The sequence below is a fragment of the Chionomys nivalis genome, chromosome 9, assembly GCF_950005125.1.
Source record: "Chionomys nivalis chromosome 9, mChiNiv1.1, whole genome shotgun sequence".
Lineage (NCBI taxonomy): Eukaryota > Metazoa > Chordata > Mammalia > Rodentia > Cricetidae > Chionomys > Chionomys nivalis.
The window spans coordinates 52,174,167-52,233,116 of record NC_080094.1 but is presented as its reverse complement, the minus strand read 5'-3'; the positions used below and the strand labels follow the sequence as shown (position 1 = coordinate 52,233,116).

The following is a 58,950-nucleotide window of genomic DNA, read 5'->3' as shown; positions in this document are numbered from 1 at the left end:
GCGAAGCCTCGGGGTATCTGGAACACTCAGACTTGGGGCAGATGATTTTTTTGAAACCTAATTCTCCTCTTCCCAGTCCTGAGAAGAGTGACGCCACCAGCGGCTGCAGGACCACTAACGAGGCTTCCTAATGATGAACATAGATTTTCCCATTAAGCAATCCAAACAGTATTGATTCTCCAAGGAGACCTCTGGAGATAAATGGCCCATCCTTGATGGGTGTGTGCTTTACAGGAAGCAAAGCAGAAACCTGTGGTTTCCGAGTCTGGCTGCCAGGGTGGGGAGGGGAGCCGAGGGCTGGATGCAGGATGAGCTGTCTCTGTGTGAGAGGTTGTGTGTGTGTGTGTATGTGTGTGTGTGTGTGCAGGGGCATGGAAGCAGGAATGAAATTTAATGGCATCTAAGCCCTCAAGATTCAGGCTGTCTCCCAATTCCAGGCCCTTGCTCCACCCATCTCAGACTGCCAATATGCACGTTTCCATGGTGGACTTGGGCCTGGGACATTGGTGTGGTTGGGGCAGGAGAAACCTGATCTTCATTTAGCAACCTCACAGCCTCCATCTGTAGCCCAGAACTGCCCTTGGAGCCAGACACCCTTGCCATAGCAGGGCCTACCACTGAAGACACAGCCCCAGAATCCATGGTACATACATATCCATTTTCATCATTTCAAGTGTTAAATACCCTCTTTTCAAATATATTTAACACATGTCACAAGTCTCATAATTCTGTATTAAAATTTATTTTTATCCAAATCCCCTCTTGGCCTCGAAGAGGCGAGATGTAGGAGAGCTCCTTCTCTCTTCCCATACCCATGCCCTACACACGGCGCTGCATCCACACTGCCCAAGTCCCAACCCCACACACACAACTCAATCACCCTGCTCCAGAACTCCACTCCTAGATCTTGCTTGGCTCCCAGAGTCCACTCCTCCCATTCTGAGCCTGGGAAGTGCTCAGAGGCCCCAGCAGAGCTTCCCTCGGCAGAAAGACTCACCAGCGAAGGCTTTGGAAATCCGTTCCTTCTTCCACTCCCAGGGCTGGTCATACTCTTCTGGAGGCCTCTCATCATCCTCCGGCAGGCGGGATTCCCTGGGCCAGGGAGTCCCCTCAGCTTCTGGGCTGCCCCCCTCATCCTCTGGTTCATAGGGTGTGTCATAGAGAGGTAGGGGCTGGGCTGCAGTCTCCTTAGAACCCCGGATCTCTGCCGGGGCAAAAAGGAGTAGTAAGCTCAACCCTGAGCATCTCGGGCGGTATTTGTTCAGAGCCAATGCGCTGGCGTTATGGGAACTCAGCCTTCACAAATCCTGGTCCCGCACCCTTGAAACATTTCCAGGGCTCTCAAAGCATGAGACCCAGGGGAGGAAGTGGCAGGTAGAAGATAGGAGAAGAATCCCAGGATGGCCAGCCAGAACCGGGAAGCTGAAGTGGGCATGTGAAGGAAACTGAGGCACAGTCCTCCCCTAGTGCATCTCTTCCTTAGTGCCCAGCTCCGTTTACTTAGTCATTAATTTCCACTTCTGTTCTAATTGAAATAACTGCAATCAGGAAATCCTCTGTTGCTCATATACCACGGGCCTCTCTTCTTAAAGTTTCCTCTTTGACAGGTCGGTGCCATCCACTGGCTTCTCTCCCTCCTGCTGCTCTTTTCTCCTGGATCCTCTCTTGGCCTCTGTCCCCAAGCCCAGGTCTCACTTCTCCCTACCTTGACTTCTGAACTGTTTGCCCAGACTTACTGCACCACTGTGTCTGGAGTTCTGGTCCTCTTGGAACAGCCGCTAACAATGCCTGGTTCTGACAACAGCTCCCTTCAGACTCCCCACCTTCTCCAGAGCTTAGGAAATCTTTCTGGGATCACTGACCCAGAATAATAATAATAATAATAATAATAATAATAATAATAATAATAATAATAATATAAAAAGCCCCAGAGCTAACTTGCCACAAAAATGTGTATTTTAGGACTGGGACTGAGTCTCAGTGGTAGAACACTTGCTTAGCATGCATGAGCTCCAGGTTCAATGCCCAGTGTCATCTCCTTCCCCCTGGCCCCAATGCTCCGAAAGAAAAATGCACACTTGAGCACTTTCATTTATAATTCCAGGACACTTGTGGCATGGCTCAGGCCATCTTCTCTCAGACCTAAACAGGGTAGCGCTTTTACTTCCTCTGTTTCTGGTCACTACAATGTTCTGTTGGGCCTGACCCTACTGCATTCTTTGCTTTTTTTAGATTTGCTTTGTTTTTAAGCACGTGTACATGTCTGCCTGGATGCAGGTTTGTGCAAATAAGAGGTGGTCACAGGGAGGTGTTGTGTCCCCTGGAGTTGGAGTCACAGATGTTGTGAGTCACCAGATAATGGGTGCAAGAGCAATCTGTGCGCTTAACCACTGCGCCATCTCTCCGGCTGAAATCTCATCTGCACCTCATGACTTTCAACTTCACCTCTCCATATCTAGACTTTTTCTTGGACAAACCTCCACTTTTCGGGCTTGGGTTTCCAGGGTTCACTAAAATAAACATCCTGGGGTGAGACTCTGTCCCTTCACCCATCGCTAACAAGGAGGAGGGCAGGGCAGCTCATCTGATTGGTCAGCTCTGCCTTCTTGCAGACACAGTAATCCCAGTCCTTTTCTGTCCATGCATTGAGAAGCATGCCCCTGTGCAGAGGCCACAACTACCCTGTGCCACCAAGCCCTGAGTGGTCAAGTTTGACTCTCTTGAAAAGTACAAGAAACCCATTGTGCAAATATCACTAAGTTATGTTCTCTGATTCACTTTATCATTAATAAAACTGACATATTAATCTCCATTAGCTCTTTCATTAATCTTATTTCTTAATTATTTCTTCCAAGGAGAAGAAGAAAGAATTTTTTAGTTACTGGCTCCTCAGAACCCAAACAACTGGGCAGGGCATGGTGGCTCATGCCTGTAATTGCAGCACTTGGGAGGTGAGGACAGAAGGATTGCAGTAAATCCGAGGCCAGCCTGGGCTACACAAGAAGTTCCAGGCCAGCTTGGACTACGTAGTGACACCATGTCTCATAAGAACAACCAAAACCACACAACATCAGGAAGCAACAAACCCAACCATTTCTGAAAGAGCTTGCTAATTCAGCTTTACGATAGGCTCTCCTATTCCATTCTGTATCCACGGCCTTGGAACTCCCCTTAAATGCCACGATAATCCTGCTTCTTTCTTTTGGCACAAATCCAAGCTCGTCACTTCAACCTCTGCATTCTTCTTGGTCTCCCGAACCAGCACTTCTATTGGCCCACCCTCGTCCTCTGATCACCCCGTCTCTGACTCTTTCCCGGGGTCATCCCTTGGCCTCTGTTCCCTAAGGGCGAGCCTGACTCAATTCTTTCTTCTCCAACTCTGGGATACTTGCTCCACACCCTGACAGCTAATGCAAGGACATTTTCAACTGCCGTTAGTGTTTCTCTTTGATAATGTCAGTTCAGATGCATCACACTTCCAAAGGCCGCTAACTGACTCCTTTGGGGAGGTCTGACTTGATTCTATACCATCACCCTGTTTCTCCTCTCTCCAGTGCTTCTACTGGACCTTTGCTCTCAAGGCCTTTTCTATGGCCTCGGGTGTCACACCGTATACCTTCTCTTCCAAAATGACTGTCCTGAAGGTCCTGGCCACATTCCTGAGGACCTGGCAGGACCTTTCTCCCTATTTTCCAGGGACCACAGGACCAGTCCTTACATTTGTATTGGAGAGTCAAGGCCTCGGGGAGCATCTCCCTCGTCCCCAGCACTTACCAGCCATCATCTTTTGGGCTTCATAAGGCTCCATGTAGCCATCATTTTCAGGGACCTTCTCTGGAACAACTGAAGTTCCTCCTGAGCCTTCGGCAGTGTCCTGAACATCAAACGGGTCTGCATAGTCTTCTAGGATTGCCAACTATGGGAGTCGGCAGAGAAAAGGAGGCTCAGATAAGGGCAGGCTGCTCTGCTCCCCAGGTAGAGACGGGGCTTCTTTCTTTACTGCTAATTTTCTGCCTTGTGGTCATCTCCTAGGCTAAACAGGGAGCAGGCAGTGACTGAATCTTAGGAGTTTATCTTAGGATCCAAGCTCGACAACACCCTATACACACAGTGGCTCAACAGAGAGGACTCAAAAGCACTGGTTACAAATGTGTCGCTGGGACAACTGGTTGCAAAAAGAGCGGGAAGGGCAGAGCAGCGAGGCAGCAGAGGTTAGTGCAGTGGGGTCTGCCACTCTTCAGATGCTCAATGGAGAAACAATCAGTGACTATGAAGCAAGTAGACAGTGCAGCATGAGCCTGTAATCCCAGCACTCGGAAGGCAGAGGCAGGTGGAACTCTGGGAGTTTGAGGCCACCCTGGCCTACGTAGTGAATACCAAGCCAGCCAGAGTTAAGTAAAAGACCCTGTCTCAAACAAAACAAAACAAAACAAATCAAGGAAAGAAAGCAGAGACATCACTTTGCCACCATTCTGTTGTTTGATCCTTATCACGTCCTTATCATGTGCGTATCTCACACTCTCTCTGAAGAAACTGGAGAATAGGTAGGTAGGGAACACACCCCCAAACCATTCTGTTTAATGGAAAAATCAAATTTGGAACTCTTGCTGTTTGTGCACAGGGCTATCAACCTATAATCAGTGGTCTTCTCAGGCTCCTGGGGGCACCCTGGGACACTACCGAACCCCTGAGTTCCCAGAGACCAGGCTACAGAAGCCAGTCTTAGCTTCCCATTTCCCCAGCTGCCCATCGCTGTCACATACAGTGGTCAGCCATCAATCTCCCAGTGAAAGTGGATGAACCTGAGACACTCAGGGCAGGATAGGGCTGAGGACAATGGAGTTTCTCTCCAAACTGGGCAGGAGAAGGTAGGACTCACCAAGCCAGACCCTGGAGCACTGTGCCACTCACTGGGTTACAGGCAGGTGACATCAGAAGGGGCAAAGGGAGAGGCCACTCCTGCATTTCACAAACTGAAGCCTGGACTTCAGACCTGAGCTGGATCAGAGCTGTGAGAGCCGCTGAGCAGGGGGGCACCCTGCCTTCGGTGAAAGGACCTGGGAATGGGGACCCCCGGAAGGAGGAGATGGAAGAACCAACCCTACCTCATGTTCCTCTGGCTGTTTCTCTGACCCCATCTGGCCCACCTACAGGTTTCTGAGGTTGTCCCAATGGCTGCTTCTCTCTTATTCTTAAGTCTTTATTACTACCTTGTTTCAGTCTGGCCCTCAACTCCAACACTTCCTTTCATACCTGCCTGCTTGGAGTAGGTCACACCAACCCGTCAGTACTCCAAGCCATCTGCTAGCCTACAACTCTTACTTTTTTTTTTGTCTCTAGCTCCAATAAGCAACCAAGAGGCCCTAGAAAAATCTTTCTATTGTATCACCACCATTGCCTTAACCCTTATGTCCTCCTTTCTCCAGGATGCAGAGCAGTCTGTTTGAACCCACCACACGGCCCCCGGCTTTTCTCTCCCAGGCCAGTGGCACCGACAGGATTTCCCACTGCTCACTGCTGGCGACTCTGCCAGTCAGCATACAGCATCAGCACCTGTGTGGCGGCTGCTCAACAAACGTCTGCATCACCTGACACATTCTCCTTAAACCTTACAATACGCAGACCTCCAGTGTTCTGAGGAAAACGTTCAAGGTTCCACGTTCGTCTTTGGAGCACAGCTCTGAAAGCATTATGGTCATTTTATCCAATGGTTTCCTCCCTGCCTGCAACACCTTCCTATTCTGGCCAATCCTGACTCACTTTTCTCAGAAGGCTCTCCCATGCTTCTCCAGGCCTGTGAGGTACCTCCTTTCCAGGGCTGACCGCTCTGTGTGCCAAATGCTTATTTTACTGGATATCTTCAGACAGACAGGGCACTTCCAGAGGGCAGGACCCACATTTGCAACTGAACACCCCAGAACTGAAAGCTCTCAGGAAATCATATTAAATCCATCTGATAAGATGAGAGGGAGGGATGGAAGCACTCTTCCCTAATTTCGAAGAGGGAGAAGACATGAACCTAGATAAAGTATGATCAAAATAGAGGACCAAGTCTCTCTAAACTGGGTCCTATCAAGCTTCGCCGTGAGGTCAAGCCCTCCACACCCTTCCTGGGGCCCCACTTCAGAGTCCTTCCAGGCCTCCCCTCTGCAAGCCCGGTTAGAATTACACACAGTTGCTTCTCCCCGGAGTCCTGACCCCTCCCAGGCTGGTGTGCGCCTCCCCAGTGCCAGCTGACAGTGCCTGTGGGCAAGCAGGTGGCAGCTCAATGGCTCCTCTGTTCCACTCCTGGCTCCACACCCTGTTCCGGGAAGCCCCGACCCCCACCCTGGGCTGGAGCATCCAGAGGGCTACCCACGAAGCCCAGAACAGGAATGGCAGCAGAGTCACCAGCTGGGAAGGCTGGCAGGACTGGTACCCACTCTGGGCACAGAAAACTCCAGTCAGAGCCCAGGCCTGCTTGCCCGGTGCCTCTGTGTCTACAGGGGGATAAACTGCTTACAGAAAAGCTGTCCCTGTGGACTATGTGTGGCCTACGATGGTTTGTTGTTTGTGGCCCCTGAACCCCTCTGATATTTTGCCCACCATTCTGCCCACTACCCATCCCAGGCCTCAGTACACAGTAGATACTGAATTCATATTTACTAGAGCACCTTCATAGGCTTCTATCCTAGAAGTGACACCAATATGCCACCCCCCACCCCAATCGTTCTGATCTTTGAGTGGCCTGCGTGACCAGTGGCAGGGGGAGGATCAGGCACACTGGAGAGTCTACTTCAGAATAGGGATCAAAGCCTCTGGCTCAAGGGCAGATGGGAGGAACTGCCAGGTGGGGCACTGGAAAGGCGCCTGACACAAAGGTGAAATTGAAGCACACAGCCTCTGTCCTGGCCTGCATGCCACTGAAATGCTGAACCACTTCTCAGCGAGGAGGTAAACAGGTGCTACTCAAAGGGCTCTGTGTCACTCCCTGCTCTCTGCTGCCATCCCATAGGCTGTCCCTAGGACCCTACCATTTGTCTTTTCAACTGGGTAGAGGCCCTCCCAGAGCAGCTGTGAGCTTTTCCATCTCCTTCCTGCCCACACCTCTCCCAAGGTAGCTAACAGGCCTACTCGGCTGCCATCTCCCATTCCGCAGCTGGACCTCCCCATGGGTTCCGGGGGTTGCAGAACAAGTACTCTGGGGACTTCAGAGTTCCCAAACTCTCTCATTGCTTATTTCTTCCATGGCTTCAAGCTTACATTTAGTGCCCTTTTCACGGGCATTTCCACATTTTTGGTTTATATTTTAGTTTAGGGGCTGGGGACATAGCTCAATGACAAGAGCCATTTGCTTAGCATTATAAGACACCCCCCATCACCAGTTCAGTCTTTTGCAACGGAGAAACAAACAAACAAAAACACTTGCCTGTTTTGGTATCTCCCCAACGTATTTACGTCACTGAACACCTATGAGCTGATCAGTGTGGTTAACAGTACACGACTTACTTCTCTGAGGTCAAACATCTGTCCCTACTGCCCCCACTTACTCTGATACCTTCTCCTATTGTACACGCCTGGGAAATGCCAGCATAAAGCACAGGGGTCATTTCCCCCTTTCTACTCATACAAAACACTCAAGCACCACAGACATGTGGCTGACACCATCAACCCTGTAAGGCCCCGGGGGGTATGTCATGTCTGTGTTCACTTCAGGACAGTCCCCCCAGGGCTAGACCCTAGTCCCGGGGAAACAGTGACTTCAGCCCTGAACTACATCATCCCTTCTCTAAGAGTCTCACATTGCTAGTTAGCAAATGCTGCAGGAATACCACCTCTCTGCTGGGTACGGGTAGCAGGTGCTGAAGGCCCAGGCGTGGGGCTCGGTCCAGAGTCCCGCTGCGTTCTAAACTTCAGGTCTTGTTGGTTGAGAAGCCCTGCAAGTGGGACTCAACATCCCTGTACTTCGGTTCCCTACGTACGACCCAGAGACAGATTCTTTCTTATAATAAGGCTGCTATAAATACTGACTGGTCCAGTACAATTTAGGTGCTGGAAAATGGCACCAGGCACAAGACATATGCTCAGCAAATGCCAGTTACTGTATTAAGGACAAAGAGATCAATTTGGGGGGGTCCCCCAGGAGCTCATACTCATAGACACAAAATTCTAGGAAAGCGAAGCACCTGGAGGTGTTCTGAGCCCAGAGCATGCAGGAGTCGGGCCCCATCTTTGCTCTTACACAGTGTCATGCTGGCTCTGGAATGAGGACAAGTAGAATATGCAGGAGGCACCCTCGAAAGACTCGGCCCCTGTCAGGACTGGCTTAGCTTAGGCAGCTTTCTTTCCCCATCCACAAGCAACTGCTCGGCTGTTGCCAGCTCTCAAAGGCAGGGTAGGGTGCAAGGGCTAAGATGCTGACCAAGTCACTCCCTGGCCACGCCATCCCCTAGACATCTGGTGCCACAGACCAACCCCACGGTCCATCAGCAGCCGCATTCGCCAGCCGTCCCTGACACGCCAGTGATAACACAGACAAGCAGCCCAGGGCTGGTCTAACTGGGCCACAGAAGTCCCTCCCCTGGACTCCTCCCTCTGCCACGACTTTCCCCCTTTATCTCCAACACAGAAAAAGCACGAGATAAGGTGACCAGACTCCCACACTCTGTGAAGGCATGGGAAGGCAAGCTTATGGGGAAAAAAACAAAAGAGAAAAACCTCAAAAGAAAAAACAACAACAAGGAACAGGTGTCCTTCTCAGCACCCAGGCCAGTGTCACATAAGGACACATACACTACACTCGATGAACTCTGGCTGAGAGTGGTCCTACGCTAACATCAGGACAGGAATGCCCTGACGGAATACAGATACCTCCGGCCTCACTTTACTCTTCCTGCTTGTCCTCTCCTCTCTAGAAGAGGCCTGGATGACCCTAGCCTATGGACATCCGCAACATACATTCGTTATTAAAAGTCCTCAATACTGGGGCTAGTAAACAGGCCCAGGGAGTAAAGGCTCCTGCCACCAAACCTATCTCAGTTTGATCCCTGTGACCCACAAGGTAGAAGGAGAGAATGGACTCCCAGAAATTCCTCTGACATTCCCATGTGTGTGAGCACACATGTTTATATTTTTAAAAAGGTTCTCAGTATAGGGCTACAGATACAGTGCAGTAGTTAAAGACACACTCTCCTCTTGGAAAGAACCTGGGTTTGGTTCTCAGCATCCACATCTGTTCACTCACAACCTCCTGTACCTACAGTTCCCCAGAGATCCGATGCCCTCTTCTGGCCTCCAAGGGCCCTGCATTTGTATACACAAAGCCATAAACAAATACACATGAACATATATACATATTTTTTAAATTGTTAATGAAATCTTTTTAAAAGTTTTCAATACTATTTTGAGGGGCTTAAAAACTCCTGTAAAAATTTTGAGAGCTATGAGTCTTTCCCCGTAAAAGTGAGAAATATCTACAAACAATTTCCGGGTACTCAAGAGCCCTAGGGTCTTGCCCATGGATTAGGAATATGAGGCCTGGTTTCAATATGGGCACCCATTTCATTGGCCATCTCACCCGTTATTGGCATCACAGCGGACAACAGCAGATCTTGATAGGCAACCCAGCCTTCATTCAATCACAGCCCCATCCCTTTTCCCCAGTTAGATCGCGTTTCTCCTGCTGAAGCTGGGAGAATAGAGAACGAATGAAGAGGAGGCCCAACACGCTGGTCCTTCTGCCAGAGCAAAGCCTGGAGGTGGGACGAGGGCCCAGCACCAGAGGGGGATCTTCTGGGGGCCATCTGGCCATGCCCTGGCTGCCGGTTGCAGGGTGTCGATCTTGCTGTTCCCACACCTGCCCTGCTAGGCCTGGCCAGATGGTCAGCTCTGTGCCTCTGCCAATTATACCAGTGGGTTTCAGGGTGGGCTGGCAGCCAGAGAGCCCTGCATAGGACCTCAGGACCCTGTCCAGATCCCCATTCCCTCTTTGCCGCCTCATGCTGTGAGCTCCTTGGCTTCTCCAGCCTAGCATAGAAGCGCCTCTACCCATCTCATTCAGTCTCAGGATACAGCCCCTCTCGGTGCATTCTGGCGCCTCTGTCTGCCAGCCAAGGAGCTCTGCAGGGCTGAGAAGAGGAAGGAAGCAACCATACCATCTGGAAACAGCAGCTCAGTGGGAGCGAGGGCCAGGGGTGGCACTGTGCATGTGCCCTGGGGTGTCTGATGACCTGGTTTAGGTTAAGAGCTCAGGCACCTTGTTGTGCCTAGCCTTTCCCGGGGAAGACTCAGATCTCTCAAGGTTTGTTCCTAGATGGTGGGGAGTTGATTGTTCTCTGAATAACGACAAGCCCTAGGTCAGCCCCTGGGACAGCTCAGGTGGCACATCCTTGATCCCTTTATCACACCCACCAAAGAAAGCACAGATTGTGTGGCTCCTGGGAGAGCCTGTTGGATTTCATTCCGGTCTCTGTGGCTGGCTGACAAGAGAATCAGACACCTCTTGTGTGTGTGCCCCCTTCTCCAGGTCTGAACAACCCACAGATCAGAGCCGACCCAACTGAAGCCTGGATGGTCTTGACTAGAAGGCTCTAAGGGTCTGTATGTGTGGCTATGGCTACCTTGGAGGTTTCTGGAAGAAAGTGGAAGAACTGTGTCTTGGAAGTTCCTGACACTTAGGCCACCCTGAGAATGGACAGACACCATTTCAGGACATTTTGTTAGATACTTCAGAGACAGAGAAATGAAGAAAAAAAGCAGATCTTTCCTGGAAGAACCCACAGTCTAGTGGGCAGCCTGCTAGGTCATTCTAAGCCACTACAGGGAGGAAAATAGCCAAGGACAGCTTAGGCCATGGGCCAGCAGCCAGTGGCCAAACAGGAGAAGACTAACTGGTCAGTGGGGAGGACAAGGCCTAGCTATTCCCCCCTACTTCATTGCCACGCCACCATCACACCATACAGCAGCAGGGGTAATTTGGGAAGAGACAGAACAGCCTGGGAGAAGTGCCCTTGAACTTTGCTTTTACATCTTAGGATGCTGGGTCAGGATGAGCAGCCATGCTCTACAGAAAGAACTCGGGGGGGGGGGGGGGAACGACGACGACTGGGGGGTATGAGTCATACATCTGGGGCTCTTGACATATCTCTCTTATCCAGGAAGCCTTACTGGACAGTACTCTCTTGGCTGGAAACCCTAGTTCTGAAACCTGAGGATTCAGACATTAACTGTTCTCTAATCAGATAAAAATCTTCTCTGCTGAGGAGAGGTGAATATGCCCCGGAGAGACTAGCTCTCAGACATGTGGAGGACAACAGAGCTGGGGGTGGCTCAGTTATCATCTTCCAATTTCGGGCTGGGGAACTACAGACGGCTGTCTATCTTGCAGGATAGGATAAAAGTGGAATTAAGAAAGAAGGCAGGTATCCTGGGAAACAAACTCTTTTCCCCTGAGTCTGCAGCTCCAAGAGAAGCTCCAGCCTCCCTCAGAATGGACCGGGGAAGAGGGAAGCCAAGGGGAGATGGCCAAAGGACTTAGCTGCTCAGCCCTACTGGGCAACAGGTCCTGTCCACCAAGCATCCTCATACTGGGGGGAACTGAAGGAGGGTGCCTGCACCCCGAGGCTGAGTTTCTTCGGCAAGAGCTGCACAATGCCCATCGTAACAGCTCACCCCTCTAACCTCATCCGGAAAGGCAAAGACCAGCACTTGCTGTCTTCACATAAGAAATCTCACTTTTCAGCTCCCTTCTGGGGCTTCAGACTGCGAGCATGCCTGGACTCCAGGACAGGGTGGGAGGAAGAAGAAAGGAGAGAGAGGAGGGGAAAGCTTTGTGCCGGTTCCGCCTTGGGGGAAAGAGTCAGAGATCAAAGGGCAGAGAAGCTGCTGCTCCACAGAGGGCACAAAGGCCATAAACCTGCAAAAGGGAGGTGGGGTGCTTCTCAATGTCCGTTAGAAAAAGGGGCTCCAGGATCACAGTGGAGAGGCTGCAAAGCTTGGAGTACCCATGAGGGAGGAAGTCACCAGTCCTGGGGCTCTAACAGGAAACAGGGCAGTTTGGGGACTCAAATTAGTCGGTGGAGAATCTAACAAAGGGGTTAAAATCTGAGCCCCCAGATTTTAACCAGAAATACTGACAGCTAAACGCTGGGCACCAAGCTACCTTTGTCCCTCTCCAAATCGCCAGACCTCAGACCACCACCCCTCCTGGGGTACGCCCGCGCGCCACTCACCCTGTCGCTGCTGGCATGGGGTCCGGAGATCCGCTCCTCCGGAGGGGGCGCTGGGGGGCCGGGGGTTTCGACTCGAATGAGGCGGTGCGGGGGTGAGCCGTGGCGCGGGGGCGGAGTGGGGCCAGGGGCGGCGGGGGTGGAAAGGGCGGCAGACACGGACGAGCTCCCGGAGTAGGGGTCCTCAAAGTCGCGGTCACGCTGCAGCCTGTAGGCGGCCAGGATGTCCGGGGGCGGCGCAGGGGGCGCGGCCGGGCAGGGCGCTGGGGGGCGGTAGTCGGGCTCTGGGGGGGCGGGCTTGGCGCCCCCTCCGCCGCTGCCCCCACGAAAGCCAAGGTGTTCCCGCAGCCACTTTGCGACTCCGCCGCTGCCGCCCCCTCCCGGGCCAGTCCCCGCACCCCCAGCCCCGCGGCGAGATCCCCCGGGGCCGCCCCCGGCGCTGCCCTGCGCCCGCGGCCCGGGGCCGGAGCCCGGAGGAGGAGCTCCGCTCAGTAGCATGGGGTCCTCCCAACTGAGCGAGCAGACCGCGGGCGGCGGGGGCGGGGCGAGAGGAGGCGGGGTTGCGCCGGCGGGAGGGGCGGGGCTCGCAGTGACAAGAGGGGCGGGGCCCGCTGTCTAACGGGGACCCGAAGACTAGAGAGAAGTGGATGGGAGACAGCGGGGTGCGGGGTGCGATTGCTGAGCCGAGGGAGACTCCACGTGTCGCTGCGCGTGCTCCTGTGGGGCGCTCACTGGTCCCATCTGCTCTTCTTCTCCGGCTCCCACTTTGCGTCAGACGCGGAAAGTCGAGCTCCCAGGCACATCCCACCCATCTTATTCCTCCCCCAAGGCCCAGAGACTCGGAAACAATATTCTCTAAGAAGAGTCTAGGAAGGAACCGTTCTACAGATGTACCTATTACTCCCTCGTCTTGGGAGGCCCGCCTACCTCCTTCTATCCCTCAGCTCATACCCAAATCTAGGTTGCTTTTCTATCCAGGCAAACTTCTCACATCGCATGTAATCAATTCCCCCGGAGACACCCACTGCTCTGGTTTCCACCTACACCCAGCAGCCTCACATGCTAACAACCCTCGCTCGCACAAACAATTCCCATCCATAATCGCACCTGTCCCCAGCAGGCCCACACAGCCCTGATGGTTGCACTGAAGGATTTCTTGTGGAAATCCCTCAAGCTACGCCCTGGGTTTGTCAATCAGGTTAGTCAAAGAATAGAAACAGACGCCTCAATAAATCAAGTCGAGAAACAGTTGCAACGTTGTTTATCAGCAGCCTCTTACACTCCAATGCTGCACTGACGCCCAGGTGTTTGGCGTTTTTGTCTTAGAAACGAAGAAGAGTTTTGCAGCCCTAAAGCTAAGGCCAACAGGTCCCCCCCGCCCCGCCCCCACCCGGGGAAACTGTTTTATCTCACCGTGGTACAGGCTCTGCCCGCTGCCTCTGTGCCTCTCCAACTGCTCATGGTTGTTTTTGAGATAGGGTAGAGTCTCGTATTGTAGCTGACCAGGAATTCCCTATAAAAGCTCAGTCGGGTTTAAAGTAGCGATCCTCTGTTCCTGCCTCCAGAGAGCCTTGAGTTGATGGACTAGCACAGCCTTTTGTATGAGCAGAGAAAACGTGAGTCTCCAAAGAGGAGTGAGTTCAAAGCTGAGGGAGAAGAGTGTGATGGGAAAACAGCAAGTCTAATATTCCTATGATTCCAGATTTCAAATATATTACATTTCTGTGTGCAAATTCAAATATATATGAATTCCCACACAGTAACGTGACCCCTAATCTCCCGGGGTGGGGGTGTCTTGTTGCATCGCGGATGATCATTTTTGCAGGTCCAGCTGGGGTACTGCCAGGTAATACAAACGCTGTTGGACCCCAGCTACACATTGGATAGTGGGCCCATAAAAGACATTGAAAACAGTCGCTTCGTGAGGTGTAATACAGAAATAAGAGATTTACATTCCAGAATGTACAGCCTAAAATATTAACTAACGGTGCAAAGGTGAGCAAAAGAGATGACGGGTACCCGAGGATGTTCTAGCTAATCCGTATGAAGGGGTTGCCGCAATTCCCACATGTGAAGGGATGAAAAAGTCAACAGCTCTATGACCTAGCGAGCTCTTTGGGCAAGACAATGCCCTTGGTCCTATGCTAGATAGGCTAATAATAGTGGCTGGTGTGAGAATTAAGGTTGGCGGGCGATGAATGATAAGAGCTAGATTGTTTGTGGCTGGCCCTTGAGATGTGGCCCTGGCTAGCCTGGTAGTCACTCTGCAGTCAGGCCTGCCGGCGGATTCTTGACAATCCTGTTGGCTCAAGTGCTGTTGGGAAGCCAAGTGCTGGGGTTACCGGTGTGAGCCACCACACTAGCTGGATTTGCTGCAGAAAATGTAAAATGAGGGGAACATGGTGATGTCTGGTGGTTAGAATGAGAAAGGTCTCCTTAGGCTCCTCTGTTTGGGAGGAAGATTGGGAGGTGTGGCCTTATTGGAGGAGGCGTGGCTTTGTTGGAGGAGGTGTGGCCTTGTTGGAGGAGGTGTGGCTTTGTTGGAGGACATGTGTCACTGACGGTGGGCTTAGAGGTTTCAAAAGCCCACTCACTACATCCCTGAATGTGGGTGACAGTTGTGTGGCTTGGGCCGTTTGTGGGGGCACTGGCAGTAGGATCAGGATTTATTCCTAATGCACGAACTGGCTTTTTGGAGCCCATTCTCTTTGGAGGGACACCTTGTTCAGCCTAGATTCAGAGGGGAGGTCCTTGGTCCTGCCTCAATGGGATAGGACAGACTTTGTTTTTTTAGCATTTATATTTAATATTTAAATTTTTTATTTTTTAATATTTAATATTTTAATATTTAAAACGCATACAATATTCTTTCTGCGTGTATGCCTGAAGGCCAGAAGAGGGCACGAGGCCTCATTACAGATGGTTGTGAGCCACCATGTGGTTGCTGGGAATTGAACTCAGGACCTTTGGAAGAGCAGGCAATGCTCTTAACCGCTGAGCCATCTCTCCAGGCCTTATCCTCTCTGAGGAGTGGATAGGGGGTGGTGCAGGGAGAAGATGGAGGAAACAGGAGGAGGAGAGGGAGGGGGGACTGGGATTGGTACGTAAAATAAAAAAGATTGTTTTAATAAATAATAATAATAACAATAATAATAAACAGTACACTACAGGCCCAGCCCCTGCAGCTCCCCCTCTAACACCCTGCCCTTGGCCTCTGCTTGCTGATCAGGATGTAAAACTCTCTACTACTTCTCCAGCAGCATGCCTGCCAGCCTGCCCTATGCTCTCTGGCATAATAGTGGACTAAACCCTCTGAAACTGCAAACAAGTCCTCAATTAAGTGCTTTCTTCTGTAAGTTGCCTTAGTGGCGGTGTCTCTTCACAGCAATAGAAAAGTGACTAAGACACACAGTACACAATAATTCCAGTGTCTGGGAGGTTGAAGCCACAGGATCAGAAGTTCAAGGACATCATCTTAAGAAATTTGTGATCAGCCTGGGCTGTCTGAAACCCTGTCCCACAAACAAACCTGCGATGCTGGGCGTGGTGGCACACCACTTTAATCCCAGCACTTGGAAGGCAGAGGCAGGAGGATCTCTGGGAGTTTGCAGTCAGCCTGGTCTACACATCTGGTTCCAGGGCAGCTGGGGCTCCTACATAACAAAGAGACCCTGTCTCAACAAACAAAAATAGAACCCTGTAAAATATGGTGGGCACTTGGAGGCTATAACAGGAAGATTCCCTTGGTGAATTTAAGTCCATCCTGGGACACTGTCTCAAAAAAAAAAAAAAAAGTGGGAACTGAAGAGGCAACTCAGTGATTAAGAGCACTTTCTGCTTTTCTAGAAGACTGACTTTGGTCTCAGGACCCATGTCAGGCAACTCCAGTTCCAGGGGCTCCAACACCTTCTTCTGGCTTCTGTGGGCATGTGTACACACACACACACACACACATAAAAATAAACAAATCTTTAAAAAAGATATTCTAATATAGGTTTAATAATAAATGTTAAGAGAAAGAGAAGTTCTGGGTAGAAAGATAAGACACACCCAAAAGCATGGGTGTAGGCTTCCTAAAAAAGAGCTGAAGAAGCAAGATATCTGTGGATACAGGCTCCTGTAGGCCCCCCAAGACATCCCTGTGGATACAGGCTCCTGTAGGCTCCCCAAGACATTCCTGTGGATACAGGCTCCTGTAGGCTCCCCCAAGACATCCCTGTAGATATAGGTTCCCTCTTGTAGGCCCCCCCAAGACATCCCTGTGGATACAGGCTCCCTCCTGTAGGCCCCCAAGACATCCCTGTAGATATAGGCTCCCTCCTGTAGGCCCCCCAAGACATACCTGTGGATACAGGCTCTGTAGGCTCCCCAAAACATCCCTGTAGATAGAGGCTCCTGTAGGACCTCCAAAACATCCCTGTAGGTACAGGCTCCCTCCTGTAGGCCCCCAAGACATCCCTGTAGATATAGGCTCCCTCCTGTAGGCCCCCCCAAGACATCCCTGTGGATACAGGCTCCCTCCTGTAGGCCCCCCAAGACATCCCTGTGGATACAGGCTCCTGTAGGACCCCCAAAACATCCCTGTAGTTACAGGCTCCTGTAGGATCCCCAAGACATTCCTGTGGATACAGGCTCCTGTAGGCTCCCCAAGAGTCATGCTCATTGCTTCTGGTGGCTTCTGTTTTTTACAATAATCATATATCGGATCTTGGAGGGGTTTGAAGGTACCATATTCAAAGATTTGCTAAGAAACCCAAATGAGACCACAAGGCGGTTCCTCAGGGGTCCCTGATAGGACTATAATTGATAAGGTAAAACTCTAGTTCACAAGGATGCATGGATGTAGGATAACTTTACTATGAGCAAAGCTAGCAATTCTGCTAGGGATTCTCTGAAGACATTTGGGGAAAAGAATGAGGGCCTACTTAAGGCCATATACATTCAGAACTTAAGCCTGTTATTACTGTAGCATAAAATATCTATACATGACACAGAGATTAATACTATGTTGGCAACATTTACAACAAATCTTGTTGGGATTTATTTATTTATTTATTTATTTATTTATTTATTTTGGTTTCTCTGTAGCTTTGGTGCCTGCCCTGGAACTAGCTCATGTAGACCAGGTTGGCCTCGAATACACAAAGATCTGCCTGTCTTTGCCTCCCAAGTGCTGGGATTAAAGTTAAAGGCATGCACCACCACCACCGAACTTTGTTGGAATTTTTTAACATTTAAAAAATGTGTGTGTGTGCGTGTGTGCATGTGTGTGTGTGCGTGTGCATCTGTGTGTAGGTTAGAGCTGGTTCTCTCCTTCCACAGTTCTACCAGGAATTGAACTCGGGGCATTAGCCTTAGTGATAGGAATCTTTAGAAGTTTCAACCAGACTCTGGAGTGAGGAAAATCTTCTGTTTTTGCCATGTCATCATTATGTTTCCCTGACTTTTTACACTCCTTCAAAGTTTGGATAGATGAAATAAAAGGTGAAGAGCCTTTCCAATCCAGGAAGGCATCGTGAGTCGGGCAAAGGCACAGACATGTGAACAGCATGATACACATAGTATTCACAGGGGTGAGAGTGGGGGGTAGAAATAAAATTATTTAGAAAGGAGACAGGGTAGAGGTCATGTATAGTCAGAGGTAGAGGGATAGATGATGACATTAGAATTATAGTACAGGGCTGGAGAGTTGACTCAGCAGTTAAGTTGCTTTTACGAGAATCTGAATTCGGTACTCAGGAAGCACATGGCAGTTCACGACTGCCTGTAACTCCAGTTCCAGGGAATCTGATGTCCTCTTCTGACCTCTAAGGACTCCTGCACACACATGGTACACATACACTCAGGCACACACAGACATCCATGTAAAAATAAATATATTAAAAAAAATCATTTTCAAGCTGGATATGATGGCTCACACCTTTAATCCTGGCATTCTGGAATCAGAGGCAGAAGAGTTCTGTGAGTTTGAAGTGAGCCTGAACAAGTTCCAGACCAGCCAAAGCTACACAGTGAGATTTTATGGGGAAAAAAGGAAGGAAATAGCTGGGTGGTGGTGACACACGCCTTTAATCCCAGCACTTGGGAGGCAGAGGCAGGTGGATCTCTGTGAGTTCGAGGCCAGCCTGGTCTACAAGAGCTAGTTCCAGGACAGGCTCCAAAGCTGCAGAGAAACCCTGTCTCGAAAAACAAAACAAAATAAAACAAACAAAAAAAAAAAAAAGAAAGAAAGAAAAGAAAAGAAGAAAAGGTAATTTTTCTTTAAGAGGCAGGTTGTAACTGGAAGTTTCTCTCCCATCCACCAGTTCCCGATTAAACATTTTAATATTAATTATAAATGTTTGGCTGATGGCTCAAGCTTATTTCTGGATAGTTCTTATATTTACATTTACCCACTTTTTTCTTTTCTATTTTACCATGAGGCTTTGTGATTTGTTACCTTACAGGTTGTTTCTTACGTGATGGTGTCTCCCCAACTCTGCCTTCTTTTTTCTTCCTATTTCTCTGCTTAGATTTCCTGCCTAGCTATATTCTGCCTTGCCATCAGCCAAAGTAGTTTTTTTTATTAATCAATGATAATAAAACATTCACAGCATACAGAGGGCCATCCCACATCATCTCCCCTTTTCTGTCTAATTAAAAAAAAATGTTTTGACTTTAATATAGTAAAATTGCATAAAACAAAACAGTTATCAAGCAAGAATTATAGTTAAAATATTTAGTCTATTTGTATTTGGCAAAATTAAAGAAAATACTCTATTATTCATCCCATCTCAGAGTACAAAGCTTTATCTCTAATCTGTCTTCTATCACAACTAAGGAAAACTATAATTATCTAGTCTTCAACTATATCAAAGACCCCAGGAGGATATAATATTATCTGAGTAAACAGGAAGTGCCTTGCAAGCAAATTTCAAAATTCTAGAATTTTGAATGACAGAGACATATGGATGCCTGGACAGTCACCCAAAGTTCTTCTGTGATGTTGAAGCATCCATCTTCAGCCTATAGGCCTAGAGTGTCTGGCAGGTTTTTTCAGTGAAGCAGGAAAATCTGAAGGACTGTCCTGCCTATTTTGGCAAAATTCATAGTCACTTTATTCTGTGTTCTGCAGAATGTCTGACAGACTCTTTCATGAAGCAGGAACCCTGAAGGACTGTCGCACCTTGTTTTGGCAAGTTCAGCAGTCATATTTTTTTGTGGGTCCTGTATGTCCATTTTTACAATATATTGTCAAATAGTCCAGGCAAGAGCAGTTTCTTGACCAAATGGCTAGCCCTGTCACATTGAAAGCAAATCTCACAAAGAGTTTCTTCCATGTCCAATATCCTCTTGAAATAATTGGTGCTGCCAGGAGTAGACATCTCATGTCAAGAAAAGAAAGTCTGGGGGCTGGAGAGATGGCTCAGTGGTTAAGAGCATTGTCTGCTCTTCCAAAGGTCCTGAGTTCAATTCACAGCAACCACATGGTGGCTCACAACCATCTGTAATGAGGTCTGGTGCCCTCTTCTGGCCTTCAGGCATACACGCAGACAAAATATTGTATACATAATAAATAAATATTTAAAAAAAAAGAAAAGAAAGTGTAAAGTTCTCAAAACATATAAATGCCATATTCTGTAGGTCTTTGAAGTATTTGAAGATTACCCATCCATCTGAAATATATCTCTGCATATCTAGAAAACTTAACTTAATATTACTCTAAGTTTGAATATTATATATGACTACTAATTGGTATTTCTTAACTATACATCATATTTTAAATGAGCTGCATAATCATAATGCCTTAAACAAGAGTAGAAATATACATACAATATCACAAAATTGACCTTAAATTTGTATCAACAAACCAAAATCCTTACCAATGTAAAGTATTTTGAGATTAACAGATTTTTTTAGATTAAAGTTGATTTAATAATCTACCTTTTTCATCATTTCTATATCATATACCCTGTTTTATTTAGAAAGAGATTGGCCTTGACCATTAACTATTTATTACCAACCCCCTTTAAATGAAAGCAAATATTCATAAGCAGTATTTTGGGAATTTGAGCATAGTTTTCTATACTATTTCCTGCTGATTGAGGGAGCCCTGGTAATCTTATGGGGATCCTGAGAAAATTTAGAATTATGGTTAAATCTTGGCTGTAGTAGTCTGTGAGCCTTCATAGCCTCAGCCAGTAGCTTTGAAGTTGTTCTAAATATTGGATCATCTGGGCCATTGCTCCCATGAGACCTCTTATGGAGTCTTGGCTTGTTTCCTTACTTCTTCTGGTGTCTCTCTGACTCCACCTTCTGTCTCCCTTTTTCTCTGCTTGGATTTCCTGCCTATCTATATTCTGCCCTTTCCTGGGCCAAGTCAGCATCTTTATTAATCTATGGTAATAAAACATATTCACAACATAAAGAGGGGCATCTCACATCAGATGACTTTAGTTAAAAGCACTGGCTACTCTTCCAAAGAACCTAGTTTCAGTTTCCAGCCCCCACATGGAAGCTTGTGAACCTTTGTAACTCTAGTTCCAGGGGACCTGACACTGTCTTCTGGCCTCTACAGGTACCAAGTATGCACATGGGGAACAGACATGTATGAGGGTAAGACACCCATTCACAATGAGAAAGATCATTTTTCAGGCTCTGCAGTTAGGAACACTTGCTGTTATTCCAGAGGACTAGAGTTTAACTCCCCAAACCCATGTCCAGAGGCTCACAACTGTGTGTAATTCCACCTCCAGGGCATTTGACACTGTCTTCTGACCTCCATAGGCAACTACATATACATGGCATAGACACAGCATGCACACACACGTGTGCACACACACAGCAAACAAACAAAACAAATCTGCCAAAAAATAAATTTTCTGTGTGATACAATCTATTGCCATCTGTCTCAGTTAGAGTTTTATTGCTGTGAAGAAACACCATGGCCACAGCAACTCTTATAAAGGAAAACATTTAATTGGGGCTGGCTTACAGTTCAGAGGTTTAGTCTATTATTGTCATTGTGAGAAGCATGGTGGCATACAGACAGGTATGGTGCTGGAGAAGGGGTTGATAGTTCTACATCTTGATCCTCAGGTAACAGGAAGTGAACAGTGTATCACACTGGCATAGCTTGAGCATATAAGCCACAAGGTTTGCCTCCACAGTGACATACTTCCTCCAACAAGACCACACTTCCTAATAGTGCTACTCCCTATAAGTCAAGCATTCAAACGCGTAAGTCTGTGTGTGTGTGTGGGGGGGGTGTGTGTGCATACCTATTTAAACCACCATACCATCATTATACATCAATTCCTTTTGATACTCAAATTCTTCCACTTTGGCCAATGAGAGCCTTTTCAAGAGGTGCCTGTATGGTTTTTACTTCATTTCATCAACTTCTCATCAATCTTTTCTCTTCTCTTTCTCAAATATGTGCTCTGTTATCCATTAAGTCTGGGAGTAGGCTCCATTTGTTTCAGCTTTCAAAAGAATACGTATGGGTGTTTTGCCTGCTTGTACGTCTGTGGACCACTTGTGTGCCAGAAGGAGGTGTTGGATCCTGATACAGATGATTTATGAACTGTGGTGTGGGTGCTGGGAATTGGACCCAGGTCCCAGTGTGTTGAATGAGGAGCGGCGGGCTGTGTCCCTGCCACCCGGCTCCTGGCCGCCAGCTAGCTTATGCCCCGACATGTTGTGTGCCACTCTGTTGTAATAGGAGCGGTGGGCTTAGTTCCTGGCACCCAGCCGCCCGCACGGCTAGCTTTATACCCAAAATAATTACATGGAAACTGTATTCTTTTAAACACTGCTTGGCCCATTAGTTTTAACCTTTTACTGGCTAGCTCTTACATATTGATCTAACCCATTTCTAATATTCTGTGTAGCATCACGAGCTGGCTTACCAGGGAAGATCTTAACCTGCGTCTGTCTGGAGTGGGAGAATCATGGCGACTGCCTGACTCGGCTTCTTTCTCCCAGCATTCTGTTCTGTTTACTCCGCCTACCTAATTTTCTGTCCTATTAAAGACCAAGCAGTTTCTTTATTAATTAACCAATAAAAGCAACAGATAGACAAATGACCCACCTCCATCACCAGTGCTTTCAGCCACTCAACCTCTCCTCATTGTACCAACTTCTCTTTTACCTACATAGTTTTGATCAACTCACTGTTTAAAAAATTAAATTAACTTCCAATGTTTAAAATTAGGAGACATCTTGCACAAAACTCCAAGTTCCTGGCTTCTCCAAAAATACCAGAAAGTCTGGCACATTGGGCTATATTCCCTTCAAGTACAATTGGCAGAGGATGAATAGCCTTGGTATCTTTGAATGAATTCTCACTGCCAGAGACCGTCTAAGGATTTCACTAAAGTGCCAAGCTTTTACCACCAACTTCACATCTTTTCTTACTGTCATGTCCCTTGAAGGCTTGGGAAAAATGAAAGGGAGAGAGGAAGGGAGCAATGAGGAAAGGAAGGAGGAAGAACAATGGGTACAGAGGGCTTTGTGTTACTGGAAAATGGGAGAGCCCCATTTTCTTTTTGTAGAATCACAGATTATTACCTCTTTAATATGAAAATAATATGAATCTCTACTGAAAGAACATAACATAAAGCGGGATCTTGCAATCATAAAGCAAACCATGTCACTCATTTATAGACTATAAGCAACCCCCTGAAGCTGGGCACACTTATGCATATATGTAATCTCAATTACTCTAGAGGCTAGAGGACTGAGTTTGAGGCTAGCCTAGCCAGGGAACATAGCAAGATCCTGGAGGGAGGAAGTAGACAAATATGTATTTATGGAGCTAGGTGTGGTAGTATACAGTCTGTAATCTTAGTACTTGGAAAGTTGAGGCAGGAGAATCCACAGTCAACTTTGACAACAATGTGAGTTCAAGGCCAGCCTCAGCTACATGAGCCTCTGCCCACCCCCCCCCCAAAAAAAAAACAACAAAAAATTTGTGTGTGTTTGGAACACAATCATGGTCAAGACTTAGTCAGAGCATCTGAAAGGTGGTACATAACCATTATCCGAACCCTGGGAAGCCTGAAGCCTGGGGACCCCAGTGAGCTCCTGGAGAGATAGATGGTTCAGTGGTTAAGAGCTCTCACTGTTCTTGCAGAGAACCCAGGTCCAGTCCCATCACTCTGGTCTCAGGGGTCCACTGCCCTCTTTTGGCCTCCCTGGGTATGTACTATATACATGTAGGCAAAATATTAATACACATAAAACAAAATGAATATTTCTAGAAGATCTTTAAAAAGAACCCAAATCCTAAAACAATAAAAGCAGTAATAAAAGCTAGAGAAAAACAAGCAACAAACAGACTCTGCAAATCCTGCCAACGAAGCTCTTGCATTTCCTAGCTCTTGTGGTCCTGCTTCCGTTGTATCTTAAGAGATGAGACTGGAGAGCTTTGAAGTGGATGGCCAAGACAATTTCCTCTTCTAGTCTCTAAACTCAGGTCTTAATGGATAGTCTCTTTCTTCTGTTTCACCACCTAAACTGTCCTCTGCTTGTGCTAGCTGACAATCAGGACTGGGAGGTGGGCGATGCAAGGAAGACAGACCTCGAGATGGGTGGAGGATTCCCTCAGTGTGAGTACCCTTACCCACCTAGGCAGAGATCCTCTCGTGTTCTGTTCTCAGGTTATAATTTTTTGGGTAGTTAGAGGTATAGGTATTTGATGTAAGAAGAGGAATCTCTTTCCATACATGAATACATAAGTATTTGTAACACCAGGACAGGACTATCATGACAAGAGAATGGTGCTGGAAAATGGCAATACCTGGCGGACGAAGCGAAGAACGAGAAAGAACCTTTCGGTTAGACTTGGACACATGCAGTCTGTAATTGCAAACGAACGACACAGTTAAAAAAAAAAAAAAAAAAAAAAGAACGGAGAGAGAAAAACCCCACAAGGTCATAGGGGTGCTATTTCGCTCGTGTTGAATGGCTTAGACACCGCGTTCCAGGAGGAGGGCTTTAGGAACAGTTCGATCCGAAGTCGTATTTAGAATGTTAAAGAATTCTTGGAGGCGGCGATTTTTAGAAGGATTCAATATTCAAGGGAGAGAGAGAAGCTGTGGTTCCTGTAAGATGAAGGTTGAATAAAGAAAAAAAAAAGCAGACCCCTTGCCGTGTCATTGTTTCCACAATGCCGTGACTCGGATTCGAACCGAGGTTGCTGCGGCCACAACGCAGAGTACTAACCACTATACGATCACGGCGAGCTACCGGGGACCTGTCAGATTTCTCTGAAAAATATTCTCTTGAATACTCATAGGCCATCCCACTTCCTGCGTCACTAAATGACCCATTTATTGGGCGGGACTCTAATCTATGGTCTGAGAACACGCAGGCGCATTGCGCTTTCGCTGCTTACTCTGAAATTTTTGATCCCTTAGCCTTGGGTAAAGAATTTGCCTGTGACAGTGTGAGGGTTGGCAGGAGACCTCTTGAGTGTCCAGGGACCCGAGCTGACTGTCTTGGAGAGGAGAGTCTCCGGTGGCCTGGACACTTGCCAGCGGGCCTGCAGGGGCGTTCCCTATTGGATCCCGGCTTCTGATCCTCCCTCTCTCCCCAGCAGAGACCCATTCCGGAGTGACCTTTGCGGAGTGTGCAAAAGCTCTCGGTACTGGGTTAACATCGTAAACGTAGCTCAATGAACGTGTATCAACCTCAACCCCGCCCGCCTCTCCCTTCCAGCCTCTGCCACTCCTGGATGGCTAAATCCTTCTTCCTTGATGCTCTGTCTCGGCTTTGCGCCCACCTCTGACCCTTCAGGGCGGCAGCTGGGACTCGGTCCGGTTTTTCTTCTTGTCGATCATCGCTGGCGCCCACACGGCTCCTACAGTGTGACGACTTTCACAGAGGGCAGTGGCTATTTGCTAAACAGAGAATGTGACCGTGGTTTCTGACGAGTGAGTTCGAAGTGCCCACCTACCCTCTCCTTCAGAGCCACTAGAGATTTCGCTAAACACCAACTAAATCCTTTCACCATTTCAAGTCCGAGACTGCAGGGTATTCGCCTGCTTTTCCTGCTCGCGTGGCTTTCAGTGTCTTTTCCCGCCCCCACCGACAGGTGCCCATCCATTCAACAGGTTCTTGAGGAGCATTTGCTGTCGGCCCCGCCAGTCCCGACATAGCTGTAGGGGCGGGCGGGTCAAAGAAAACTCGGGGAGAGAGCACTTGGGAGAGGAATCACAATGCCTTTTCATGACTGTGTTCAAGTCTTTGAACATTAAATTGCTGCTTGACAGAGTCCCATCCTACTTAATAAGAGCTGTCTCAAGGGTGACACCCTCTGCGGAGCCTCGTTACTCTGGCGTCTACTCCAAAGCTTTGATGGAAGTTTGTAAAAAGCCATAAATGTTTACGAAACTAAGAAAAACCACGAAAAGATAAACATATGTACTATGTACATTACGCTTCTCGGGCCGATGTATTCTTTTTACTTTGTGGAGTAAACGGATCCTCGTCCCATCACAAACTGTTAGGCTTCTGTGTTAGAGCAGTTCAGTTTGACAAGAACCGGTATAACGCTGTTCTTAACTGTTACTGGAGTTTGAGATCCATTTTCCAGACTGGTAGGTCAGTATTAAAACGGAACAAAACACAGCTCCCTTTGCCGTGCCATTGTTTCCACAATGCCGTGACTCGGATTCGAACCGAGGTTGCTGCGGCCACAACGCAGAGTACTAACCACTATACGATCACGGCGAGCTACCGGGAACCTAAGGTCAGAGATCCTCGCTTGATCTCTTCTCTATTGGGCGCCCCTCCCCCCTCCTGACGTCACTGGTGTGCTGGCGTACGTTTCCGCCTATCATCAACGGCGGGACTTGCGAGTGTGCGCAAGCGCTTTGATTTCTCTGGCTAGGTCGGAGCGCTGGGGGCACTAAATCCCTCTGCCTCGCTACAGTTTTAATAGCAAGGGACTGAGCCTTTTATTTTTTTTGAGCCAGGGTCTCATTCCATCCAGACTGGACTCGAACTCGGGATTTTCCTGCCGCCAAGTCCCGACTTTTAGTTTTCCCAGGCGCCATCACGCTGGACTTTCCAGGCACTTTCTTGTCCGCCTTTTTTGTGTGGTGTGTTCCCAAGACCAAGCAGAAACTCGTAGCTCCTCGTTACGGTCAGCTGGGACCTCTGAGATATAATAGCATAGGGATGGCAGGACATTGGTCAGTCCCGTCTCAAGAACTGCACTAGGAACGGGCTGCACCGTGGCGTTCCGGTAGCTCGCCGTGATCGTATAGTGGTTAGTACTCTGCGTTGTGGCCGCAGCAACCTCGGTTCGAATCCGAGTCACGGCATTGTGGAAACAATGGCACGGCAAGGGCGCCTTTTTAGTGCAGTGTTGGTCATATTCTTCCTGGTGGGAAGGTCTTGTAACGCCTGATTCATTACCCTTGTCAGTTCTTGGTTAATTCTCAGAGACCGGTAAATCTTCAGACCGAACTGATGTTACAACTTTGACAGATTAGAAACAGTATCATCGTTTTTGATGTATACAGAATCATCGTTTTGGATGTATACAGTATCATGGTTTTGGGGTGTATATAGTATCATGGTTTTGATGTATACAGTATCATGGTTTTGGGTGTATTTCTTTCCCATTTTGACCCTGCCAATGGTTAAGCCATATATTAGTCCTTTAAAAACCTTACGTGACTTAAAACTTCATCACAGGTGAAATAGGAATTATAGAAACAATGCAAAAATTAGGGATTAGAGTGGGGTAGGTAGGAAAACATACCGAACTATTTTTTGTTGTTGTTGTTCAGATCATGTGATAAATGAAAGCTACCACAGTAGCTGAGGCTCTAGCTCTTGAGGACACTGTTGAGTGCTAAAGATAGCCTCATGGGTGCGGGTGTTATCTCCTGGAGCAGCTTCTTCCCAATCTACCTCAGATTAAAACAAAATGCACTAATTTCTTTATATTCTTAAAAAAAAAAAAAACCCAACCTCATGGAATTCAGTTCTGTAGTTTGTTAGTAGGTCAACTGGAAGTGAGGGAGCCGGATGACGGCTGTGTGGCTGTCTAGTGACCCTCCCCACCTCTTCTTTCTCAGAGAGAACAGCCGCAGACTTTTGTCTCAATTGTGATGGCGTCTCACAACCAGGCATAGCTGATCCGGTCAAGATGGTGGCTGTTTTGCTTGGATAATCAAGGAGGAAGGAGCAGTCACTCTGATATTATTTATGGGTGCAGGAACTATTTCATCTTCACTGCCAATTAGGTCAAAGGCAGGAAAAATTAGAAAGTCAAGCAAAGTCAAATTTTATTCAAAATGTACAATTTTATTAAGACTTTAAAACAAAACAAAAGCTTCCCCAGGGCAGGCGAGTTGTCAGTCTTAGCAGCTGCCCAGAGGAAGAAAATGGAGGAGAGAAAGAGAAAAGCCAGGCCATTTGAATTAAGCCAACAAGGAGAGGTGCATTAGAGAAGAGTGAGAAAGCCCAAAGTAGGGGGGTAGGGGAGGGAACACATATAGACTCCGATCAGAAAGAAATAGCCCAAAAAGAAGAAAAGGACTCAGTAAAGTGGGCAGATCCAGCAGGATCTCATAACGGCCTGTAGGGACTGTACTGAGGGGTGGAAATTCTGGGAAGCTAAATTATACAATTTTGTTTAAATTATTATTATTGCACTCACCTTTTTTAGCATCACCCATTAAGGTGAGTCTTCCTATGGGTGGTCCACGGCAAGTTAATCTGAACCGGATTAGTTCTTGTGTTCTGGGTAGCTTGGAATGTCAGGTCTGCACCCAGGCAAGAGATGTCATCCTGTTGACAGAAAGGTCTGGTTTTTCCCTTACTGAGCTTTCCCGTTGTTGTGTCAATGACCATCACATATAAAACAACCTAGATAACACAACTTTGAAACATCTGGCACCTAAGGCAGCCCACTGGTCACCCACCTCTATGACCAGGAATGCGGAAGGAAGCTGAATGGATGTCTCCTGACCCAGGTGCAGGAAGAGTCTGGGGGCGGAGTCAGGGAGAGTAGGGTACAGAGGATGCTCTCCCCGTTTCCCATAGCAGGCCTTCCCGACAGGATTATTGTCATTGTAGACGGGTCAATCCCGCTATCGGAATTTTGTAACATCCTCTTTGAAGGCCAGTTTTCCTTGCTCTGACGTCAGGGTCACAGACGAGTCTGTGACATGGCTGCCGAGTGTACTTGCCTGCCGCGAAGAGCAAGCGTGGCTGTGCCCAAGCCTCTGAACTCTTGGCTTGTTCACCTTCCTGTGCTTTAACAGTTTAGATCCCTGGGTATGGTTGGTGTGATTCATTTCCTCTGCTTATCTCAGGGGATGGTGTTTCTGGGTTGACAAAGCCAAGAGCTAGAGACCCTGAGAGCCCGGCCTGGGAGGACTTCACCGTGACCCAGTTGGCACACTCAGTGGCCATCTATCTGCACCCTCCTTCTCTGCTTTCCCTTTTTGAGGGCCAACAAAGAAGCTGGCAGTGTTGATAGCTCCTCTAGCATGCATCCCAACTCCAGCCATTTCCAGTTAGATTTCTTCCGGTTTCCAGTCCCCTTACTTCCCCACCCCCCGTAGTAGACCCAGGTGTCCACCAGGAGGCGCTGCATCCCGAGAGGTTGACTTAGAAGTGGAGGCTGTAAGTGTCTATAAATTTGGGAGACATAACTGACTTAATTGAACCGACCCTCAGGGATTCTCTGGAAATTCATACTCAAGTTCATCCTTCCCTCTCTCTCTTTCTTCTTTCTCTCCTCCCCCATTCTTCAAACATTTTTGTTCTTAAAATACCGAGTATGGCGGGAGCTACAAAGCTGTGTGAGACGCTCTTGGCCCAGAGTGGTTGTTGCCAGAGATGTGCGCGTGTTAGAGCACAGACGCCTGCATTAATTGGCCACTTGTTTCTAGATCTTTCCACACTCACTAAAAAGAGGGCACGGGGAGTTCCAGTGGGGACCTGAAAACTTTTCCTGAGTCCAGAAGATGACAGAGAGTGGTTTCCAATTCTAGAATTGACCGATTGGCGGGGATTTTCTGTCACAGAGTCAGTGAAGTGAAGGTTTCAAAATGCCAAGGGGTGGGCACTGTAGCTGAGTGTTTTAGCGTGCTCAGTTTGTGTGAAACCCTGCATTCATCCTCCAACACTAAAAAACCCAAACCCAAACTAAAGCTTTGTTACTGATTCCTAAATTAACTATGTTTTCCTGTTTCCTTACTTTTCTGACTTCTTCTTGGTGAACTGAACTTCTTTTTTCTTTTTGGTTTTTCGAGACACGGTTTCTCTGTGTAGTTTTTTGGAGCCTATCCTGGAAACTGCTCTGTAGACCAGGTTGGTCTCAAACTCACAGAGATCCACTTGCCTCTGCTTCCCGAGTGCTGGGATTTAACTTGTGTCCCTCCACCACCTGGCTCACTTTGTGTGTGTGTGTGTGTGTGTGTGTTGTGTGTGTGTGTGTAGCTGAGACTGGCATGAGCTCACTATGTAGTATTTTCCCTCTGCTGACCTTTTTTTTTGTTATTGATACAGTATGTTTACACCCTCATGTGTTATAAACCCCACAATTCCTTAGTATTTTTAAAAAGCAATTGATAACATTTAAAACAGAATTTAAAAACTAGAAAAATGCCTTTTAAAATTCCTCAGCGTATTTACCACTGTGGCATTCTGGGGTCTTTTGTGTAGTATTTGCTTTGTCCTGGTGTCCTTTTTCCACCACTGAATGTTTCCTCTGCTAACATTTCTCATCTGTTGATCAACCCCCTCCTGTGTCAGGTGTCTGCAAAGGTCTCTTTTTTGCTTTAAAAATTTTTCACAACACATATTTGTGTGTGTGTGTGTGTGTGTGTGTGTGTGTAGGTGAGAGGACATCTTGGAGGAGTTGGTTCTCTTCTTCCCTCACTTTGGCCCAGGGAATGGAATTCAGGTTGTCAGGCCAGGCAGGAAGTACCTTTCCTGGCTAAGTCATCTTGCTAGTCTGCAGCTGTTTTTGAAAAGAATTTCCTCTCTGTATTGAATCCCAGTAATTTACATTTATATTTCAGTACTTTAAAGATGTTGTTCTCTATCCTCTCCTTGCATTGTTTCTGATGCGAAAACTGCTAGAATTCTTATTTGTTCTTTCTCTGTACATCTCATGTATATCTGTATCAATATCAATCTTTGTCTGTTAAGCACGTTGAAAAGTTGTTTATTATCATGGGTTTTTTCTTCTTTGCAATTTTGTTATGATGTGCCTTGTGTTTTTATTATCTTTATTCTACTTGTAACTAGTTGAAATTCTTTTCAAATTAAAGTTTGGAAATGTAAACTTATTCTTTGAAATATTTTTCTTGTTATCCTCTTTTTTCTGAACTTACACATATTTTCCCTCACATATATGACTGCTTAATATTGTCCTGAAAGTTGCTGGTGTGTGTGTGTGTATGTGCGTGAGTGTATGTGTGTGCACATGTACACCATATCACACTAGTGGATGTCAGAGGACGGCTTGCATGAGTCCTGAAGATAACTCAGGTCATCAGGCTTGGCATTATGCCAATCCCAGCTAAACTGAGAGATAATATTTGAGATAGGCAGATGGTCTTCAAACACTTCAGAGACCTACAAAATATCACATTTAAGATGTCTTAATCCAGGACAGGCTCCAAAGCCACAGAGAAACCCTGTTTCGAAAAACAAAAACAAAAAAGAATGTCTTAATAACATAAGCCTTTTCATAATAGTGAGACATGTCTACTCTTGGTAGCACCCAATTTATTTCAAAAAAGGATGATGGGCATTGAAGAACCTCCATATGGAGTTTGCTTTTCTTGTGGAAAAATTAGCCACTGGGCAAGAAATTGTCTGTGCCTTAACTGCTGATACTATGCTGTCAAAACTGGACAAGCAGGACACAAAAGAAGGCAACTGGAGAGCTTTGTCAAGACAAAGTAGAGCATACATTTTGAAATTCCTGCTTCACAAAAAAAGTCTTTCAGATATTCTAGGCCTACAGAAGATGGATGCCCCAACATTGCAGAGGAATCTCAGGTGACTGTACAGACAGCCAGATGTCTCTGTTATTTTCTATAGTTCTGGAAGCTGTTTGCTCTGCACTTCCTGTTTACTCAGGTAATATTGTATCATTCTCAGGTCTTTGATGAGGCTGAAGATTAGATAGTTATAGTTACAGTTTTCCTTGTTACAAATTCAGAAAAGTAACTCACAAAAGAGGTGTAAAGTGTATAAAGTTGAGAGACACAAAAACTTAAATCCTTTAAGAAAATGCTTTGAGGTCTAAAAAGATAGTTTAGGGTTGACAATACAAGTGTCTTAGGGTTTGTATCACTGTGACAAAACACCATGACCAAAAAGCCAGGTGGCTAACCAATTTCATGAGGAGCCTCTTTGATGTCCATCTTCCTCTTGAAGTAGACTGGTGCTGCCAGAAGCAGATGTGTTTCGTTGTCATGAAAAATTCTAAGTTCTTAAAGCATTTTAAATGTCATATTCCATAGGTCTTTGAAAGCTTTGAAGATTATTTATCTAACTGAAATATATCTCTTTATATATCTAGAACACCTAACTAACATGACTACAAACTTGACTATTATAAATAACTATCGATTAACCTGTATTTCCTAATTGTACATTATATTTTTAAATGAGCTTTACAAATGCAATACTTAATCAAAGCAGAAATATACATATAAAAATTTAACCTTAAATTTGTATCAATAAACCAAGATCCATACCAATGCAAAGTATTCATCTCTATAGCATATCCCCCTTTAAATATAAACAAACATTTATAAACAATATTTGGGAATTTGGGTGTAGTTCTCTCCAAACTGCTTCCTGCTTTTTATTGGGCAAAGTAATTTTAAGGTTTGTAGATACCTTTGGGGGGGTCTATTTCCACTAAACCACATTAGTTTAGAAAGGAATCCACAGGTCTTATCCTCTGTGGAAACAAAAGCTGAACTTCTTTTCCAAAGTAACGTATTCTTAGACCCAAATTTTGAAGTCAAGATATCTTTAAAGTATATATTTTGGTTTAGATTAACAGCCTGTACAATGAAATGTCTTTCTATACTTATCTCATTCACAGTAAAAAAAAATTCAAAGAAAACACAATAGTTTACATAATCCAGACTCTCTGTGTATATTCCATCTTTATGTGGCTTATTTTTCTTTACTCCTTTAATTTATGACTGTCTGTACTCTGTCTCTTTGTTTTCTTTTAATAACTGTCTGTACTCTTTTTCTTCTCTCCCAAGCCTACATACATTTGTCCAACACTGTGACCTGTTCAGAGGTTTATTTTTGTCTGAATCTGTCTTTATTGCATATCTGTAATTATTTTCTGACCAGGAGTGAATTTAAAAATTTTTTTATTCTATTTTATTTTATTTTTATAATGCTAAGCCTACTTGGCTAGGACCAACTCTGCAGTTCTGCCTGTTGGCTCCACCCAGTTCCACATGACAGAGGTGTGTTCACTGCCTCTGAGAGCCATGCACACTGCCCCAGCTCCAGAAATTCAGCAGGTCTATGTCTTGCCATTAAGCAATTTGTAGCACACTGCTCACAGACCCCACTTAAGTGCAGGACTTCCTGAAAGAGTCAGAGCTGTTCCATGCTGGCAAACCAGGAAGCAACTATTTTTTTTAAAGAAGCACAGTTTTTACTGCACCTCTCTTAAAGGAGCTGCGCTGCCCCTGTGCACTGTGAGCCCATCCAGGAAAAAAAAATTGTGGCTACCAAGAAGTTGAACTAAACTCTGTTTATTTTGTGTCTAGAATTCCTTCCCAAACTCTCTCAGGTTTTATGTGGATATAGTTAACCCACTTATACCAGAGGCCAAACTCTCACCCTTAAAAAGGGTTTATTTCATCTTACAAAACCTGATGATAGTCTATTACCAAGGGAAGTCAGGACAGGATCCACAGCAGGAATCTGGAAGCAGGAACTGAAGCAGAGACCATGGAGGACCACTGTTTACTAGCTCACTCCCCATGCCTCACTCAGCTTGCTGTATACAGTCTGGGCCATCTGCCAATGGTGGCACCATCAGTGAATTGCGCCCTTCCACAGCCACCATTAAGAAAATGCCACTCAGACTTGCCTACAGGCCAGTTTGATGGTCACAATTCTTCAACTGACATTCCCTCTTTCCAGATGACTCTAGCATGTGCCAACCTGACAAATAAATAACCAGAAACTGTTACATGTTTTCTTTATATTTTGTTGGAATCAAATGGATTCTCTTGGTTATATTTTATAAATCCCATCTTCCAGATCTCAGCCATCTTATTAACAACTAATACTCTTAGTACCTCCCAGTCCAGAAAAGTCTAACTGTTGGGTGGACTAAATATCAACTCGTGGAAACAGAAGCATTTGCAATATTCATTGCCTCAGTCTTAGAGGTCCTGTGAAGATGGGAAAGACTCTTATGTCTTTGACAAGGTCAGAATTCACAGAACAGGAAATGGTGGCAAGGAGACAGGACCGAGGGGAAATCCAGAGACTTGGGTTACTGTCTGCTTCTTCCGTTTGCACACCATCTTAACGTCCCATACCAGCACAAACGGCTTTAAAGAAAGGACATTTGTTCTCTACCTGTCCTGGAGCCTACAGGTTGAAAAAGGTGCCGGCAGAATTGGGCTTCTGCAGTGGCTCCTTCAAGGGACAGTCCTGCCGTGCCTCCTTCGGATTCTGGTGGCTCCGTATATCCCTTCTTGTGCAGCGCCGCCATCACACACGCCATCACGTTCGTATTTCTGCTTCCCTCCGCCTCCTTCCTATAAGGACACTCTGGCCTTTTAATTTAGGGACCACATAAACCCTGGCTGATGATCACGGTCATACCTGGAGAAATACAGCTTTTCAGCTAAGACTGTGGTAGACATTTCAGGGCTTAGTCGGTAGAAATAGTAGGGTTTTTTGAGTTAGAGTTTCACTATGGGGCCCTGGTTGGTCTGGAACTTGCAGTGTAGATCAGGCTGGCCTCAAACACACAGAAATCTGTCTGTTTCTGCCTTCTGAGTGCTGGAACCAAAGGTCTGCACCGTCAAGCCTACTAGAAATCTTTTTTTATTAAAACGTTTTTAATTTTAAAAAACCCAAAACATTTTTAACTTATGTGTATGTGAGTGTTTGGGGGAATATTTTCCACATGCATGTCCCTGCGGAGGCCAGGAGAGGGTGACAAATCTCCTGGAACTGGAGGTACAAGTGGTTGGAGAGACATCCTTCATTGATGTTGAGAATCGAACCCAGGCCTCTGGAATTAAATTCCCATCCTCTGGAAAAGCAGGGAGGCTCTAACCTCTGGCCTAGCCAGCCCAGTGATGAGAAAGCATTGGTTTTTTTTTTTTTTTTTTTTTTTGTTGTTTTTAAAATTGATTTTATTGAGCTATATATTTTTCTCCTCTCCCCTCCCCTTCTATGCTCCTGCATGGTCCCCATGCTCCCAATTTACTCAGAAGATCGTGTCTTTTTCTACTTACCATTAAGTAAATTAGATCCATGTATGTCTCTCTTAGGGTCCTCTTTGTTGTCTAGTTTCGATGAGAAGCATCTTTCAAGGGTTCACCATTTAGTCTTCTACAAGTTCATCAAATAGCATCCTTCTCTGGGGCCCCAGATTCCTCATCTGTAAAACAATGGTGTTGGACTAGATGAATCCTAAAGATGCACAGCTCTTACTCTTTGGCTCATTTTATCAAGGTTACAGAAATAATGCTACTGTAAACAAAGTAATCTATGGGAGACAGCTGACCCCTGTGTAATTCTTGGTGGCTAACACCACAACGCAAAGAGGTCTCAGAACTTCTCACCTTTGCACTGCAGTAGGGCTGGACACTTAGGAGGTGAAGTCGACTGTCGTTTAAAAGTCCTCCTATTTCCACTTCAACCGCTCACCACTCTGTGCTCGCAAGGGATGGATCTCTGAATGTCCACCAGGGCTTTTGCAAACCTGTCTCTTGTACATATAGACAATCTTGCTAACTTTAACTTTCTGGGTCTCAGAAGGCCATAGTTCAGTTTTTTGTTTGTTTGTTTGTTTGTTTTTTGAGACAGGGTCTCTCTATGTAATCCTGACTTGTCCTGGAACTCATTATATAGACCAGGCTGTCCTCGAACTCACAGAGATCCTCCTGCCTCTGCCTCTTAAATGCTGGGATTAAAGGCGTGTTCTGCCACACTGGACTCATAGTGCAGACTTCATGAATGCTGGGAAGGAAACTTTTTGGAATACTTTGTTTATATATAAACAATATTTCTAAATTATTCAGGTATATATGAATGGCTATTTTACCAGGAAAAATATTAGCAAAATTTCCTAAGCATGTGCTGGGTAATCTAATACTTGCTTTCCTGGAAATCTCCAAGTCCATGAAAGCTTAGCCTGTAGGCATGTCTTGTACTTTTACAGAACATGGCAGAGGTGGACATTTCTAATAGCCTGACATTTTAGTGAGGAAGAAGGTTAAGAGGAGGCCATACAGGTAATAAAAATGTAACAATTTAAAAGGTACCTTTATGTCACCAGTAGGCTTTCTATGGCCTCCCCTCCCAGACATTGGTTGTGTATCAGTTTGAAAATGTCTTTGTGGTGTCTGGCTCCATGGCCACCCCAAAGCATGGTGTTGATAAGTGCACAGTTATCAGGCAACCAAAGTTAGTAGCTCCCGGCCCTGGATTTTTACAGTTTCCCTGCTCCTCGCTGTCTGCCCAGCCAGTTCTGCTGGGCTTCCTCGCCCTGCAGCTTCAGGCTCCTCTCCTTTTCCTGTCCCTGCTGCACATCTGTAACTTACTTGGGAGCTCTGCACGCCCTAGGGCACCCCTTCTCAGTCTGAAAGGTAATCACCACTTAATTCCATCCCTCAAGCTTTATAACTGCTTGTTAAGGTTTATAACTGTTCTGCCAAGGTTTACATGACGCTAGGCCCAAGTCCTTTGTTGTTTTCTATCTTTTGGGAGACCTGGAGAAGTATGTCTGGTCAGCAACGGTTTAGCCAATTGCAGATTTGTAGTGTGCTTACAGAAACCCAGCCCCATCCCTAAGACTTCCCACTGAGGCTTTGGAATATTCTTTCCCCTAGTCAAACAAACGTCTTTATCCTTTTCCCTTCACAGGGAACCAGCTGAACGGATGATGTCCAGGGATGTTAGAACATCCTTCCACCTCAAAGGAACAATCGTTTCAACAGGGGTCCCTCAAGTCAACTTCTTTCACAGTGACACTGAACCGCAGACGGGTTCTCCCATGGTGCACCTGGAGTTTTTAAATTCTTTCCTTATAGAGTCTATTTCTTCCAAGACTGGCAAAACCATTTGTAGCACAGTAAGGGGAAAGGCCCCCAGAGGCCCTGGCTCCCAGCCGGTGGTGATGTTTGGAGAGGTTTAGGTGGTGCATCCTGCTAGAGGAGAGCAGGAGGAAGAACATCACTGGGGACTTTCCTGTTTTCCCTTTGTCTTCTCTGCTTCATGTTTGCTGTTGAGGATGTGAACTCTTTCCACCATGCCTGCTTCTTGCTGCCAATGCCCTCCTGCTATGATGGACTCTTATCCCTCTCGAACAATAAGCTCAAACAAACTCTTCTGCAAGTTGTCCTGATCAAGGTGTTTTATCACAGCAAAATAAAAGTAAACGGTACTTAATGTGGGGGGGGGAGATGATTCATGGGTGAAAATGCCTGTCACCCAAGCCTGGTGACCTGGGTGAAATGCCTGGAACCCATGTAAAGGTAGAAAGAAAACAGACCAACTGTTGTTTTCTGCTGGCCTGCCCTGTCACCTGCGTACCCTGTCCCTTTAAGAGACAAGCCCCACCCACTCTCAATCTCCCACCTCCCCGCCCAGGCAAGCTGACCTCCTGCCTCCACTTCTGAAGAGGCAGCTTTTGCCTCTCTCCCTTCTCCTCTGTCTTCCCGCTCCCCTCTCTCTTTCCTCTCTTTCTCTGTCCCCTTCCTCTCTCTCCCTTTCTCCCCTCCCCCTCCCTAACCCACTAAATAGTTTATTTATACCCAAGCTCTTTCCCGCTTGGCGTACCTGTCTGTCTCCCACCCTCCAGGGGACCCGCGCGGCCCCGGGTCACCCTCGTCAGGAATGATAACACCAACTGCACAAAGTTATCCTCTGACCTCCACATGCAGGCTATGGCATGAGCCCCACCCCACGTTCCATTCATACACACATACTAGTAATAATAATAACATTATTATTGGCCCCCGCGGGGGTCGCCGCAGATCGTGCCGGCAGCGGCAGCGGCTAGGCTGTGCCGCTCGGTCAGGTTCTGCGACGCACGGGTCTCCACCAGAGCCGCGGGGTCTGTCGGCCAAGCCCGCCCCTGCGGGGAAGGATAAATCATCCGATAGAAAAAGTGCAAACCACGCTGGGCGGTGGTGGCGCGCGCCTTTAATCCCAGCACTTGGGAGGCAGAGGGAGGTGGATCTCTGTGAGTTCGAGACCAGCCTGGTCTACAAGAGCTAGTTCCAGGACAGGCTCCAAAGCCACAGAGAAACCCTGTCTCGAAAAACCAAAAAAAAAAAAAAAAAAAAAAAAAAAAAAGCAAACCAAAGGGAAGAGGGGAGCAAACAAGCTGAAGTGGCCGACCAGCAAACCACAGATCTGCCTGCAGAAAACGGAGAGACCGAAAACCAGAGTCCAGCCTCTGAAGGAGAAGAGAAAGAAGCCAAGTCTGACTAACCATCCACCATGTCTGTCAGTGTCCCTGCCTCGCTTCTTGCACAATCCAGAGGAATATTTTTTATAAACTATTTCGTAAATGCGAGTTTTTTTTAGTAGCTCTAGAAACATTTTAAAAGATGAGAAGTCCCGCCTCATCCCTTTTTTAAGAGTAAATGATTTTTTTCTTAAAAAAAGAGGTTAAATCACTTGCTGGTTGTTTATTTTTTTTTGGTACAACCAGAAAATAGCAAAATACTGAATCAGGAGAGGCTGTGATGTCTCAGAGGTCACCATAACATTCTATAGAGGGGGCCTACTACATCCTACTACACAAAGCATATTAAATGGTAATTTGGAGTCTCGGTAGTGCATTTGTGTCTGGAATATTTTCAGTTATATCCGGCCTCGCGTTTCTAGTAGAACTGTTTTCTAAAAAAGTCCCTCCTCGGTCCTTGCCCTGTCAGAACTGTCTAGGCTTGGCAGCCCATCTTCCTAACCAGGGTAATAATGTGCTGTGAGAGATGGAACTTTTGAGAGCATACGTATGTGGCACAAAATTGTGAGTCAGCGGGCTTGAGGATTGTGAGCACTTGGTTGTTGTGTGAGGTCTGGGAGAACTTGCCAAGTGTGAGGATGGAGCATCACTGGGCTAAGTTCAAAGAGAAACAACACATGGCTTGGCTCTTGGGTCCGTGAACACAATGTATGAGTCTTCAGAGTTTGGGTGCATGTTTTTAGAGTTGAAATGTCTGTACTCTGCTCCTCAACCAATAAAACCTCCATTGTGAAAGAGTAAGAAAAATAACATTTTTATTATAACAGTAATAATAAAAATAAAAAGTTTTATATAAAGAATAAATAGCAGGTGCTTGTCTGATCTCTTTGAACCGGTGGAGGCTGCTGAGATCAGAACGTCTACAAGTCACGTGTGTCTAGACAGCTGTGGGTATAGGGTCATTTTTGTTGGCTCTGAGCAGGCATCTCCAGAACTAAAAAGAACACCAAGCAGCAGCAGAGGGTTTTTTTTTCTTTTTTGGAACTTGGGCCCATTCAAACAGTGGTTGTTTCTTCCTCCCTGGCAAATTCCAAAGGAACCTCCTTGCCCAGGCCATTAGACACAGAATCTGTATGATGCTGTAATTCTCATGGATTTATGTTCTTGTCTTTTATTTATGTTATTTAATTTTTTTTTATTTAAAGGAGAGAGCATCAGTGAAGCTCCCCATTATCACAAATCACATGGAAGTGGGGAATCTCAGGTCCAGCCCACCCATCTCAAATACAATGGACAATGGACAGGCCTCACCTTGGGAAAGCCACCTTCTCAATCCTGGTCTCCACTGACAAGGAAGTGTGCTCTTGTTTTTTCGTTTGTTAATTATTAAGGAAGTAGCATAATGGTTTAAGTAAAACGGCATCGTTCCCAGAGGGGCAGCAGCAGGCAGCAGGCCACGAGGGGCAGAGGATCCCAGGTAGGGAGCTGCTAGGTGGGTGAGAGACCTTGGCTGGTCAACCAGTCCCCTGAGGAGCCCGAGACCGCTGCTCTTGTCTTTTAAAATCTTGGTTTGAGTATGTCTATTTATCTGAGCCTCTGAATATCATTTTAAAAATAATCAATTAGCTTGTTTATTTATTCACGGTGTTGGGGGTTCAACCCAGGGCCTCAGGCATGCTGGCCACACTCTGCCACTGAGCTGCACTCAAGACTTGCGGAGATCTTAAAGCGCTAACCGGGCAGGTGTCTAACTTGCTCAGGCTGTGACAGCAGGGAACACCACAGATTTGGCGGCTGCATCTTTAACTCATTTGTTTACTTATTTAAAGCTAGCCCTTTGCTTTTGTGGGTGACTGAGTCATTTTCTTCGGAGGCTTACAGGTGAGGAAGCATTGAAAGGGTCAAGGGGCACTGATGCCCTCAGCAGGGAGGATCGCTCTACACTCGGTGACTTAAACAACAGCTGTTCGCTCGTGATTTATTGAAGACGGAAGCCTGAGGTCAAGGTACAAATGATTGAGTTGTTGCTCACCTGCTCGTTCCTGGCTGTAGACTATCACACAACATTATCACCCTGTTCTTTTTTTTGTTTTGTTTTGTTTTGTTTTGTTTTGTTTTTCGAGACAGGGTTTCTCTGTGGTTTTTTGGAGCCTGTCCTGGAACTAGCTCTTGTAGACCAGGCTGGTCTCGAACTCAGAGATCCGCCTGCCTCTGCCTCCCGAGTGCTGGGATTAAAGGCGTGCGCCACCACTGCCCGGCTTATCACCCTGTTCTTAAGCAACAAAACAGACAGATACAAATCACACATCACCCTGTCCTCACGTAACAAAGAGTGAGCAAGGGGCGTTTGGTTTGTCTTCTCAGAACACTAATCTTATCAGGTTAGGGTCCCACCCTGATGACTTAGTTTGACTGTAAGGAAGGCTTAATCCAGATCACTTGCCGTGTGGCTCAGACACGTGAGGACATGAATGTGTGGTTCAGAATATGGGAACATATTCTCCAGCGTTCCAGTTGGCATCTTGGTGTCCTACAACCCCAGTAGGGGGAAGAGTTTATATATTAGGGAGAGGAACTATGATGGCACCCAAGACCCAGAAAGACACAGTGTAAAAAGTTAACATTCTTCTTCATTCTTCTGTCCAGGGCCTCTGCAGGACTGACACCTTTTATCACATGAAGTCCTCATGCTCGATAGCTCTGACACTGTGCTCATAGGCAGCTGTTATGGAATACCCAAAGAGGAAAACCTAAGAGGCCCGAATAAGTCGGATGGGATCTTTTTTACTGTCGGTGGGACTGTCCCAAACAGATTAGCGGGAAGCAGACTCAACCTTCCGTTCGAGTTTTTACAGGGCAAACCCCTGAATTGTGAAATAATGCAGAAGGGTATCTCGGGACGTCTGCAGCGAAGAGTTCTTTAGGGAAGTGGAGAGATTGCAGTTAAATGATCAGGCAGCTGAGGGTCACATTGTGTAGGAATTGTGGCTGTCCTAAGTGGCGAGACCTGTTTTTCCCAACATAGTTTTAGCACTCCCAAGTATTCTTAGGCAGACTGATGAGACGGTGTTGCTGGAGCTCAGTAGCCCGCTACGCAGTTTTCGAGTCCGCCTGTAAATCTAGACTGATGGTATTATGATTTTACAATCCCCACAAGGACTCACTGGCTCCTGAAAGTCCTTCATTTTACTAATTTTCAGGAGCCGGCACTGATGGAGGGAGGAGCCAGGCACTGATGGAGGGAGGGGCCAGGCACTGATGGAGGGAGGGGCCAGGCACTGATGGAGGGAGGGGCCAGGCACTGATGGAGGGAGGGGCCAAGCACTGATGGAGGGAGGAGCCAGGCACTGATGGAGGGAGGGGCCAGGCACTGATGGAGGGAGGGGCCAGGCACTGATGGAGGGAGGAGCCAGGCACTGATGGAGGGAGGGGCCAGGCACTGATGGAGGCATTGGAGAAAGACCCTTGAGTGATATATAGTCTATGTTCCTTACCACTTTCAAATGCCCTGCAGCAGAGGGTAGAAGTCACAAGAGCTACTTGCTGATTTGGGGTTCCAGCATGGACGCCGATCTCAGACTATTTCTCGCGTATCGTTTTAGTCAAGGCAGAGAGGGCTGGAGGTGTAGATGAGCATTAGAAGACTGGTCTAGGGCTCCTGGGGTCCAGCACTGCGTGACACAAACGAAATTCACCATGACCAAACCAGAGACAGGAAGTCGGAGGATGGACAAACAGTCGAAGTGAGAGGGGACACACTCCCAAGACACTGCTGGCTTGCCATTTAGTACATAAGCTGCCTCAGTCATGGCTCCTCTCTTACACAGGTACTCTTTCAGAAACAGTGACAAGGGGGCACTGGGTAAGGTAGGGGGTATGAGCGTTCAAAGGCCATGACAGGGGATTCTATTCTGCCTTTCTCCCAGGCAGTGTTCCAACCTTCGGTAGAGTCAACATGAGGTCACCCTGAAAAGTTCTAGAGAACCCAGCCTGTGGGTTGAACCGTGGATGGTCTTTGAGGATTTTAGAGCTGGTTGCTATCAACTCCTTCCCCACAATCACAGGTATCTCCATTGTTCCACAATTTAGGCCTGTCCTGATTGCAAGGGTGTTTGAGGAAGGCTTTTCTGGAACTGAGTCAACACTGAACTGCCCTTATCTGTAATCAGTGTCCTCTCCACTTCTGAAGTACCAGAGGACACGTTTGCAACCTGTTTGTATGGAGCTTGTGACTCAGGCAAAGACTCAGCTATCTTGACCCGTTTGAAAGATTCTAATCAGTAGCGACTGGGCACGTGGCTTCATCTCTCAAAGTCCCATTTCTGTAAATAGGGATTTGGAAACTTAGAGACTGTTACTTTGAGAAAATTCAGCAAGACAACCCATGAAAGATGAATTGAACCCCAGGCTCATCCCTTGGGAGAAGCAGCCCCACAGAGCGTCTCTGCAGGACTGTGCTGAGGTACAGTGTTTGCTTCCTCTTGAGGCTTTGCTGCCTCCAATTTGTATTTTGAAAGGCAGTCTTAATGTTCTATTTTAAGTTTTACATCAAATTCCTGGAAAGGCATTTACACTTTCAAAGGATAAAAATATGATAATTCAGCTTAAAGAGCATAATTCAATGCTATTAATCCTACCAGGTGAAGAATAAGACCACTACCAATGTTTTTGAGTCAAATTTGAAGCAAGCTTTATTAAATGCTGGTTAGGACAATGGGCACTGGCCAGGTCCATACCCAGGATTCCCAAAGTATGACACTGAATTACATTCATTAGTCACAGTCTAAAGGCAAAACCCACAAGGTTACAAACTTCCCGTCTTCATCCAGTCAGGGGCAAGCCAAGCATACATCCTGACATACTTCCTGCTGTCCTTGGGCAAGTGGGGCTTTTAGGTTAGATTCTTTTCTGTTTTATAGATCTCTTAAGTACAGTAGTTTAAACTTAAAACAAACTTTAGCTACTACAGTGAATTTTTTGTTTGTTTTGTTTTATGTTTATGAGACAGGTTTCTGTGTAGCCCTGCCTGTCCTGGAACTTGCTCTGTAGATAAGATTGGCCTCTAACTCACGAAATAGACCTGCCTCTTCCTCCTAAGTGCTGAGATTAAAGGTGTGCACCACCACTGCCTGGCTTGTTGTTGTTGTTTTTTCCTGCAATGCAGTCTAAAAACTATCTATCTATCTATCTATCTATCTATCTATCTATCTATCTATCTATCTAAATATCTATATTTATTTATATGCCTGAGTAGTGTGTGTGTGTATGTGCACTGTGTGCATGCAGGAAAATTGGATTCCCTGGGACTGGAGTTACAGATGATTGTGAACTACCTTTTATAATCTGGATATGGAACCCAGCAAAACCAGTGAGCTCTTCAACCACTGAGCCAACTCTCTAGCCCCTGCGCTTTTAATTATAAAATCAGGCATCTCTTCATGCTGTAAAGCAGAATGAGTATTCCAATGAGCTGAGCAGAAAAGTTAGTTTTCTAGATAGAAAAGGAAAAAGGCCTGGAGAAGACAAAATGAAAGGTTAAAAAGGAAGAGTCATTTTAAAATGACTTTCCGTGTAAGTTGAGGACCAGGAGATAGAATAGAAAAATAAGAGGTTGTCTAATATCTGAGTACTTCAGGCTCTCTCTCTCCGTGTGTGTGTGTGTGTGTGTGTGTGTGTGTGTGTGTGTAAGGATTAAACAGAGGAAACCTTATTATGCCAATTGAAAGTAGCCTGTTGGAGAAATTTGGCACTTTCATAAACTCCAAATCTTTTTTTTAACCTAATTATTTACCACGAGACATAGGTCGTTGATTACTGAAAGCAATTATTGAAAAGCAAGGTTTTTGTTTGTTTATTTGTATATTTTAAAAACTTTTTTGTGAGTTTATCTCTCTTACTGTGAAGCCTGTCAGCAAGATAAACTGCGCGGCTGCCTTTTTCAGGAGACCTAGGAGCCTTAGGAAAAGCAAGGCCTGAGTTTTACATATTAAATAGACTGAGTAGGCAACTGTAGCCCTTGTGGGCAAGGGGAGGAACTGGATGCTTCCTGCTGTTAAACCCATAAAGCTACAGTTAGCTGTCTCCATCATCTGAGATCTGAGAAGGATAAATCTGAGCAGGACGTATAATGCAAATGATCTCCGTATCAGTGAAATTGACAGAGACTTACCTGCTAGCTAGTCAGTTATCCTAGGCTCCACTGTGGGAATCTTGATGCTTTCCTTGGGGGTAGAATTCTCAGGACAGCAGTTAGAGGTCAGGGTGTCCTTCACACAAGACAGCGTTAGCTTCTCAGCTGCCGTGTGGGACAGCATCAGCCTTCTGCCGGACAAGGAAGAGATGAAAGACTTTCATGGGGACGAGGAGCTTGAGAGACTGGCCTGCGCTGGTGAAGCAAAGAGGGACAGTCAATTCTTCAGTGTCTGTTTGTCCTGTCTGTCCACAGTCTGGGCAGGGTCCTGGCAGTGGGTAAGGCATGGGGCAGTTCTTTGCCCCTGGATTGGGGTTACCATGATCCAGGTGGAGTCTTTTGTGACCCATTGTCATCTTTGGAGGGGACTTTAGGGCTGTCTCTCGGTGCAGGCATTTTTTTTGTCTATTATGGGAAGGGTCTTCATCAAACATTTTTTAAATGCCATATTCAGGGGATCTCTGAGGAGTTGAGGGGCATTATTTAATTTATTAAGTATACCTGATTTTAAACAGACTCTGGTTCTCTCAGTTTCTTATTTCAGGCTTAACCTGACAACATATACAGAGGACTATATAAAGGGAGGTGTTCATTTGTCTCTCCCTACAAGGTTGTTTCTGTAGAAGAATGAATTTGTGTTTAGCATGAGTATAGACATAGTTTTGAATGCATTAAAGAACTTGATTATTTATAAGATGACTGACCATTAGCTTGCATGTCTAGTTATCTTTAACACTTTACAATGATTTAGTAGCTTTTACAGAATTAGGTTTTCCAGATTTATTTCTGTATTTAACTTATTGTCTGGGGCAGTCTGTGGGGCTACTGGTAGTGGGACCAGGATTTATCCCTACTGCTTGAATTGGCTATTTGGAACCCATTCTCCTTGGAGGGATACCTTGCCCAGCCTCAATAAAGGTGGGAGGGCCTTGGTCCTGCCTCAAAGTGACCCAGACTTTGTTGACTTCCATGGGAGGCCTTACCCTCTCTGAGGAGTGGATGGGGAGGGGAAGGTGGGTGAGCTGGAGGAGGAGAGGGGGTGGGAACTGGGATTGGTATGTAAAACGAGAAAAGATTGTCTTAAAAATAAATAAATAAAAATTGTAGTCTTAAAATTTGAATTGAAGATTTAATTGAAAAATTTCTAGCAATAAAATAAAACTTTAAACCATAACTATAGAGCCGGGTGGTGGTGGCGCATGCCTTTAATTCCAGCACTCAGGAGGCAGAGGCAGGTGGATCTCTGTGAGTTCGAGACCAGCTTGGTCTACAAGAGCTAGTTCCAGGACAGGCTCCAAAAACCACAGAGAAACCCTGTCTTGAAAAACCAAAAAAACAAAACAAAACAAAACAAAAAACCATAACTATAGTCCATAAAGGGACCGGGAACCTTACAAAACCATAAATGCAGCCCACAGGGACTGGCAACCTTATTTTTCTGATTCTTTTACAGTGCATCATTATAGAATATTACTTCTTTGTACGATGCAGTTTAACCAATAGCTAAAGCTTACTTAAGTTAGGAAAGACTAAGGGCTAGACATGTATCTTTAAGTCAATTATTGTTAACCTAAGTAGACCTAAGGAATTTATAAACCTTATCTATCAAATAGATTTTATTTATTAAACATACGTGTTAAGTTGGGAGCTTAACAATATGTTAAAATTTTTATTTTTAGGACAAAAGTCATCATATAAAAATCTATCCTAATCCAGAATATTTTGGAGACCTGTTGTTAGTCTAAAAAGGAGATAACAAGAATTATATCACTTGGATCTCAGTGAGTTCGAGGCCAGCTTGGTCTACAGCGTGAGTTCCAGGACAGCCAGGATTGTTTCACAGAGAAGTCCTGTCTCAGAAAAACAAAACAAACAAACAAACAAAAAAAGTCATTTCAAGTTACATATAAGCATGCATTAGTAGATTGATATTACCTATATAGAGACTTGAACTATTAACCTTTTTGTTATAAGTTTTAAACTAACTTTTTTGCTTGGATTTTTATAGCTCCCCTCTGTCCCCTTGCCATCCTGAGAGACAAAAAGTTTTTTTTTTTTCACCATTAAAACCAAAAAACATTTTTTTTTCCCATTTAAAAAAGTTTTAGGACACATAAAACAAGGCAGCATTTATTCCTTCTTCTCGTCTTCGGGCATGGGGTCTGTGGGTGGCTTCTCTACTGTGGCACTGCTGCTCTCTGAGCCAGTATTACTATCACTGGTCCCTTCGACCTCCATGCTGTCAACCCCCTCCTGCCCACTCTCCTTGTCCTCAGGAGTAGATGTGCCTTCTTCACCATTCTGCTGGCTCTCTGTCGTTTCTTCCAGGTGTGTCTCCTCTGTCTCCATAGGGATGCTCTCTTCATCCTTCTTCTCCTCGGCTTTGTTCGTTGCTTGCTCTTCCTCAGGGGCAATGCTGCCCTGACTGCGCTCGGCTTGCTCCGCTGCTTCCTTCTCCCGCTCCTCCTGCCTTTTGCGGGCCTGCTCCTCTGCCTGTGCAATTTCGGCTGCGATTTTCTCCATGTCTACTTCCACCTTCAGACCGCATAATCTTTTAAGTGCATTGTTAAAGGAATCTGTGCTTTCCAGGAATTTCCTCTTCTTTTCCTGGTGTCGCTCCTCTATCTGAAGAAGTTCGGCTTCTAGTTTTCGCTGATGAACCATTAAAGACTGGACCTGTCGCTTGAGGACCTGCATTCTAGCTGTTGTGATAACCGACCGCACATCAGGGACCACGCTCTCACTGAGGATCTCACTGATGAGGCGGTGGTTTCTCTGGAAACGGGCGGTAGCTGTATGCTTCATTGAAAAGCCGTCATCATAATCATCTGGATCCTCAGCAGGCTGAATGCTCATATAAGGTTCTCCTTTCTCCATGCGAGACTGTCTCGTCGACTTTCTTCCTCTAATGCAGCTTCGGCACGACTTTTTGCATTAATATATGCAAGGTATGCAGGGGAATTGTGATAGGCCTTCATAGATTCATTGTACTCTATCTTTTCAGCTTCGTATTCGTTTAAATATTCTTGTTTCTCTTCATCAGTGAGATCTCGCCACATGCCACCAATAATCTTGCCAATTTCCCACAACTTTAGGTCAGGGTTGGAAGCCTTTACTTGGTCCCAGACCTTTCTGCTGTACCTCATGTAGGGCATCAGCGGCTTATCTGGTGGCTTTGGAGGCTTTGGAATCGTGATACCAGATGACGCCGTGACCCGGCTGTTGGTGCCCGGGTTCCCTCCCAGCCTGTAGTTGTTGTAGGCAAGATGACTGTATGGATTGTATCCCACAAACCCTGGTGTGCTGGGCATTTGTGTTGCAGGAGCTGGGGTGGGAGGTGGGGCATAAGATGGTCTTTCCGCAGGCCGAAAAGGCGCCCGCAGCTCCGGCTTCGCTTCCCTTTGTCCCGCGCTCGCCCCGCCCCTCGCCGAGACAAAAAGTTTACATTTTTTTTTTTTTGTAAAAAAAGAACCAAGAAAGGGGAAGAAGTCAAGGAGCTAGACATCTGTGATTACATTTAGCCATCTTAATTTTTATATAAATATTTTTTGATTAAAAAATTTAAATAACATGAGGCATAACTAACAAATTCACCACTTATTATAAGACATTTTCCTAGGGGAGGCATTAGAAGCTATCTGGAGCCCTTACCCAGTGTATGTAACACCTTTCCCACTGCTGTGCAGGTGGACTTCCTCCTTAATGTTAGCCTTTGGCCTGTGTGTCTTGTTTTCCAGAAAATCCTGGGGCCTCATGCAACCAGAGCTTAATTGCCTGCGGACAGCTGTAGGAATGGCCGGCTGGCAGGTGACCATCCAGTGGCCTCACCTATTATCTCCTTTTCTGAAGAAATATTAACTTTTAACAAACCCAGTTCTTATCATTTTAAGCAGGCATATCTGGTATTCCTGAGAGATTTCCATAGCTAGTTTCTGTGTGTATGCTGACGGAAGCAGGGAGCCTGAAAGGTTTCTTGTTTTGTCATCAAGTTGCAGAATAACCTTTGAATAAGTCTTTGAAACCTAGACGCCATTAAACAGAAAACTATGAAAGCCAGACATTTATGGGAACTCAGATAATGATGACATCAGAGTTTTTTTTGGGGGGGGGTGGGGCAGGGACCTGGCTTTTTGAGACAGGGTTTCTCTGTGTAACTCTGATTGTCCTGGAACTTACTCTGTAGTAGACCAGGCTGGCTGTAGAAGGTGTGGTGGCAGTCTGTGTTCCTGCACGGCTCCATACCGATTGCTTTACACCTGAAATAACAACACACAAATTGTATTCTTTTAAACACTGTTTGGCCCATTAGCTTCAGCCTCTTACTGGCTAATTCTCACATCTTGATTAACCCATTTCTAATAATCTGTGTAGCACCACTAGGTGGTGGCTTACCAGGAAAGATCTTAACCTGCATCCATCTTGGAGAGGGGAGCTATAGCATCTGCCTCATTGCCTTCTTCCTCTTAGCATTCTGTTCTGTCTACTCCACCTACCTAATTTTCTGTCCTATCAAAGGGCCAAGTCAGTTTCTTTATTAACCAATGAAAGTAACATATAGACAGATGACCCTCCTCCATCAGCTGGCCTTGAACTCACAGAGATCCTCCTGCTTCTCTGCCTCCCAATGGCTGGAATTAGAAGTGCGGACCACCATCGCCCAACTGGAAGAAACTTTTAAACAAGCCTGCTTTGGTCTGGAGAAGTGGTGCATAACCCAACTCCAGAGTCAGGTTTTTTAATAAAGCAGATCAGCATAAAAACAGCACTTCAAAGACACCTGGATCCCTGCAAAACCAACCAGTCACCAGTGAGGGACCAGGTCAAGCAGAGAGCAAAGAAAGCTCAGAGATAAGAATCTGTGAGACCTCTGGACTTAAACAGCAGAGATAACAATCTGTGAGACCTAGGAGACTTAAACAGCAGGCTCCAGCTAGGCAGTGACAGGGACAGGGACAGAGCAAGCTCCAGGGGGAGCTAGCATGGAGGCAGCCAGGAGCTGTCTGCCTCAGTGAAATCCTGACAAAATGATGCAGCATGCACTCCCGAGGGTTCTTAGCTGTGCTCCGTCCAGCTCCTGTGTCTGATCTGCAACAAAACTTATGAGCGCATCAGAAAACTCAGATCCACCAAACAAAAGCAAACCAATCAAACAGACACATGGTGGCCACTTTCATTCAGACACCAGATTGAGCAGACAGAAGGGCATCTCCTTTGTTGGGGAGATTGGGTCTGTGATGGCACCCATCTCCCCATGTCTCTTTTCCAAATGCCCAGACTCCAAAACAACAATAACAGAAACTCATCCTCAGCAATCAGGTCTGAGTTTCAGAGGCTATTGGCTAACAATTCTTACTTTTGTTTTGTTTCCAATTTGCAAATGTGTGATAGTCATAGTCTGAATTCCCCAGGGCCTCTCAAGTCCGTGCTGGGCTTGTTCCTGCTTCCGGCAATCCCTGACTAGTGACCATTAATTTGTGCAGCCTTGACCTTGGGGTCCCAGGGACCTATCAAGCCCGCCTTGGACTTGCTCCCCCTAGGGGTTCAAGCTCTGAAATGCTTAAAAGTAGATTTTTGCCCAACGATTTTTCCTGATAACTTGTTTTTCAAATGTAGGTAGATTTTCTCCAATGGGGTACAGTTAGAACATGCAATGGGAAGGCCCCAGGGGTTGGTTGGTCAATCAAAAGCAAATTTTCTCAGACTTTGTCCCTCTTACAGTTTAGTCACGCTAATGATTAGCCAACTCCAAATCTATAAGGAATTAATTAGCATTAAATAAGGAATACTTGAAGTCAGGCTTTTTTGTTTTTTCATTTGTTTTTTTGTTTTGTTTTGTTTTCAAGACAGGGTTTTTCTGTGTAGCTCTGGCTGTCCTGGAACTGAATTCTGCAGACCAGGCTGGCCTCAAACTCACAGAGATCTGTCTGCCTCTGCCTCCCTGAGTGTTGGAATTAAAGGTATATGCCACCATTTCCCATGACTGATTGGAAGTCAGGCTTTTTAAAATCAGAACTCAAATAAAAAATTTCTCAAGAACCAGTAACTTCTGGGAATAAAGATTCTAAGCTCCAGTGGGATGATTACAGAAGACCATTGATGCTGAATCTCCAGAACCAATGAGTGTGCTCCCAGCCCTAACCTGCCACACCCCAAGCATCCCCATCACAAATAGGAGACAGGGAAGGAGACTTGGCTCAGCACCACAGAGACACTGTAGCTCTTTAAGAGCTGTCGTATTTTCATTCTGTTTCCTCTGCCCAGAAAACACTGGGTTCGTTCTTCTCTGGGGGAATGAGGCTTGAAACAGGTTTTATTTTATAGCCCAGACTGACTTGAGACTCTCTAGGTCGCCGACCAAACCTCAAACTCTGGTGGTCCTCCTGCCTCTGCCTCTTGAGTGCTGAGAGTGCATGTGTGAACCACTACAACTTGCTAGAGAAATGCATCTCTAGATGCTTTCCTTTGCATTCTGTTCTGTGCCTCATTTCTTCCTCAGAAATTCCTTGAAACGCCCTGGTGAAACGCCCTGTAATGACTCATATAATGCTTCCCGCAAGGCCAGAAATAAAAATGCTAATGAAGTTACAGAACTCCAGAAGCAAGCATAAGGAATACTTCCTCTGCCAGCTGGGTAAAGGGAGGGAGAAGATAAGCAATTTTGTTGTTGGGACAGTCAGGGAAGTTCCAGGTCTCACTGTGTTGCCCAGGCTGGCCTTGAACTCTCCTGAGCACTACCAGACAGGTACAAGTCCAGGATTTTATAAAATCAGGAGTGCGTATAGAAGGCCAGGGTGGGAGAGATGGATGCCTGCTGTCTCCCCTAAGTTGTGTGGCAGGTTCACTGTGGGCCCAAGTGTATGACCAGTAGAATGTCCGTAGGACATGGCTACCAGGTGTGTCTACACCTTTACTGTCCCAGACAGTGAGATTGGTACTATCAAGATCCCACGGATCCTTGCAGCTCCTTTTGCTCTAAGTTTCTCTGTTCTACACCCACAAATAATGGTTTTTTGGATGGTGCGAAGGTCAGGTAGAACTGAGTAAGGAAGGGATACAGAGGCCTCCGAGTGCTTCTTTGCACTTTGATTTCTTCAATCATGCCGGGCGGTGGTGGCACATGCCTTTAATCCCAGCACTCGGGAGGCAGAGGCAGGCAGATCTCTGTGAGTTCGAGACCAGCCTGGTCTACAAAAGCCAGTTCCAGGACAGGCTCCAAAACCACAGAGAAACCCTGTCTCGAAAAACCAAAAAAAAAAAAAAAAAAAAAAAAAAAATCATCTCAGATTCAGGGAGATTCCCTAACTTGCTCTCTTTCTTCACTGATAACAAAGCAGCTATGAGCATCCACTTAATTGTTTGGCCACAGATAAGAAAGTTGAACTTTTCTGTTTTTCTCCTCCAAATATTTCCTCCATTTTAAATGACTGTTCTGGATTTTCTTCACAGATTGCAAGATGATATGATTTTACCATTGCGTTAGAGCCACAGGCGGACACTTAGAACTGAGAGGGGGGCCAGTCACATTGGGGAGACTTCAAGCGTACCAGGGAGGTCCTGACTGATGTCCAAGGTTACTTAGCTCCATTCCTTTAGGAGAGACCTCAGATTCTTCTGTATTTCTCATCATTCATTATCCAGAAAGTAGTTGCCTAAGTCTCTGGGCACAGCAGCTCCAGGGAGCACTGTGTGGAAGCGATGAATTTATTGGTTGGCTAGCTTGTGTGTTTTCACTGGGAGTGGGGCTGCTGGGGAGGTTTTGTCTATTTAACAGATGACTGGAAGCATCATGGAAAAGGCTAGAACTTCTCTGGAGGTTAAACAGGGCCAGAGATGACGTCGTTTGTGCGTGACCTGGGCAGTATCATAGGGCTGCTCTCAGAGGACTGAGTGTTTGACTTAATGCTCTGTAATATTGTCTTGAAATATTCTATGCATTTTGGACAGGGCCCTTGTTTACATTCTGTACTAGCACCTGAAAATTATGTAGTTACTCCTGGGCAGGACATAGTCTTTAGGGGAAATAAATCTTAAGGTAGAAGAATAATAAGAAGCAAATAACCGAACAACAAGGGGTTGGAGAGATGACACAGTAGTTAAGAGCACTTCCTGCTCTTTCAGAGGACCCGAGTTCAGTTCCCAGTCCCCACACTGGGAGGCTGGCACTGCCTGCAACTCCAGCAGCAGGGAGTCCAAACACTCTTTTCTCCAAGAGCACTCATGTGTATTCACACAGATACACACACACACACACACACACACACACACAAAATAAATGAAAAACCCAGCCAGACAACAAAAAGAAAAGAAAAACAGGAATAATAACAAATACTGGGTTTGTTAAATGTGGGTTTGACAACTTATATGTAAATAGTTATATAACTAAATAGCTTTTTTTTTTGTTTGTTTTTTTTGTTTTGTTTTTCGAGACAGGGTTTCTCTGTGGTTTTGGAGCCTGTCCTGGAACTAGCTCTTGTAGACCAGGCTGGTCTCGAACTCACAGAGATCTGCCTGCCTCTGCCTCCCAAGTGCTGGGATTAAAGGCGTGCGCCACCACCGCCCGGCCTAAATAGCTTTTAAATTAACTTGCAGTGAAAGCAGTCCACCGTGGACACTGAGATTATAAATGGTTTACATGGATTAACTCAATTTAGACTCAAAAGAGATTGTAAAATGAATGCTGTGGTTAACTCCTCCCTTTTTCTCTCCCCACTTCTCCTCTTTTCTTTCCCTCCTCTCCTCTTCCCCCTCCCTTCCTTCCCCTTCCCTTTCTCCTCTTCCTTTCTATCCTTTCCTCTTTCTCTTCTCTCTACTCTTCTTCTCTAGCCCCTCCCCCAGTTCTTTTTCTTCTCCCTACCCCTTTCTCTTTCCTTCTCTCTTCCCCTTTCCTCAATCTTTCTTTCTTCTGATGGGGACTCAATTTGTCCCCTAGACTGACCTCAAACTCCTGGGCTCAAATGAGCCTCCTACATAAATCTTTCAGGCAGCCGGATTCAATTTTGTTATTGCCAAGTAACCATTTGATTTAGTATATCTATATTAGTTTAGCTATGTATTTCTATGTAATCTCCATTCTGCCCTATAGGCAATCTGTTGTTTTTGTTGTTGTTGTTTTCTTGCTTTTTCTTGTTTTTACATTTTCCTCCACTCCCCTTCTTTCCTCTCCTCTCCCCTTCTACCCTTTCCCATGATCTCCACATTCCCAATTTACTCAGGAGATCTTGTCTTTTTCACCTTCCTATGTAGATCCATGTAAGTCTCTCTTAGGGTCCTCTTTGTTATCTAGTTTCTCTGGGATTACGGCCTGTAGGCTGGTTTTACTTCACTTCATGTCTAAAAGCCACTTATAAGTGAATACATATTATATTTGTCTTTCTGGGTCTGGGTTACCTTACTCAATATGTTTTTTTTCTATTGATTATATTCTATTCATTATTTTTTACCGTTGTGTAGTATTCTATCATGTAAATAAATGTACCACATTTTCCTTTTCCATTCTTTGGTTGAGGGGCATCTAGGTTCTAGGTATTACAAATAATAAAGTTATGAACATAGCTGAGCACATGTCCTTGTAGTATGATTGAGTGTCTTTTGGTTATATACCCAACAGAAGTATTGCTGGAAGTAGAGTGTTTCCTAATTTTCTGAGAAATCACCATACTGATTTCCAAAGTGGTTGTACCAGATTGAACTCTGACCAGCAATGGAGGAGCATTTCCCTTATCCCACATCCTCTCCAGAATATGCTGTCTTCAGTGTTTCTAATCTTGGCTATTCTGACAGATGTAAGATAGAATCTCAGAGCTGTTTTGATTTGCATTTCTCTGATGGCTAAGGATGTTGAGCATTTCCTTAAGTGTCTTTTAACCCTTTGAGATTTGTCTCTTGAGAGTTCTTTGTTTAAGTATGTACCCCAGTTTTTTTTTAATTGGATTGTTTGTTCTTTTGATCTCAAGTTTCTTAAGTTCTTTGCATATTTTGGAAATCAGTCCTCTGTCTGATGTGGGGTTGGTAAAGATCTTTTCCCATTCTGTAGGCTGCCATTTTGTCTTGTTGACCATGTCCTTTGCTTTACAGAAGCTTCTCAGTTCCAGGAAGTCCCATTTATTAATTGTTTCTTTCAGTGTCTGTGCTGCTGGGGTTCTATTTAGGAAGTGGTCTCCTATACCAATGCATTCAAGTGTACTTCCCACTTTCTTTTCTCTTAGATTCAGTGTGGTTGGTTTTATGTTGAGGTCTTTGACCCATTTAAACTTGAGTTTTGTACATGGCGATAGGTATGGATCTATTTTCATTCTTCTACATGTTGATATCCAGTTATGCCAGCACCATTTGTTGAATATGCTTTCTTTTTTTCATTTTATATTTTTAGCTTCTTTGTCAAAAATGTGTGGATTAATATCTGGGTCTGGGTCTGGGTCTTCAATTTGATTCCATTGATCCTCCTGTCTGTTTTTATGCTAATACCAGGCTGTTTTCATTATGTAGCTATACAGTAGAGTTTGAAGTTCAGGATTGTGATACTTCCAGAAGTTCTTTTGTTGTACAGGATTGTTTTGGCTATCCTGGGTTTTTTTGTTTTTCCATATGAAATAGAGTATTGTTCTTTTGAGGTCTGTGAAGAATTTTGCTGGGATTTTGATGAACATTGTGTTGAATCTGTAGATTCCTTTTAACAAAATTGTCATTTTCCTATGTTAATTCTACCTACCCTAGAGCATGGGAGATCTTTCCATTTTCTGACGTCACAGTTGTTGTTTTATGAAGCCACACTAGTAGATATGGAAGGTCCCTATCAAGAGAGCACTCAGATCTTTGTGTATTGGCTGAATCCCATCCTTGTTTCACAGGCCTTTGTTAAAATTCATCTTCCAGGAGGCCAGAGCCTTTTCCTGTGAGGGTCACCACTGTATCTTCAACATCTAAGGCTGTGCCCTACACAATAGAACCTGCTTGGTAATTATAAACTTTCATTTCTGGCCAAGATAGAATAACAGGGGCCAGCTTTATTATCTTGCTTTAAGCAGCTGAATAATCCCAACTTCAATCCTGAAAACAACGTTTTTCAGATATCGGACAACAGGTATGCAAGATGGACACTGTGAGAAGGTGAACAAGATGAGCCTAGTCTGTCTCAGCTGCACAAAGGTCAGAGGAAACCCCCAGGAGTCAGTTTTTTCTTTCACCTTGGGTTACAGGATTTGAACTCAGATCATCAGGTGCACACAGTAGCCATTTTTATTCACTGAGCCATCTCACAACTCTATTTACATTCTCTGTGATGTTTTTTGGAGAGCAGAAGTTCTTTTTTTTTTTTTTGTGAAACCCAGTTTGTCAGTTTTCTGTATGCATTGTGCTGATAGTGTTGTATCCAAAAATGTCTTTGTAAACATAAAATCCCCCCCCACACACACTTTTTTTAATTCTGCACCGAGTGTACTCAGTGTCCTTCAAGCTGCACTGAGCTCTTAGGGTCCAAGCAATTGTTTTGTCTCAGCTTTCCAAATAGCTGGGACTCTAGACTATCTCACTGTACCCAGCCATGTCTGGATTTAGGTCTATAATCCATTTTGGATCGCTTTTAAAGTTTACCAGAAGAAATAAATTAAAGGCCATGTTTTTGCTTTTGGTGCTGTGTGTGGTTATCATGTGTTCTAGTGTTTCATGAAAAGATTATTTTTTCCCCATGGGGCTGCTTTTATAACCTTGTGGGAAATTGATTGACTATATCTGTGTGGGTCTATTTCTGTACTCTCTGTTCTGTTCAATGGACGTGTGTCGATTTTTGTTTGATATCATATTATGGGCCGAGTTTTAACCACCAATGCGATTATATTGGGAAGGAGACTCTTGGAAGGCCACCAGGCCATGAGAATGGAGCTTTCATGATTTGAGTTCATGTCTTTTGAAAACAGGTCCCAGAGCTTTCTGGTTCTTTGTTGACGATGTGAATCCATGAAGGAAAGGGAAATACAGGCTGCAATCCAGAAGTAAACCCTTACTAGAACCCAACCATGGTGCACCAGGCAGTAAACTCAAAACCCAAGGCTTATGGGGATCTTCACAAAGGCTCCGAGCAGCATGCAGGGCATTGTAAAGAGCTGTGCAGAAATGAGGCCAGCATTTGCAACCGGAACACTGACGGAACATACAGGTGCCACCAGAATCTGAGATTCTGCCTGGGTAGCATTGCTCATAGACTGGACTAGCATCTTTAACCCAGTCATTCAAAGGAGGAGTTCCCAGGTGTGAAAAGGGCATGCCAAAAGACTCAAGATTAAATCCACCAATCAGGCCAGCCAGGTTTACATCCTTTACCCCCACCCACCTCTCTTGCCCCATGATATCTATTCCTCTTTATTTAACACCCAGTGCCAACTTAATAGGCGGGATACTTTCTGCTCTGTACAGGTTTCTTCTTCTTACTCTTTCCTTTTGAATGTTTTCATTTTCCTCTTCCAAAGAAGAGGGAAGCCTGGTGTGTAGGGTCTTTGTGGTTCAGCCTTCTGGTGTGCAGGGTCTCTGTGGCTCAGTCTCCTGGTGTGCAGGGTCTCTGTGGCTCAGTCTCCTGGTGTGCAGGGTCTCTGTGGCTCAGTCTCCTGGTGTGCAGGGTCTCTGTGGCTCAGTCTCCTGGTGTGCAGGGTCTCTGTGGCTCAGTCTCCTGGTGTGCAGGGTCTCTGTGGCTCAGCCTCCTGCTGAGATTTGGACTGTCCCATACTATCTGAGAACATACTTCTCCTCTTTCTTTTCAGTCTACACTTAGCCAAACCACTCATATGCTTGTACTGGTTTAATAAAACCCTGATTGGCCAGTAGCCAGGCAAGAAGTATAGGCAGGGCAACAAGACTAAGAGAATTCTGGGAAGAGGAGAGAGAGATGCAGTCATCAACCAGACGCAGAGGAAGTAAGACAAGAATGCCTCACGGATGAAAGGTACCAAGCTATGTGGCAAACCATAGGCAAGAATTATGCTGAGCTAATGGGCCAATCAGTTTATAACTAAAAAAAAGGGGGGGATGATTTAAGTTTTAAGAGCTAGTTAATATTAAGCCTGAGCTAATAGACTAAGTAGTTTATAATTAATATAAGCCCTTGTGTGTTTCTTTGAGACTGAATGGCTACAGGACCAGGCAGGAAAGAAACATCTGTCTACAAATGGTGACCAAATGTTTTCTCGGGTAGGGTCTGTTTGCTGGCAGGAAGCAGAGGCATGCTCCTTTAAGAGAGGCTTCCTGACTCAGTGTTAGTGGCAAAAACGTTGCAGCTCTTTAAGAGGCTCTGCCACCAAACACTTAAGTGGTGTTTGTGAGCAGCCAACATCAGGTTTCTTGGTGGTTGCATGGACCTAGAAACTTCACAGAGTTGTAGCAATAAATATGGCTCCTGCCAGTACCTCAGCCATGAAGCTAGACTCTCAAAACGTGAAGAAATGGGGTGGAACCAGCTGCCAAAGTTGCAGCTTTAATCCTAGCCATATTGCTTAGCAGATTAGAGACTCACGTGGTCAGAAAAAGATAGAAATATTAGTAAAGACTGGTTCAGATGAAAAAAACCTCTAAATGGTTTACAGTGTATTTAAAAATGAATGTAGGCTTGGGAGAGAAAAAAAAGATAAAGTCCTTAAAAAAAAAAAAAAGAAATAGAGTAGTCAGGTGTGGTGGCACACACCTTTAATCCTAGCACTTGGAAGGCAAAGGCAGGTGAATCTCTGTGAGTTTGAGGCTAGCCTGGTCTACAGTGTGAGTTCCAGGACAACCAATGATATACAGAGGAACCCTGTCTCAAGAAACTAAAAATTAAATAATAAAAATAAAAGAAATAGAGTTTTAAAAAGTCACATAAAGATGGAAAATACACAGAGAATCTGGATACTGTATGTTCTTGTGTTGTTTTTTAATTGTTTGATTGACAGCTGAGGAAGGAGCAACAGCCTAAAAGACATTTGGTTATATATGCTGCTGGATTAATCCAACTTATATATTTTGAAAATGTCTTCACTTCAAAATTTAAGTCAAAAGATATATTACTTTGGAGAAGAGGTTTTGTTTTTGTTTCCACGGGAAATGAGAGGCTGTGGATTCATTCTGAGTTAAAAAAAAAAATGAGGATTAATCAAGGAAGATTCCATGAAAAATCTTCGTTAGGAGCAGATGGCCCAGATGACCCAACATTTCAGAGGACCTCTGTTGCAGTTTCTTTCTTTCTTTCTTTCTTTCTTTCTTTCTTTCTTTCTTTCTTTTTTTTTTTTTTTTTTTGATTTTCAAGACAGGGTTTCTCCGTAGCCTTTTGGTTCCTGTCCTGGAACTAGCTCTTGTAGACCAGGCTGGCCTCGAACTCACAGAGATCCGCCTGCCTCTGCCTCCCGAGTGCTGGGATTAAAGGCGTGCGCCACCATCGCCCGACTTGTTGCAGTTTCTTTTGAGTTCCACATCCAGAACTGCTTCAAGGCTGCTGGCTGAGATGATCCGGCCTCACAGAACACTCCAGTCAGGACTTGGCCATAATTCTAAATTTTCTTTGGATCCCCATAAGATTATCAATGCCTCCAGTCAGCAGGGAGTAGCCTAGAAAACTGCACCTAATTCCTCCTCCCCCCCCAATGGATTATTTTTGTCTTTGTTTAGCATGTTGGTTACAAGTTGTCATGGATAATGGTCAGGAAAAAAAGTTAATCAAAGGAGATTAGATTCAGGGTCTTATTTTAAAAAGAAAAAAATGGGGGAATTGCTGTAGGATAATGCTTTTGTACACTGTAAAGATTTGTCACTCATATTGTCTAATAAAACCCTGATTGGCCAGTAGCCAGACAGGAAGTATAGGCAGGGAAATGAGACTAAGAGAATTTTGGGAAGAGGAAAGAGAGAGAGACACAGTCACAAGCCAGAGGCAG

General features: G+C 45.6%; 1 protein-coding gene, 3 non-coding genes and 1 pseudogene across 5 annotated transcripts in view; 1 reads left to right on the top strand and 4 right to left on the bottom strand.

The window, feature by feature from the left end:
- Shf (Src homology 2 domain containing F) overlaps positions 1-12,709 on the bottom strand; it is a 20,454-nt gene extending 7,745 nt beyond the window's left edge. For both annotated transcript variants that reach the window (XM_057780443.1, XM_057780442.1), the window contains exons 1-3: positions 12,210-12,709; positions 3,775-3,916; positions 998-1,204 (exon numbers count right to left, since the gene is read on the bottom strand). In XM_057780443.1, the coding sequence (XP_057636426.1) occupies positions 998-1,204; positions 3,775-3,916; positions 12,210-12,704 (844 nt within the window). In that variant the 5' untranslated portion in view covers positions 12,705-12,709. The remainder of the gene's footprint in view (positions 1-997; positions 1,205-3,774; positions 3,917-12,209) is intronic.
- An 11,649-nt stretch (positions 12,710-24,358) lies between these two features.
- Positions 24,359-24,430, bottom strand: Trnah-gug (transfer RNA histidin (anticodon GUG)). Its single transcript has one exon. It is a non-coding gene; the product is annotated as a tRNA-His (tRNA).
- Positions 24,431-25,850: 1,420 nt separating this feature from the next.
- On the bottom strand, positions 25,851-25,922 carry Trnah-gug (transfer RNA histidin (anticodon GUG)). Its single transcript has one exon. It is a non-coding gene; the product is annotated as a tRNA-His (tRNA).
- A 524-nt stretch (positions 25,923-26,446) lies between these two features.
- Positions 26,447-26,518, top strand: Trnah-gug (transfer RNA histidin (anticodon GUG)). The gene has a single exon. It is a non-coding gene; the product is annotated as a tRNA-His (tRNA).
- A 19,629-nt stretch (positions 26,519-46,147) lies between these two features.
- On the bottom strand, positions 46,148-47,440 carry LOC130881764 (SWI/SNF-related matrix-associated actin-dependent regulator of chromatin subfamily E member 1-like; annotated as a pseudogene).
- Between the last annotated feature and the right edge of the window lie 11,510 nt (positions 47,441-58,950).